Consider the following 72,089-nt stretch of genomic DNA (forward strand, 5'->3'; position numbering starts at 1 on the left):
GTAGACACAGGAACTGCACACACGTGAAATACATACTTTTCTAGGCACCAGATTTTTCAAAAGGTGACTTAAAAAACAGTTCACAAATACAAAGACAATGGAGAAGGGAGGTGCTTTTAGATTAGATAAAAACCACATGAAAGATGCCATGGAAGAGGAGCAAGGTTTGAACTTGACTCTGCAGTGGGTAGGGTGGGGGTCCGGATCCCAGGGCGGCCAGAAGGGGCCTGGGTGTGGAACTATGGGGCGGTGGCTCCCAGGGGCCGGGAAGCCACTGTGTCCCCCTGCCTGGCCATGTGACCCCGGAGTATTGGAAGACCACGTTCTCCATCACACAGATGGCTGGAGCTGTGCGGGGCCTCTGAGGACTGTGCTGGAAACCCTTGGCATGAGGTCACAGGGGCACGTCTGTCTCCTTCCCCTCAGGACCCTTGGCATTGACACTTCTCTGTGGCCCCCTGAACTTAACCACTCAGTGTTCTTTAAAAAAAGAGGAGGGAAGACACCAAACACAGGGAAGCGGATCTTTCCTAAGCAAACATTTTGTTAGGGTGCAGCCCCCCACTGAGGAGCACAACGGTCATCTTGCGGCTGGACAAATGGCACTAGGGAGCACACCCGGGCATATGCACCAGAGCCTGCGCTGAGCCTGATGGTCAACCTTTCGCAGAGGTCACGGAGGGGACCCGGCTCGCCCAGGAGCAGTGGGATTTTGCACGTTTTGACTCAGACTGTGTGAACATTTGCGGGTGCCTTGTTTTCTGTGTCTGGCTCCACCTTCAGCAGCACCTCCTTCTGGCTGAGTGGGAGACGCAGGTGGGCTTGCCAGGGTGGGGTGTCTGCCCCTCCTGTGTAAACGTCCAGTGCCCTCTTGTCGCCTCCTCCCCACTTTTGTGCCCCACAAGGATCAGGGGCACTGGTCCAGGGGCTGTCCTGGGTCCCCAGGGTGGGCTTGGGCTCAGGCCCTCGGCTGCTGAAGCTGCGACTGGGGCTCGGCCACCTCCATGCTTTCTCCCCTGGCTGCCCTCTGCCTCGGGACAGGCCTCGAGCTCGGCTCCCCAGTTGGGCTGTACTGCACGTGGCTGACTGACACTATGTGGGAAAGGGTCCTTCCGATGCCCTCGACGGCAGGAACGCAGCACTCTCCAAGGCCCAGGGGTGAGTGGCCTGGGGCTCCCCGGCGGCTCGTGTGCTGTGCACACAAACCAGGGGCACGGGGAGAGGACGCTGGATGGTCCCAGGTGTGGCAGCTGGAGGACCGTGGGGGCTGTGACCATGGGGGCCTCAGGCCAGTGAGGAGTCAGGACCAGGACACTGGGCCTGAGGCACATTGGGTGACATTAAAAGTGGGCTGTATGATGTTTGTTTTTCTGTCTTTTGTCATTCTCAGCTGGGCATTGGTCTCCAGGGACTTTCCTCCTGGGAAAGAATGAGAACGATGAGGGAGGTGGAGAATGGGTTTCCATGGCGCCTGCACTGTGGGAGCGGGGCATGCCTGGGTCATGGAGGAAGGGTCCGTAGTGGGGAGGTGAGGCTGCCTGGGTCTGCGTCTGGGCACGGCTGTCACTTGCAGGTTCGGCTACACATGCAAGTGCTGTGTGCCACCGTGTCCACGTCAGTCCAAGAAGAAGAGTGAGGTGTTTGGGATCGCTGCCCGCGTGCAAGCTGGCGCTGCCCTGCACTTTTTACCCGCTTCTGTTCCATGATTTCTTTAGCGTGGAGCTTCTCCACGAGCCTGTCGTTCCTAGTGCGGGTCCTCAGGGCAGGGCATTCCCAGGGCCTCAGGGCCTCACGTGCAGGTCCCCACCTGGTGCCCGGCCCCGCTGGTGCGGTCCTCTGCCTCGTCCCTGGCCGGTGTCTCATCCCAGACCAGCTGTTCCTGCTCTTCTCCTGCAACCTGCTCTTGCTCGGGGGCTCCCTGCAGGGCTCCTCTGCTCCCCTTTACATTGGTAACAGCCAAGTCCACGAGCACGGCCTGAGCACTCTGCTGACTGCCGGGCCCTGCTCACGAATGCCATCAGGTGACGTGCAGGCCGGGCATCCTGAGGGTGCTGGGGACCCGCCTTGCTAAGCTCGTGCTGTCCACCGAGCTGAGCACAGGGAGCGTGGGGCCAACCCTGCCCTCGGCCCTTCCTCTCCACTCTCTGGCTGCTTTTAAACTCGAAGGCGTCGTGCCTCCAGAGCCTCCCATGCCGTCCCCACCTGGGTTCCCACTGACTTGCTGGGGACGTTACCACAGCCTCAACTCCCGCTCCCCGCCGCTGTCTCTCAGGGCACTGATGACGGGGCCTGCGCCTGGCACATCATCACATGTAACAGTAAGGACCAATTGCCATGACCAGCCAGCTTCGATGGGACATGCAGCCTGAGGCCAGAGCCTTTGGAGGGGTGTCAGGGTCCCCTGAGGCTGCGGCAGGCGCCAGTGATGGTTGCTCTCCAGCGAGAGGACTCCTTGGATAAGGCAACGTGTGTGCTGCCAAAGTTCACGTGACTCTTCATAACAGGGCCTCCCGAGATGTCTACATATCATGGTGCACATGGAAGTGAAATCTTTGCTTGACAAGATGGAGTCAATGGCAGGGTCCCTGGAGATGACCTGCCAGAGTTCGGCTGCCCCAGGCACAGCCCTGACCCGCTGTCCCTGCACCCTTGGGATGTGTTCATTTATACAGGGGTCCTCACCATCTCTCACAGCACAGTGAAGGGATTCCTCTTACAGGGAATGACTTGTGGAGGGGACAACCTGGCAAAATCTCACTTTCAGAAGAATTAGATGCATTGGCTGTGACAGCAAGGCTGGAGAGAGTAAGACCCACACTTACGATCTTGGTCCCAACTCAGCAGGGAGTGGCCAGGGGACTTGGACCAGCCCCTGCCCCTCTGGGTCCCGGCCTCCCCTGTGGGATGGGGGGTGGGTGCGGTGGCCCCTCAGCCTCCACTCCAGCCTTTTCTTCTTCCTCAATCTCTGTCTGTCTGTGTTTCTGTGGTCCACCTGGAGACAGTCTGTCCCTCTCGGGCTTCTGGGAGAATTGGGGGAACAGGCCATTTCCTGTGGTTGCCAGTGTCCTCGCCTCCCCTCTGTCACCCACGTCTTTGTAGCTTCAGCCCCTTGCTGCTCCCCGTGGTTTGTAGCTGAGGAGCCGCGCAGCTGGCTGGTCCCTGAAGCTGGCTTCCGAACACCTCCAGTTAGCGCTGTGATGATGGGATTAAGGGCGCTCTCTCTTCTTTCGCATAAACATTCATTAAAATGCTTTTCTGCCTAAATTGCACCATGTGTTTTGCCAAGCGCTGCTCTCCCCTGGCCTCCTGGCATGTGCAGCTCAGCCGCGCTGCTCCAAGGCTGCTCCGCAGGCGGGCAGAGGCTTCCTCGTGAGTATCCCGGCCCCATGGTGCAGCCTGGGCCTACCCAGGCCTTCTCTTGGGAAGAACAAACCCAGAGGCCGGGTCCCCGTGTTTACGTGGGCGTGTGCCATGTGTGTCTTGTGTGTGCGTGAGGCTGAGTCAGGAACTCACCGATTAAAATTTATGCAGCCAGCACTGGGTCAGGTGAGGCATGGGGCACCAGCAGCCCAGTCAGGAAGTCAAACAAGGAAGTGGGTCAAGTCGGGACCTGACAGCGCTGCTGACACTCTGGCTGCAGGCAGTGGCCCATCTCTGAGAATGATTACGTGGCAGGGTCATCGTGGTGGTGGAGGGGTCAGGGAGTTCTGTCCCAGGTCCAAGAGGTAAGTAGTGGGAGCCTGGAGCCTCGTTCTCCCGCAGCCCTGGTTGGCCAGGGTCTCGCTGGTGGTGAGTGGCCATGTGGTAGAGGGTGTCATTCCACAAGTCCACCCTGGAGCCATCAAAGGCCCGAGTGCCACTGAGCCCCGGAGGGAGCCCATGGGGGAGTCTGCTGCTGACCGCTCAGTAGGGACATTTTTCTTACCCCCGTGCTTTCCCCATTAGTTAGTGTCAGCCCTGTGCCATGGGGACATGGTTTGGGGGGAGCACAGCAGCTCTACCCTGGCCCAGCCTGCACTGCCCTCCACCACGTCCCTGGAGTGTGATCAGATGGCCACAGCTCCACGCTCATGTCAACGCCTTCCTTCTCTGCCCACCCTGCAGGGAGGCTGCTGTCACCACACAGCATGGGAAGGGCAGGTCTGCGAGAGTGCTGGGTGCCCATTCCACCTGCCCACCACACCAGGCTCAGCCTGGGAGCCAACACTTTGGGGACATTGGGATGGAATGATTGTATTTTGTATGTGAGAGTGACATGAGGTTTGGAGGGCCAGAGGTGGAATGATGGAGTTTGGATGTGTTGTTCCCTCCAAAACTCATGTGGAAATTTGGTCTCCAATGTGGCAGTGTTGGAAACTGATTGAGTCATGAGGGTGGATCCCTCATGAATGGATTAATGCTCTCCCTGGGGCAGGGGGGATTAATGAGTGAGTTCTTGCTCTATTAGTTCCCACAAGAACTGATTGTTTAAAGGACCCTGGCACCTCTCTCTCTCTCTCTCTCTCTCTCTCTCTCTCGCTTCCTCTCGCCATGTGATCTGCTTGTACCCACCAGCTGACTGCCACTTTCCGCCATGAGTAGAAGCAGCCTGAGGCCCATGCCAGATGCAGCTGTCTCTAAGCCAAATAAAACTCTTTCCTTTATAAATTACCCAGTCTCAGGGGTTTCTTTTATAGCAACACAAAACGGACTAAAACAGAAAATTGGTACCAGAGAGCCAGCCACATCATTGCCCATATCAAGAGTCGGTTCCTTTTGACTGCTGAGCAGAGCTCCGTGGTACAGATCTACTGCAGTTTCTCAACCATCACCCACTGAAGGATGTCGGCTTGTTTCCAGTTTTGGACTCCTGCAAATACAGCCTCTGCGAACACTGGGTTTAAGTGAACCACATTCATACATTTTTAAGGAGTGTAAAATGCTAAATAAATTCCTGAATAAATCATGATCGACGCAGTAATGCACACCGGCTGAACCCTGTTGCACAGAGATGAAAGTCACGGGCTTCGGAATCCAGAAGATCTGGGCTGGAGCCTCAGCTCTGCTACTTTCTAGTTGAGTGATCTTGGACAAGTGGATTAACTGCACCAGGCCTTGGTTTCCTCATCTGTAGGAGGGAGAAGTAATGATACATTTTGCAGGCTGCTCGTTAAGATTAATGAGCTCACAGGGGTCAAGCACCAGCACTGTGCCTGGCACACAGGAGGCCATCGACAAGTGGCACTACTATCATCGTTATTACCACCTGGGATGTAGGCAGGGACACCTCCCACCTGCTCTTTGGTATTTCCTGCTCGCTCCTGCTCCCTGCAATGGAACAGCCCTCCCTCCCCCTGCAGCCTTACAGGCGACCTCCTGGTAAAGATTCCAGCACCTATAAAACGTGTTCTTACTAATTTAATGGACGTCCTTATCAAAAAGCACCAGTCACTCCACTCTACCTTCATAAGCAGGATTATTTCCTTTTTCTTCCTAAAGCAAAGACACCTCCCTGCCAAAATAGGTGCATTTTTTATGGTTCATTGGAACCCAAATGTATCATTTAGATTTATATGAAACACGCCCAGTGCCAAACCCTTGGGGAACATGCACCAAACCAGGAGGGACATGATTAACAAGCAAAACCTTTCCCAGACCTCAGCACCCAGTCCGCTCGTCTCAACACGTGGGGAGAGAAGGGGCCACTAGGAAGAGACCCCAGAGGAAGGGCTGGGTTCTGCTGCAGGCACTCTGGGCTGCAAGGCTCTTGAGGCTATGAAGAGGCCATGTAGGGTGAGTGGGGATTTCTGGGGAAATCAGGACGCAGCCAGCCAGTTCTGCAGAGACCTGGCTCCCTGGGAAGGGAGGCAGGGAAGTGTCTGCAGATGAGTCTTGGGCACTTTGCAGGGACCATGAGCGCTGATGGCTGTGAGCAGTGTTTTCTCATCACGTCTGAGGCTCAGGCAGTGACTGTCTGAGGCCAGGCTGGTCTTGCAGCTCCTCTTTAAAAAGGCACCCCAAAACAAAAATGCCAATCGACCGAGCTGCGCTTTTTGTTTCATGAATGAATTTGCCAGGGAACTGGAAGAAGCCGGGGTGTCTTCAGGCTGCCCATTTGTACTTTTCAATCTTAGGGTCTTTTTACAGTCATTTTGGCAAAATGCAACAGTAGCCAGCTTTGAATGCAATAGTAGAAGGAGGGAGGGAAGACAGGGCAGACAGACTTCTGTCCCCAGCACAGCTCAGCCACTCTGAAAGCAGGGGCTTGACCGGGGAGCGTGCCCAGTTTAGTGCATGTGTGTGGAGTGAGGCTTGTAATGCAAGCAGACAGAGGTGCTGGGATGGGAAACGTGCTCTCTGAGGTGCACACCCTGGCCCCAGTCCTCAGCAGAGACCAGGTGCCGGGTAATGGTTCTGGAAGTTGCTCATTTATCTTTTTTTTTAAAATTTTTTTTATTTTTTATTTTTTATTTATTTATTTTTTTTATTATCAAATGCTTTTTATTTTTATTTATTTATTTTTTAAATTTTATTTTGTCGATATACATTGTAGCTGATTATTGCTCCCCATCACCAAAACCTCCCTCCCTTTTCCCTCCCCCCTCCCCCCCAACAATGTCCTTTCTGTTTGCTTGTCGTATCAACTTCAAATAATTGTGGTTGTTATATCTTCTTCCCCCCCCCCGGTTTGTGTGTGTGTGTGTGTGTGTGTGTGTGTGAATTTATATATTAATCTCTAGCTCCCTCCAATAAGTGAGAACATGTGGTATTTCTCTTTCTGTGCCTGACTTGTTTCACTTAATATAATTCTCTCAAGGTCCATCCATGTTGTTGCAAATGGCAGTATTTCATTCGTTTTTATAGCTGAGTAGTATTCCATCGTGTAGATGTACCACATTTTCCGTCCAAAACCACATTGAGATACCATCTAACGCCAGTTAGGATGGCTAAAATCCAAAAGACTATGAACGATAAATGCTGGCGAGGCTGCAGAGAAAAAGGAACTCTCATACATTGTTGGTGGGACTGCAAAATGGTGCAGCCTCTATGGAAAATGGTATGGAGGTTCCTTAAACAATTGCAAATAGATCTACCATACGACCCAGCTATCCCACTGTTGGGAATATACCCAGAGGAATGGAAATCATCAAGTCGAAGGTATACCTGTTCCCCAATGTTCATCGCAGCACTCTTTGCTCATTTATCTTTACCAACTGTGCTTAGGGGAGGCAGTGAAATGGTTCCTTTCACACCTTAGACAGAGCCTCCAGCAGAGCCAGAGCTGAACTGACCCCTGTCTAACACACGAGGAACCCAGGGGTCCTTTTCTGAAGCCCCTCATTTGCAGAAGGAGGGTCTGAGGTTAAGGGGCTCACCCACAGCACACAGCTTTGGGCAGAATTGGGCTTTTTTACACCCCCCAATCCCCACTTCTTTTTATAACCTCACTGTGCTGCCTTCAGTCTTCACACTTGTTACATTTTTTGGAAATTAGCATCGAACTTATCTTTAACTGCTTAGAGTTAAGAAACACTAAGGGACCCTGTGCGCTGACCTACAGTAGCCATGAGACTGCTATTGTTATGGACTTTTCAGCGTTTCCAGGATGAAAATGTTGCACTTAACCAAAGCAGTGTTTGAATTATTTATGCAAATGCCTCAGCAAATGCTAAATTGCCCCCCTCCCCCGCTCGGGGAGCCAGAACACAGCTTCGCACCAGCACATGAGCCCAGCGAAGCCTGCAGAGGAGGCCGGTGAGCATGAGCACGACTGCACAGGTGGGGCTTCCAGAGCCCTTCCTAGGGTCCCTGTGTCTCGGCGGGACACACAGCTCCAGCAGAGGTCATCTGCATTTCCAGGATGCCTGTCCTCCCAAGGCGGCCTTAGCATATTGTCTGCTCTAAACACGACCACTCATGGCTCCCTCTGTGTCTTGGGGCCCCCATTGCTAAAGGAGGGACCGATGACCTGTTCCTCTAGCCCTCGCACTCAGTGCTCTGGAAAGGACACCCTCAATGCAGGGCGTGAGAAAAGCAGGATGGAGCCTGTGGGTCAGCCCAGGGACCAGTCAGGACAAGGACAATAGAAACTAACACCAATTCTCTGTGCTGTCCTCGCAGAATCCCACAAAGTCTCCGTGGCAACACTGTGAGCAGGTGCCACCGTCTCTGTTTCAAACTGGAGGAAGCTGAGGCACAGAGCAGTGAAATAACTCACCCAAGTGAGGTGGCCGCTGGTGCTTCACCAGGAGGTGGCGCGGCTCCAGCAGCCAGGAGCTCCTTGTGTCCCTGGCTGGCGGAATGCAGAAGGGGTGCGTCTGTCGTCTGGTGTTGGCTGAGTTTCACGTGGACAGAAACCGTATGTGCCCAGTTCCAGCAACGTCATTTCAGTCTGCTCAAGCCTTGTGGGATGGGGCCTTTGGGAACACCCCAGCTCCCGGCCTGTGTCAAGGGTCCAGCCCGAGTGGCCACCCACCCTCACCTGGCGGGCCCAGAGCTCTTGTGAGTTTCTCTGTGGCAGAAACGCAGCCCACTCCACTGTGTGGCTCAGGCTCTGCGGGAGCCGTGCCCTGGGCCTCATTCCAAGGCAGTGTCCATCTATCCTGTATCGATTTCAGGAATAGGCCTCCCAGGTGGAGAGAGGCGGCAAGTTCTGAGGGCGACAGGGCGGACAGTTATGAGGATTATCTGACAAGACCACGTGTGCTGAGAAGCCTCCAGCAGCCGAGAGTCATACCACCCAGCAGATGGCTGCCCCGGAAAATTCAAGACTGTCAGCTGCCTTAGTCCTTCTTTGTTGCTTGTAACAGAATGCCCCAAACTGGGTAACTTATAAAGAAATGGAATTTATTTCTTATAGTTATGGAGGCTGGGAAGTCAAAGGTCCAAGGGGTCCATTTGATGAGGGCCTTGTTCCTGGTGGGGACCCTCTGCAGATCCCAAGGGGGTGCAGGGCATCACAGGTGAGGGCCCGAGTGTGCTCACGTGCTCACTTGTGTCTCCTTTCTCCTCCTGTGAAGCCACAGTCCCCCTCCCACGATGACCCCTTACTCCATTAACCCGTGAATGGATTAATCCACTCATTAGGACAGAGCTCTCAAGGCCTCGTCACCTCTAAAGGCCCAACCTCTCCACACTGCCACATGGAAGATTAAGTTTCAGCCTGAGTTTTGGGGGGACAAACATTCAAACAACAGCATCAGCCTGGCTGGGGCCTTAGCATTTCCAGCAAACCCATCACATGTCCCTGCTGCAGTGCACTCTTCCATCCCAAGTCTTCTCTCCCCAACCTTCCAACTCTCCTCCCTTACCTCTCCTGGCAGGTCACCCACGTCAGAGCTGAAGCCGCGCCCATCGGGCAGGTGCTCCGTGATGTCCCAGGCAGCACATCTCTCAGAGTCTTCTGCGACAGAGGTTAGTCTCGTCGTCTCCAAGGCCCGTCCTCCGCTCAGACCTGGGCGCATTCCCTCCCACCTGTCCAATAACTCCACAGCAGCTGTGCTATCCGGCTTTGCATCCACTCAGAAGCCTCTCACGCAGTGCACCGTTCCCTTCAGATGCTCACTCTCCTTGGAGGTGGGGTCCCTGGGCCCCCTTTTCTTGCTTGGAGGGTGTGTTTTCTATTGACTTAGCACTTTTCAAACACTTTAGTTTCAAGACCCCTTTTCATTCTGAAAAATTGTTGAGGATACCAAAGAGCTTTTGTTTATCGTATTGGAGATTAAATCTGAAAGATTTCAAAAATAGGTATTAATTCATTTAAAAATAACAGTAATAAACCCATTATATAAGATATTTGCATAAAAATAACTATATTTTCCAAAACAAAAAAATACTTGTGAGAAGAGTGGCATCAATTGATATTTTTACAAATGCCTTTAAGGTCTGGCTTCAAAAATAAGACAGCTGAATTCTCAAATTTGCTTCTGTTTGTCTTTTTTTTTTTTTCTAAACACCTTTACCAAGCTATTACTCGCATTTTATACAATTTGCCAATTTCAATTGCACGATTAGTTTTTAGTGTATGCAATTCAGAGTTGCACAATATCACCATAATCAACTTTAGGACATTTTCATCATCCCCCAAAGAAACTCCATATCAGTTGGCAGTCACCCCTATTTCTTTGCAACCTACCTACCCAGCAGTAACCCCTCATACACTTTCTGTCTCCATAGTTTTCCTTATTTTGGACTTTACATGTAAATGGAATCATGCAATATGTGACCTTTTGTGTCTGGCTTCTTTCATTCAGCAGAATGTTTTCAAGGTTCACCCACATTTCTGTTTATTTCTTATTAATGAATAATATTATGTTGTATGAATATACCACATTCTGTTTATTCACTTATCAGTTGGTAGACATCTGGGTTTTTCCCACTTTATAGCAGTATGAATAATGCCATGATGAAGATTCATGTATGAGTTTCCATGTGGTTGTAAGTTTTTGCTGCTCTTTGTTATTTACTTAGGAGGAGCATTACTGAGTCGTGGGAATTCCATGCTTAACGTGTTGAGCTGCTGTGAAAACTGCTTTCCAAAGTGGTAGCACCTTCCACAATCCCACCAGCAGTGTGTGAGGTTGAAATTTCCACACTTCCTTGCAAACACTTGCTATCATCTGCTGCATTGATTACAGCCATGCTGGTGGGTTTGAAGGGGCACCTCACTGTGATTTTAACTTGTGTTTTCCTAATGGCTAGGACTATGGAACATCCTTGCATGTGATTGTTGTCTATTTGTTGATCTTCTTTGAAGAAATGTCTCTTCAGATGCTTCATTCATTTTTTAATTGGATCATTTGCCTTTTTATTTTTTTTATCATTTGTAGAGGATTCATAAAACAAATGTATCTCACAGGGCCTGGTTTTCCAAAGCCTTGCAGTTTCAAATATTGACCTTGCAAAGGACAGGAAATGTTCCCCAGGCTATTGAGTCTCTATGAAAAACCTACAGATAACAATACACTTAATGGTGAAAGACTGGATTTATCTTCCCTAAGATCAATTCTCACCATTTCTCCCCCAGCATTATACTAGACTTCACTGCCAGAACAACATGACAAGAAAAATAAATATAGCCATCCTCAAATCTCAAAAGCACAGATTTGCAAGAAAGATGTAAATCTGCCTCTATTCCCAGACTACAAGTGAGTGTACATAGAAAATCCTAAGTAAAACCTACAAAACAATATGTGAGTTTATCAAGGTCACAGGATACTAGTAAACATACAGAAATCCATTGTATTACTATAAGCTATCAATGAACGATTGCAAATTGAATTGAAAACATAATTTCTAATAGAATTTAAAAGATGAAATGTTTAGGAATAGTTTTAGCAAAACAGGTACAGGATTTGTACACTGTAAACTACAAAATATTGCTGAAAGAAATTAAAGATGACCAAAATTAGTTGAGAGTTGTGTCACATTCACATATTTGAAGATTTGGTTTAATGAAGAGGTCAATTTCTCTCTAAACTGGTGTAAACATTCAGTGTAACCCCAATCAAAATCCAACCATGCTTATTTTTTGGTATAAATGTACAAGCAAATTCTAAAGTCTACATGGAAAAGCAAAGGACTTCAAATAGTAAAAATGACTTTGAAAAAGAGGAAAAAAGTTGGAAAACTAGAACGACCATATTTAGAGACTTATTATAATATTACAGTAGACAAGACAGTGTGGGAATAGCATATTATGGACACATAGATCAATAGAAGAGAATGGAGACTAAAAAGTAGACCCACAAACATATAACCAATTGATTTTTGGCACAAGTACCAAAATAATTAAATATTAAAGATGCTCTTTTCAATAAATGGTTCAGGAAAAACTGAATATCCATATGGAAACAAGAATAATACACCTCAACTCTTATCCCACACTACACACAAAAATTAATTCTCAGTGTATCAGAGCCTTCAAATAAAACTACTGAATTTACAGTAAAAAACACAGGAGAGAATCTTTGTGACTCTGAGGTAGGCAAAGATTACTTAGACGAAAAAAAGCACAAACCATAAAAGAAAAAGTAGACAAATTAGATTTTCTCAAAACTAAAAACTTTTGCTCTTTGAAAGATGCCATCCAGAGAGTGAAAAGGTGTACGCTAGAAGGTATTTGCAATACATATATTTGACAACAAACTGACATCTGAAGTATATAACACAGTTCTAAAACTTGATTATAAGGAAACACACACCTCAATTCTTTAAAAAGGGCAAGAGATTTGAACAGACACTTTGTGAAAGAAAATACATGGATATTCAACATGCACATGAACATTCTCACCATCAGGGAAATGCAAAGTGAAGTCACGAGATGCCACTACCACCCCAACAGAAGGGCTGAAGTTAGGAAAACCGGAAACACCAAGTGCTGATGAGGCCGTGCAGCTGCCAGAACACTCGTAAGCTGCTGGTCATACAACCCCTTGGGAAAGCAACTTGGCAGTGTCTTATACATTCAGACACACACTTACTATATTATCCCTGCACTTTCTGCTCTTAGATATTTATCCAAGATAAATTAAAATGTATGCCTATACAAACCCTTGTATGTGAATGTTCATAGGAACTTTACTTATAATAGCCCCAAAGGGGAAACAACCCAATGTCCATCAGCAGCTGAATGGATAAACTGGCATTTTCATACAACAGGACAATACGGCTCAACAACTAAAAGGAAAGAACTCCATAGATTATCCAAGGCCTTGGATGAATCTTGAAAATATTATGCTGAGAGAAAAAACCCAGATTTCACTTAAACTAGATTGTAGTTAACAATGAAAGTACAAGGATAATCTTGCTTCATGAATTCATTGATAGTTTCTCCCTGAATAAGAACCACTTAGTTTTTGCAGCATTCTGGTATTCATGAACGATTTAGCTTGTAACACGACTGTTGCAGCTTACAGATTTATACAGTGAGACATGGGGGAGGGGGATCGAGTGAGAAAGACCCTACAGAAGGTGTCATCAAGTTCTAAAGCAGTTCCTCATCTTGGCAGGCACAGAAATTTAACCCTGAGTTTGTTCACCAAAGCCTGGTGGAGCTGACTCACATTAAACAGAGTCCCTATAGGTTGATGTATAAAATCATAATGCCAGTTTATTAATTTAAAATGAAATAAGTATATACCCAGAGGACTTACACTCCCACATTTGACAACTAACACATTTCTCTTCCTGTTAAGAAATCTCCCTGAAAAGCCCTATAATAACTGAAATGTCACTTGGTGAGCTTGGAGTTGGAACAAGGAGCTAATAGGCTGACCCACAGGGCTCCCTTTGCTTCTGTTCTGCACAGTCCTACACACCAGCCAGAGGGGTGAGGGGCACCTGCTAATCCTGCCTCTCACCTTATCTCTCTTACACCTTCCCAGTGGGGCAGCGTGAGTTACATACAGATCTTGCTGGCCACAGGACAGCTGCTATTTCTTTAGGGGACCTTGAAGAGATCGATTTTGATTCATCTGTGGATTTCATGGTTTGATTTACTGAGAACATTTTACTTCCAAATTCCAACCTCATTAGTTGAATAAATGGCATATTTTTAAGGTAAATTTTTAAAATTATACACTGAATACATGCTCATTATTAAAAAGATATATCAAAAAAATCCATAAATCTATCTTCTAGAGAAAACCAGAAGTAAATGACATTTTAAGTTGCAGAAAATTAAACACGGGATTTTCAAATCATCGCTGTCAGCACTTTCTAAATCTCCTTTTTCCTCCTTCTCCTTGTACTTTTTCATCTTTTTCTCCTGAACAAAAGTGAAAACAGCTTCCTCTTCACTCGGGCTGACTTCCACATACATGACACATGTAAAACGTCCATATACATGACACCCCCTTCTTAAATCAAAGAAGTGACTCATTTTTTATATCCTGGAGTGAAAGCAGATTCCTACTGTTTTAATTTTTCAGTTACACTACCCAACCCCTCATGTGGCTCCTGAGAGAAAACTATTTTTTTTAATTGGTTGTCAAATTGCTTTTAAATAAATCAGTTAATGTTTCACTCAAACAAGTTACTCTCCACATTTGTATACAGACCGGGTTTGGGCTATCGTCACCACTATAGAATCTCTTTGCCGGGTTAATGATCCTGAACTTCAGACTGGCAGAACAGAAAACTTGTCTTACATTAGAGTTTGCTGTGCGGTGTCACCTAGACACTTTCTGTAACTCCTCAAAGTCCAGACTTCCTCCTCTGCAATTAAAAGAGGTTGTGCACTGTGTCACACACCAAGGCTTGACATTTTTCATCGCTATTACCATCTCTTTGCCAGTTTCAGTAATGACTCTCTCTCTACTCTCAGACTTTGAGACTCTGAATAAGGTGTCTAGGTTACACCATAGCAGCACACTCCGTTGCAAAATAAATTTTCTGCTAAGCAAGTCTGAAGTTAAAGATTTGCCTTGGCTTTATAAGGATTTTTCTGATAACGCTTGAGCAGTGAATATAATACAGGTTTTAAAATGCAATAAACATCTTAAATCACACCCTGAATGAAAAGCACCTGGGGAACACTCAGCAGAAGCAGAGGGGCAGCTCGGCTTACTCAGGGTGGTGCCGAGTCCCCTGCAGGCACCTCCCGTCCCCCACCCGCAGAGACACACATTTGTCTGTGGGAAGGTGCCATTTCTTGGAAAAAATTCATGATGAAATTAAATAGTTTCTTAAGCTCGGAATTCATTGGCAGGAACGACTAATGCGTGGGTAGTGGTAGACTTTAAAAACTAGAAAGAGGAGTCTGCTTTGCCCCACATGTTTGCCTGTCACATCTACAAGAGGAGGAACAGGGCCTGGGCTCTTCCCTCACTTGGTGTTTCCCGTGATTCAGACAGACAGACGGGCCAGGACAGCCGTGGTTTGCTTCACGCCCCCTGTTACGAGAACATCAGGCAAACACTTCAGAGATGTAACTACTTTAAACTTCCCAGGTTTCCTTTGGTCGGGGCACCTTGAACCACACCTGCACCCTGCGGTGGCCTATACACAGCCCACTGCCCCGCAGCAAGTGACCGTCGGGACATAGAGGAATCTGACAAGTTCCCAAACATCCTGGAGAGACTCCTTCGGTTTTCTTCTGCAGGAAGACACATGCGCCATTTAGGAAATATTCATAAGAGCATAACAAAAAGAAGTTTTTTTAAAGTGGAATTTCCTGTCCTCTAATTATTTCATTTAATTGAGGATTTTAAAACAAAACATGTTTTATCACAAAATAATATTCACAAATACCAATTTGGGAGAGAAGAGAAAATATAGGGAAAATAATCACCCTTTGTCTCAAAAACAACCCCTTTTAAATGTGGCTGCTGGATTTCGATCTTGTTTACTATGTCTAGGTTTAAGACATGCAGGTGCAGTCTTAGTGAGCCTATGATTTCTTTACTTAGCACTTGTGTGCCCATGTTTTTGCCTGGTCTTTATGACCGTAGAATAGTCCATCAAGTGGATGTGGCAGAGTTTGCTTTTACTTAACTCTTGTCTAGGAAATCTCGACAAATCTCCCTATATATTAAAAATGCGTACTCACTTTGAGTTCTATTTTATAGCTGTTTTCATGTAGATGTATAAGTGTTTCTGTACTATATAAATGTGTATACGTATTATATATATGAGCATGAGAGAGAGTAAGAAAGAGAGAGACCTCTCCGAAAGTCCAAGCTTCTTGAGGGTAGAAAATATCATCAATTACATTTACTCTACTCTGGCTCACTTAGGACCTTACAGAGAGGAAACTCTCAATACATGTTCTGAACTAGTAGAGGGCCATTTTTCTCTCTGGCAGGGGATTTTAGTGAAATATTGCCAAGTGACTTTAAACAACTCAGGTGAAAGCCAGCCCACCCCTACCCCTAGAGCTTAGAAGCAGCAAAATCTTGCCATCCAGGCTGGGAATTTTGTAAGAACTATATGCCTGTCGAATTAAAATGCATAAATATGCTTCCAACATAGGAGAGTAGTCTCTCAAAACCAGATCGTGACCTGGAAGTATCTCCCTGGGCCAAAGCCCTACAGCAACTCAACTGTTTCATAAAGACCCAGGCAAACTTATATGAAAGGGAAAGCTATTGAGAAAGTACCAGTACAAACACACACACATACACACAGGTGTTAGAGAGAATTCTTCTTGCTGGGTCAATATTCCCTTCTTTACTTGGTTACACAAATCTGGGCAATGGGAAAAAAAGAGAGAGAGAGACAGAGGTCAGAAGGGTCCAGCTGAGGACATAATGAAAACCTAGGATAAAAGACAATGAGACAGAAAGAGAAGTCACAGGGAATCATAAAAAAGCACTATCCCTTTGAGAGACTGAATAAAGATTTTAGAAACTTCCAATTAGATTTTAGAGGTTGGACTTAGTCTTAGAAAACAATAGGACTCTGAGACTGACCCTCGCGGAGCTCAGGAGTGTATTCAGTTTATGTTCTTAGAGGTAATAGAGCATAGAAAATAAGGGCACAGGCTTCGAAACTGGTGTTCTCAAGGATTTGCACCAATTTTTTGTTTGTTTGTTTTTGTTTGTTTGCTTTTTCTGGTTTCTCTCCTTTGGGCTTAAAGGACAACCCCTCTCTCTGCTCTACGACAAGATTGTAAGGCTATAGAAGATTCTGTGGGGTCATTTAAAAAGTCCCCTGTAGTAATAGTTAAGTTGAGGTGTCCTCTACTGCTGGCAAAGCTGGGATACAGATCCAGAAACTTATCACTAAGTGAATGGTACTTGCTCCCTAGAGTGCAGGCAGCAAAGCGACCCATGGTAAACCTCAGAGCCTCCTATTGAGAGGCCCTAGTGATTTTATCATTGGAGTTAAATTCATAAGAGAGACGAGGCACATTCCTAGGACTCCAGCTCACATGGCAGAAAGACCCTGAAGCTGGTTTCTGGCAATAGGGATGAACCTGCTTCCTACCAGAAGGAACAAAAGCCAGGAAGCATAAGAGGAGGTATGACCAGGGGGAGAGGACAGGGCAGGGGAGGCGAAGGTCCTGATTAAGAACAAGATGACAGGATGAAATGAACACAGCACAGGAGCAGCTGCTAATAGAGCCTATCAGAAGTCTAGAAACGGACAGAAGAGAGAATCCATTGAAGCTAAAACAAATTTTCTTAGAGGAAGTGACTCAGGCAGGGCTTAGGAAGAATGATTTGAAGTGGTTAGGACCATAGAATCCAAAGAGCCACTAGCCCAGGGTTCCGGGAAGTTCCAGTTTCAAAGCAGGCTGTTCCTGAACTGCAGATCCAGGGCTCAGTCATAGACTCTGCTAGGTGTGGGTCACCTGGGCATCCTGGCTTTTTCATTTCCGAACTGAGAGGACCTGGGAATGGAAGAACACGTGGGCTGGGGTCGCAATCTTCAGGTTTGGATAAAGATATGAATACCCGCGTATTCCTCAGTGGGGTGGCAATGGCTTCACTCTTTCAAGGGAACTCTGATCATTCAGACACAGGCATGAGCCCCACAGAGAAGGCTCTGCAAATCTCCTTGGTGCCAACCATTAGGCAGCATTTGTGGGCCAGGTCCCACAGGTCTCAGTGAAGGGACTCAACTGTCAGTCCCCTCATCTGGACATAAACAAAAACTACTCCACTTCACAGAAAGGCTCTCCTCCTTGGCCTCCATTCCAGCCTCTTTCTTCTGTCTCCTGTTGGCTTTACCTGGAAAAATTTCCTCTCTGCCTCTCCAAATTCTGTTCTTTCTTTAATAAACAGGATAAGCACCAGTTCTTCCTTGAGGATTAGTGAGTAGTTCCACACAGGATAACATGCCAGTATGGCTTGGAGCCTAAGCCCCATCACATAGAACTCAGTTACATATTCTACCTTGTTCAGATCTCTCGTGACCAATAGAAGATGTTTTAAGCAAGTTACCTAACCTCTCTCAATCCTAATTTCTCATCTGCAAAGAGGGTATCAACGAATCTACACTTAGTGGCCATACATTAGGCTGCTTGTTAAGTTCCTAATGATTTTCTCAGTGGCGACTTCCCCTCCCCACATCTTTTGAGAAAACACCTGCTTTCCACACCTTCCAGTCTCGTGTGCGGTCTGACTGGGAATAGCAATCCTCCCATGACCTTTCCTTGCTGGTGCTGGGGTATGGTCTTAGAGTAGGCACTTGACAGAACACAAATCAATCAATGTCCTTACTAAGAATTTTTTTTGAGCTGGGGGAGGAACATTTTATCCTGGTAGTAAAGGTGTGAAAATATAAGCCAGGGGCTGCCAGATTTCTTTGCCTCCACCATTTGAAAAAAGGTGGTATGTAGTAGATAAGAGTGAAGTGGATGTGAGAAGGACAGAAGAGATGAGGGGGAGAGAAAGAGGAGAGAAATGAGAGAGAGAGAATAAGAGAAAGAAAACAAGAATGAGACAGAGAGTCTTGTCATGCCTCTGGTTCTATGAATCTGCCCTATTTTCTTTGATTTATGAGCTATTTGTGTAAAATTCCTCTTCTTTATTCTATTTCTTACAACCAAGACTCATGACTACCTGGCTGGGTAGTTCTAAGGATTAAATTAAACAGCACATGTGAAATGCTCAGCACGCTGATTAGCCCCAGGTGAAGCATGCGAACACTGTAGTTATTTATCCTTGTCGCCGTCTTTGCAGGAAGCCGTACAGCAGAGTCGTTAGGTGCCTGGACTCCTGCACTGCACCTACTCGGTCTCCAATCCCAGACCTACCACTTAGTGTCCATGTGATCTCGTGCATGTTATTTCTCTGTGTCTTAGTCGTCTTGTCTATAAATTGTCTACAAATTGAATAGCCCAACATTCGCTGAGTACTTAAAATTCTAATATTATCATTCTTATCTAAACTATTTGTTTACAAAGCTGTCCCCCCTAGTAACTAGAATCAGAACTTTCTCAAATGCAGAATCTTTGTCTTACATCAACTTGTATATCAGGTGTTGCATATATAATACATAGGCCTTCAGTAAATCTTGAAGAAATACCTAAAAGAGTGTTCTTTCATAAAATGCTCTCTAGCTGTTTAATGTGGGCTAGCTTTCACTTCCCAGTTAGATCCTTCATTAGGACAGGTGACAGGCCCTGTAATAGGGACATGGTATGAGCGATACAGATATCCTTTGCCTGATTTCTAGGCCACGTCTGACAAGCAGAAAGGGTTGCTCCCAAGACATCTCAGAGTCACCGCCCCTTTGCTTTCTTGGTGTTCTCTAGAAGTTCCTCAGGAGCAGATGGGAAGAGCCCTGTGGTGACAACAGAGCTGGTCTTTGGATGCTAAGTGGAACTGTTCTTAGATTTGTTTCCAGCAAGAGCCTTGTGCAATTCTTCGGGACCCTTTGAGGTGACAGTCACAGGGGAACCCTCAGGGATCTTACTCTGTAGGGCAGTTATGAGCTTTTCCTCCTTGTCCGCTGGGGACTGTCAGCAATGGCAGCTCCGAGCAGCTGCAGCATCTGAAGGAGGATGAAAAACCCTCCCCGACCCCGGGCGCCTTGATGCTCTCTGTGCAGCAGCGGAGGCAGCCTCGGTCTCCAGCTGATTTCATCTAATGTGTTAACACTCATGACAATAATTATTGTTAAAAATAAAAGTCACTCTGGGGATTGAGAATCACTGAGACAGGTGTTCAGAATGAGAAGAGAGCAGTAATTGGGTGACTTATTCATTATTGGAAATGCCGCTTAAAATCTATTGCATTTAAAAAAACAATACTTCAGCTGCTCTGTGGCCTTCCGAAGTCATTAGCTGGTGTTCTTTATCTGTTTGTTTTCCTCACTGAAGGGAGGTTTTTAATGTCACATAAGAACTAACTTGACTCTGTGCCAACATCTCAGAGTGACTGATGAAGTCTTCGGAGGCTCACACATCACGCCCCACGACGTCTCTGCCCCACGACGTCTCTCCTCTCCAGAGCCCGTGGTCTCCGCAGGCAGGTTACAGGGTGGGTGGGGACAGCTACTGCAGCCCCTGCCTGACACCAGAGCCCATGGAGTTCTGCACAGGGAGGCCTGTGTGTCCCAATCCTCAGTCCACTCTCTCTAACAGGAGATGCAAATAAATAAGAGACTGTTTCAGACAGTCCCCCCCTCCTTTATCTTTTTTACAGTTGGGAAAAGAGGACGATGATCCAGTATCCCATATTGGAAACTGGAATGATCAAGGCTCTAATAGAAGCAATGAGCTCTTGATGTCATGTGGCAAGTTAGGGACTCAATTTGTCCTTGAAGTTAGTTTTGAAACATGAAGTCAACGTTCTTTTTTAAATGTAACTCCCAATTCTGCATGAATTATCTATGACTTGAATTTCTAAGACTGAGTTTGCTCCTGGCCATTGGAAGAATCCTCTCCTTGTCATAACGCATCTGAGAAGTTGATTTGAGACTTTGTTTCAGCCTCTGAGATCTGCTCGCCTTCTGCAGAGATAACCTGTTGTGTTTCTGTCAAATGTATCTTCTGACGTGGCCTCTCCAAGATATTTTCTGAGTATCAAGGGAAAAATCTCTGTACAAGCAGGGAACCACAGAGATACTTTCCCCCTGTTTTGAACCTGCATAAAGTTGTCTGAGGAAGTTTGGGGCCAAAGCTTCATTTCTCAATTCTTAAAGGTAAACCTTTTGGAGTAATTTCCTACTGAAAGTATTCCGAGTGGGGTTGGAGGAGTGGGGGGAACAGTGGCTATAATGTTTTCCTATCCTATTGAGAGCGCAGGTCAAGCAATTCACAGCCAAACTGTGGGTGGGCACCCAGGAAATGTTGAAAATATATAGGAAAGTATCCTCCTTTTACCAGGATCTTCGAAAAGGAGGTGCACTGAAGACTGGAGACCAAAAGATCGAAGAGGCAGTTTCTGTCCTCCAGAATTCATGGGTGTTGGCCCTAATGATCTTAAATTCTACAGGAGTAGCTAAATGCCCAACCCCAACATGATCATATACCTGTCACGGAGTGACTTGTAGGCTGGAAGCCATGAGGCCTGGGTCCTACACTCCCCTCCACTTCAAATGTCCCTATCCTCTTGGTTCTTGCCCATCCTTCAAAATATAATTTAAACCATATTGCCTCAGGAAGAATTTCCCTGAAATCCTCCGACCTAGATTGGGTCTCCTGTATGCTTCTCTCCTGACATTTATCAAAACTGCCATTGAATAGATCTGTGTGGGGGGGTTGCATACGACTGGCCTCCCTCAACAGGCTAGAAGAACCGGGAGGGCTGGGACCATGTGTCTGTTGTCCCTCCTCTACCTCAGAACTAGCCTGTGCCTGGCGTAAAGTAGATGCTCATTAAACACTTGAGCATAAATGAACAAGAGGAAGAAGCTAATACTTAATACCAAAAAGTCAAAGAATGTTTGACCCATAAGGAAAACTGTCTAGTCCCCTTAATTCATCCCATAGATGCGGAACTTTTCCTTCTATGAAAGTGACTTCTTTATTGGTGAGAACACTGTGGGAGACAACAGCAAGAAGGCCTGGACTGATGGTAAATACAAGTCTTTTGTGCTTGTCTCTCCCTGTGTTTCAGCTTTTTCGCATTTTCTTCACCTTGTGGCCACCTGTGCAGGCGGGAGAGGGAGTCTGGACGTGCAGCCCCCACCCCCTTCCTGGGCTCAGCCAAAGTCCTATCAAGCCAGCCAGTGCAGAGACTGCCAGAGCGTATGTCACCACGGAGCAGCTTACAGGGCAAGGAACTCCCAGTTGGCTGCTAAATAGCATCTCGAACATTCCAAAGAGGTAAATGAAACACATTAATTTCTATGAGAGTCACAACTGGGGCATTCAGGGCTGCACAGAAGTTTCCAACAACTGGCCTCGTTTGCTTCAATAACAAATAAAAACAGGGGCGGAGGGTGTTTGGGTGGGTATGAGTGGCTGTTTCCTGCTCTGCCTTTCCAGACATGTAATCAAAATGAAGTTCCACATTGAGAATAGGCAGTTCATTTTATTCTATACTTGAAAGCAAACACATTTGGCCCTTTCCCCTGTAATAACGCAAATCCTTTCTCTGTTTTCATTTAAGAACATAATGAAGATGCCAGTGACACCAACACCCTGGAAGCTCCTCTCAGCTTCCTCTCAGCATAAAAAGGCAAATTTATTCTGGTTGAGATACTTTGTCCTGGGTACGTGGCATTTGTTCTCTTAAACCTGTGGAGGCTGCAGCTGCATGAATCTATTAATGTTTTTATTTCTATTTTTCAATCATTTTATTTCTATTTGTGGCCCTGGGAAAGCTCCCTCCTCCCAAGTCCTGCACTAAGATTGACTAGACATTTTGAAGGAATTGAAGGCTCAGCACAAATCTAACACCAAAATGCTTGATTTGGGGTCATTTGCAGGATTTAACCAGGAACATGGAATGGTGGGAAAAAACACAAGACTAACAGTCATAAGATCTGGCCTCAAGCCTTGGCTGTTTTGGGCAATTTTGACTAAGTCAGTTAACAGCAGCAGCAACAGTCCATGAACTCCTGCTGTGAGCCGATGACTAGTCTTTACTTCCATTATCCAATTTAAACCTCAAGACAATCCAGTGGATTGCTACTGTTACAAATTTCACCTCATATTTGAGAAAGCAATCTTAGGGAGGTCCAGCAAACTGTTTTAGGCACACAGCTAGCAAACAAAAGAGCCAAGACTTGGACTCAGGTCAACTGACTTCGCAGCCTGAGTTCTTAATAGCTATTTTGCACTGCCTCGGCCTGAATTACCCTCTCAGGTATTTAGTTTTTCTCTTGGTAATAACTAATAATTCCTCTCTCCCAGGAGGTTGTTGGTAGAATCAGCTTAGAAAATAAAAGTGCACTGTAAATTATAAAAATAAGAAAGGTAAGACACTATTATTATGCTGCCTCAATAATATTAATAATAAAGGCATTATTATTATTGTAGCAGCATAATAATAATGTACAGGATTTACCAACCCAGACACTGGAACACATCCCACTGTCAGATAACTTTTTAGTTTTTTTCTCAGGATATGAAACAGAAGACACTCCTGTGGGTGCACGTGTGCTTTCCCTAAAAGAAATATGTGGGACCCACTGAGAGTCTCTCTGGGAGGTAGGAAATTAGGACTCTGGGAGATGGGGAGGGGTATGAAACAGGCAATGCATGGGGACATTTCTTTCTCTAGAACCAGAGGTCAGTTTGTTCTGGATCCACAGTGTAGACAGGATGGCAGTAATTACATTTAGTTGTTGTAAGCTTCTTTTGGCCTTAAGGAAGCCAAAAACAAAGAAGAAAGTTGACCTGGCCCTAGCAAGGACATTGGGTTGCTGCTCTAAGCTCCCGGTGCCCCACTGATCTCATCCGGGCCCCTGATGTTTGCATGCATGTCCAGAGCATCCTGTTGTACGCACCTGTGATTCCCCACCTGACGGCCTCCTTTCATGCCTTCTCTCTTGCCTTACCACAAATGCCAAGAAGTGAATGCTCTCAGGAGAAGCCCTCAGCCAATGACATACAAGAATGAGATGGTAAATACAATAGTTTCTTCACCCCTGTGGTGATACAACTGAGCAGAAGGGTCTCCAGAGGTCCCCAAAGAACTGAGCCTGATTGCCGCAGCAATAACCTACTTGATAACCCACCCTTACTGGGCTCTCCACTCCTCTTCCAGTGCTTCCTGAGGTCACTTCCTACATAAAGTACTTGCACTCAAATTCTTATCTTAGGTCTCCATCTGGGCAAGCCCAACCTAAGACATGGAGTGAGAGGACAATTCCTACACTTGTTGTAAAGTAGCAGAAAGAAGTGTGGTGACTCGTTCCCAAAAGCAGCAGCGAGAAGGACTCTGGGGACAGTAGGGTGATTGCCTAGGACAGGCTGTTAGGGACGACACTGGAACATTGCTTCTTGTCACTGGCAGCTGACAAGATGTGATGGCTTTCTGAAGAAACCAGCATCCAAAGCCAGGGCTCTGGAGGTCTCAGGGGATAAGAGTGCCTCTCCTCTAGTGAACAGAGATCTCATGGAGCCCTGACCATCTGGCAATGACAGTCCTCTCACAGGAAGTACCCAGAGGTACACAAGGTAACACTTCGAAACTCAGCATATGTGTTATCAAAACTATTGTTTGGGGGGCACCAATGTGATCTTTCAATATCCTAATATTATGCAGCTGGATATAAAAGACTATGAATATTTTTAGTAATGTAGCTATTTCTTTTTATCTCATCCTTACTTGTTTCATGAAATAGTCCTTTTCCCAAATGAAAAAGAGCGAATAAGTTTGGGGGAGGAAAAGACCACGGATCTGAATAGTGAAATTCTCTCAAGGCTTCGCTGCTCACTAATCCTGATGCTATGAAGAGGAGCTGCAGCACTTGGATTTTAATTCAGTCCATTAATAAATGAATTATGCAATTAGTTGATATAAAATTAACTGGATTCATAACGCATGTAGAACTAACTGGGTCAGCCTCCATCTGTATGACTGTAATGTGCCTAAATGAATATGCCATCAAAGGACATGCAGTGGAATGGTGAATCAAACCTGTCTGCAGTGGAGAATCGTGCCTGCCAGCTGCCGAAAGTTCTGCAGATACAGCCTTGGTCTGAGTTGGCAGGAGAAACAGAAGCAGCACAATGCCGGACCCCAAGTGGCACTCTCTCCACTACAGCAGCATTGTTCTCCCCAGATGAGCTTGGACAGAGATCAATAAATCCCGAATCCTCCTAGGCAGAAAAGATGAGCAATTGGATTTGGATTGGGACCTATCAATCAATCCTAGCCAAAAGTGGTTCGGGCAGCACAAAATAAAAATCTCTTGTGCAACACAGTCCTTCCCTGGGATCTACAGTTTGACTGACCCAGATGCAAAATCAATCAAAATACTCAATCCTATGCTATCTAATTCCAGCTGGAAAATGTAAGCCAATAAAACATTCAGTTGTGGTTTGTGGGTGTGACTAATCAATTCATGTCTGGGGATTTGTCTTATAGTTGAGGCTCTGGTGATCAAGTTAAGGTTGGTATCAGAAGCTCACTGATATCTGTGACCAAAGCTTGTGTGGGGGGGGGGCGGGGGGTGTGCATGTGTGCATGTGTTTCCTCCATAGGAAGAGAGGAAATCTCATGAGAATTTCTAAATTTAATATACTTAATTTTGTATCTGAAGTTTTCAAAAAATTTTTGGAATTCCTGGGACTTTCTGACTCAGAACCTGTACTTTAACAAATGGTCCAATTGATTTACATGTACATTCTGTCTGAGAAGCATGGCTGTAAAGCATTCCATATTCATTTTTTTTTAATGTAATGATTTATTTATTTTTAATTAGTTTATTTTTTAAAAAATTTTATTTTGTCGATATACAATGTGGTTGATTATTGTGGCCCATCACCGAAACCTCCCTCCCTCCTCCTTCTCCCCCCTCCCACCCAACAATGTCCTTTCTGTTCGCTTGTCATGTCAACTTCAAGGAATTGTAATTGTTGTGTCTTCTTCCCCCCTCTCCGGTTTTTTATTTATTTGTGTGTGTGTGTGTGTGTGTGTGTGTGTGTGTGTGTGTGTGTGTGTGTGTGTGTGTGTGTGTGTGTGAATTTATTTATTTATTTTTAGCTACCACCAATAAGTGAGAACATGTGATATTTCTCTTTCTGTGCCTGACTTGTTTCACTTAATATAATTCTCTCGAGGTCCATCCATGTCATTGCAAATGGCTGTATTTCATTCTTTTTTATAGCTGAGTAGTATTCCATTGTGTAGATGTACCACATTTTCCGTATCCACTCATCCAATGATGGACATTTGGGCTGGTTCCAACTCTTGGCTATTGTAAAGAGTGCTGCAATGAACATTGGGGAACAGGTATACCTTCGACTTGATGATTTCCATTCCTCTGGGTATATTCCCAGCAGTGGGATAGCTGGGTCATATGGTAGATCTATCTGCAATTGTTTGAGGAACCTCCATACTATTTTCCATAGAGGCTGCACCATTGCAGTCCCACCAACAATGTATGAGAGTTCCTTTTTCTCCGCAACCTCGCCAGCATTTATCGTTCAGAGTCTTTTGGATTTTAGCCATCCTCACTGGGGTGAGATGGTATCTCAGTGTAGTTTTGATTTGCATTTCCCGAATGCTGAGTGATGTTGAGCATTTTTTCATGTGTCTGTTGGCTATTCATATATCTTCCTTAGAGAAATGCCTATTTAGCTCTTTTGCCCATTTTTTAATTGGGTTGCTTGTTTTTTTGTTGGAAAGTTGTTTCAGTTCCTTGTATATTCTGGATATTAATCCTTTTTCAGTTGTATATTTTGCAAATATTTTCTCCCACTCTGTTGGTTGTCTTTTAACTATGTTAATTGTTTCTTTTGCTGTGCAGAAGCTCTTTAATTTGATATTATTTTAGTTTTGACATTATTTTTCCTTTGGTTGTCCGTGCTTTGGGGGTCATATTCATGAAGTCTGTGTCCAGTCCTACTTCCTGAAGTGTTTCTCCTATGTTTTCTTTAAGAAGTTTCACTGTTTCAGAGTGTGTATTTAATTCTTTAATCCATTTTGAGTTGACTTTAGTGTATGGTGAAAGGTATGGGTCTAGTTTCATTCTCCTGCATATTGATATCCAGTCTCCCAGCACCATTTACTAAAGAGGCAGTCTCTTCCCCAGTGTATAGGCTTGGTGCCTTTGTCAAAGATCAGATGGCTGTAGGTGTGTGGGTTGATTTCTGGATTCTCTATTCTATTCCATTGATCAGTGTGTCTGTTTTTATGCCAGTACCATACTGTTTTGTTTATTATAGCTTTGTAGTATAGTTTAAAATCAGGTAGTGTTATGCCTCTAGCTTTATTTTATTTTATTTTTTTTGCTCAGTGTTGCTTTGGCTATGTGTGGTGTTTTGTTATTCCACATAAATGTCTGGATATTTTTGAAACAATCACTGTAATAAAATAGGATATCAAGAGCCCTTCTTGTTTGCAAAGGTCCTGTGATATGATAACTCATGATTGATGCTACGATATTGACATCAGCATCCTTCGAAGCACCATTAGACTGAGAACATACTGGACGTGTGATCTGGTCTGGGCTTCACCAATGATTAGCTGCATAAATATCCCCACCTCTAAGGTCTGTTTCTTTATTTATACAATGGGAAGGTTAGACCACAAAGCTAGTTCCCCGCCTGCACTACCTCCATCTATGAATACTGTAGTGAGGTGAGGCAGAATGACATTGTGTCATGAGCATGGGACTGAAATCCAGTGGTCTTTGGTCAGATCTAGTATCAGCCATTTAATAAGATGTTGTATTGAGAAATTTATTTAATCTCTCCCAACTTCTATTTCTTCAAATGTAAATTAGACACACTTTAAATGTTCAATTGCATGAATTTTAACAAATGTATTTTATGTAACCCAAACCCAATTAAGACATGGAGCATTCCATCACTCACCAGTCCCTCTTAGTCACTATCCTGTGCTAACAAACCAACAGCATGCCATCATGGTTAAGAGGGAGTGCCGCCTGGTGGGAGTGCTCCACTGTCTTGATTCCGGGGAGGGGTATTCACATGGGAGTACATTGCTCGAGATCTGTAGAACTGTGCCCTTGAGTTGTACAAATGAGACCATTTTATTGAATCTAAATGATACATCAATAGAGTTGATTTTTAAAGAAAAAAGTAAAAATGCATTGGGGGGTAAAAGAGTTCTTCTGCTGTCTTTCCAAGAGCAATATTCCTAGATCTCAGAAGAGGAAAGTTAAAGTTTTAGAGCACAGGATGGTTACTCCTGAAATAGTTACTGGATCTATCCATCTCTGCAGTTGACCCCGGCCAGTGTTTGCTAGTCGTTATATTTTTTGTAAGGGTACTAAGGTACAGCTTCTCTCGTGACCCATGAGTGAGGGCTGCTCTGACTCCTGTGTGGCGGTCCCCCCTGGGGCAGAGGCATCAAAAGTCTCCAGAAGAGATGGTCAAAGGCAGAGCACTGAGCCCTCCTCACAGAGCTGGGTGCCATCCTGCAGCTCCACACAGGGAAACGACACAAGAGGCAGGTACCTTCATTATGCTCTCCCTGAGCCCAGAGACTTCACATAACAGAAATGCTCACACACGAAACAGCTGCGGATTTAACCCCATGTGTCAAATGTGAAGCAGTGAGCAAGTTGCTAAAATGAGTTGCCACGAGCAGTTAGTCTCTGACCCGGGTTTATGATCAGGTCCAATTAGCAGGTACTACCTTGAAATTATAGAGCTAAAAGGGCACCTCAGAGATCATCTAGTCCAGGGACTTTCAAATTATTTTTAGCCATCACATGTTTTCTTCAAACCAAACCTTATACAGAGATGTAAACCAATAAAAGAGATAAACACATAGTTAATCTAGTGGGAGCAGAGCTGGGGATTCTGGTGTCCCACCCACCACCATCCTGTGACAAGTCTGGGATCTGATCCAACGCCCTTGTTTGATCGATTAGGAAACTGAGGCCCTGAGAGGTCATGGCTTTAAAGTCAGGCAGTGACAGAGGCAGGTCTTAGAGGACTTCTGACAACCAGAAAAAATGGTTTTTCCATTATACGAAGCTGCCTCGGCTACTAGAACGAAAACTTACTGCTCTTGGCCACATGATTTGCTCTGATCTGGGTTGCTCCATAAAGAATCTTGGGAAGTCCATGCAGAAGTCAGGCAGCTCAGATTTGCTTAGCAACCAGGTGCATCATTCACTAAGCATTCCCTCCTGCAGTCAGCACTCTACTTTAGAGAATTCAGTACCGCTCAGACTGGAAAGAAGAAGTACCTTTGCATCTCAGGAGGAAAGGGCCTGCCGTAGGAAAGAAAGGAGGTCAAGAAGCTCTCTTCAGTGAGAAATATATGCGGCCCAAGGTGGGGAGTGAGGGGCAGAGGTCAGAGACAGGTGGGGGACAGATCAAAGCCCCGTGGTGTCTGGTGTCCCAGAAACACCTGCAGGTCCATCTCAGCCTCCCATACTCCCTCTCCTTTATGCTTAATATCCAAGTAAACCACTAAAACCTAGAACCCAGGGCCCACAGAATTGGATGAAGGCCACTGTATTAGTACATTTCTGTTGCTTATAACAAAATACCTGAAACTGGATAATTTGTAAAAAAAATAAAATTAACTGCTTACAGTTTTGAAGGCTAGGGGATCTAAAGTCCAGGGAACACATCTGGTGAGGGCCTACAGCAACTCAGGGCTCACATGGCAAATATGGCAGGGCAGAGAGAGAGCTAATGCCTCACTCCTCACCCTTTTAAAGCCCTCAGAACCATACCCATGACCACCATTAAATCACCAATGGATTTATCCTTTACTTGGGCATGGTCCTCACAATCTAATCATGTCTTCAAGACCCCACCTTTCAATTACCTTAATTAGATTTTCAACCTTCTTAACACTGTCACAGTAGGGACCAAGCCTCAGTGAGTTTGGGGGGACATCCAATCCACAGCAGCCACAGTTACGCCTTCTTCATGTCCTAAACAGCTTCTTCAACAGGCTCTCCAAGAATGAGCTCTGGGAAGAACAGCAACTGAGCCACATACCTCAGCTGGTGCCTCCGTAGACCCACAACCTAACTGGAAAATGTGATTATTCTACCTCTAAAAATGAGGGGCCTCACATCACCCAGGGCCACCATTCTTCCGTGCTTTCCTCCCTGAACCATGCTGGAGAGCAGGAAGCTAGATTACTGTCCGCTCAGTGTTGTCTGATGGCTCTGGGTTAAAGCTGTCTATGGAGAGTCAAAGCTCCTGCTCCACCTGCCACCATCTCCTGCTCCTTGTTCTATTTTGAGGTAACTCCCAGGTGCCCTGGAAGGAGAAACGGGTCAATCTGAATGAGTAGCAACGTGTTCCTGCAGCACCAGTTGCTGGAACAGCTGTTGATGTGCCCTGGTGTTTGAACCTGGAAGACACTGAGGTGCTCTCAGAGTGCCCTCAGTCGTCTTGTTGCCAACTTTGAGCCCTACTCTCTACTCCAAATGCCCACCAGCCTTCTAATGCCTGACTTTTTTCTGTCTGTGGTAAGCTTCCCACAATGCTGAACTGGGAAGCAAAGCAGACCTAAAATGATCCTAGGAAAAGCTGAATAAGCCTCCCTTACAGTGATGGAGGGATCTGGAGCTTGTGGAAAACCAAATCCTCACACTTGTTTTAAAATTTCTATACTGGTGTCTTATCCTGGACCAATAGCTAATGAAAGTAGAGGAAGCTCCCAAAAGGCATTTCAAAATGAGCTAGTCATGTGCTGAGGAGCACGGCTGGATCCACCTGAGTGCAGAATCAGCTGGGCCTGATTGCCCCACATGGTCTTCACTGTTGACAAATGTGCCGATGGCAGTACAGAAATCTCCAGGTCTCCAGACAAGCCTTACCCAATACGATAGGCAAAGCCACATGGCTGCTGTAATGGACAGCAAGATTAGCGTGCACCTCCATCACTGCAGAGAGTTCTGTTGGACAGTGCTGCTCTAGACCTTTGTTTCGTCATTTATCCATCTATCAGTAAGTATGTGAGCATCTACTGGGTGGGTGCTAGTGTGCTAGGCACTATGTCTGGTTCTCAGATTACAAGATCTAACTGGAGAGGCTGGGGAAGGCTGCAGAGAGGTGGTGATTTACCAGACTCTCAAAGGTTGAATAGTTCTTTAGGTGGAACGGGGTTGGGGAGATAGTGCCTTACAGGAAGGAGAACTAGCACATGCACAGTAACACCTCTCCCTCCATTTGTTTCTCTAGACTCTGCATTGGTCAGTTCTCAGTACTTCTGCTGAATTCCTTTACTTAGTTATTGACTCTACTCTCCAGCTGGATAAGTAAGATTCACCTCACAGGACAATTTTAAGCAGCAAAATACAGAACAGGAAGATGTGTGGCACCAAGTGGGACACATATTAAAAGTTTGTTTATTTATTTTCTTTTTCAGATCCAAGACTGGAGGTCCTCAGTTACCACTCTCTGCCAAGTCTCCTTGCCCAGGTCCCGGCTGTGTAGGGCTACGCCTTGTGGTCAGCTCACGTTCTGCCTGTGTGCTGGGCTAGAATGCTGCTGTTAATTGCAGCTATTTCCAGCCCACAGTGAAGCCTTCTTTTCTCTTCCTTGCTTTGCTTTGCAGCAGGTGGTTCTCGTTATTGTGCAGCGAGGTGGTGGCAACAGACACACTGGCATGTGCCACGTGGTTCACCAGCCGTGTGTTTTATGACCAGAGGCTGTGGGCAAACTCTACTAGTTTTGCAGTCTGGACTCTTCTCTAGTTAACCTTTAGCCTCCTGGGGCAGAAAAATGTCAGGAAAAGGCATGAACTATGGAATCATAACCAATACGGAGTCTCAGCTGTGTTGCTTATCAATAGCCTGACCTTGGACATGTTACTCATTCTCTCTGCACTTCAGGTTCCTCATCTATCAAGTGGGTGCTGTAGTCCATTTATGTTGCTGTAACAGAATACTACAAATTGAGTAGTTTATAATGAACAGAAATATATTGACTCAGTTCTGGAGGCTGGGAAGTCCAAGAGCATGATGCTGGCATCTGGTGAGGGCATTCTTGCTGTGTCATCTCATGATGAAAGGCAAAAGGGCAAGAGAGAGCAAGAAAGAGACAGAAGGGTCCAAAGGAACCCACTCCCACAATAAGAAGCCCACTCCTGTAATAATGGCATTAATCTATTGATGACGGTAGAGTCCTCATGACCTAATCACCTCTCATCAGGTTCCACCTCCCGGCACTGCTGCCCTAGGGATTAGGTTTCCAACTCATGCCTCTTGGGGAACACATTTAAACCACAGCAATGGGCTAATGCTCTCCAGCTGATATGTCTGTGGTAAGGAGTGATAGGATGACATAAAGCAGGCACCTAACACAGTTCAGCACTTATATTCAATGTTGACTTTTTTCCCTTCTGCTGTTAGGAATTCAAAAATTCTAGTGCATAAAAGCAGCTTTCAAGAGATCATCATGTTTATTCCACAGTCACATATTCTTCCTTCTATGTGCCAGGCACTCTTGTTGCATGGACTTTGGTTCTCATCTGAGCCTCCGAGAGAGGCACTATCATCCTGATGTGGAGGTGAAGACAGTGGAGGTCAGGGAGGTTCAGTGACATTTCCAGAGTCTCACAGCCAATGGTGGACAAGCTGAGATTCCGTTTCCAGCCTCCTGTCTCTGAGCCTCCCCTCCGCCCCTTCTCTGCCCAACCCACAGCTGCTTCTGAGGAAAGAACAGGGCAGTGCAGGAGTGGTTTTCTCCTTCCAAGGCACATGTGAGTTACTCACACACATGAGTTGTAGTCATGTGTATGCACTCCACACCTGACATACGGGAAGCCAAAGAAGAGCTGGAGACACGAAGAGAGGCACTAATGGGAAAACAGTATGGCAGGCCCTCTGGGAACATATTCTTCACCAGGCAGAATGATTGGGGTGAGCTGTTTGCCAGAGGAGCTGCCACTCAGGGAACAGCCCAGGTAACTAGAGTTGAACAAGATGACTTCACACAAATGAAACAACCAGACGGGAGCAGCTCGAGCAGGGGGGAAAAGCCCCTTGTCCTTTTCACTGCCCATCCCCTGGGCCCTCTTGCTTGCCCTAGTTAGATACCCAATTGCTTCCCTCAGTCCAGGCCAACTTCATCACCCAGAGCAAACTCTGATTATCAAAACTTTCAGCCACCTACTGCTGATTCACCTGTCCCTCCTGAATCAGCAGAACTGGGAGAGATGCGCCCTCCAGAGAATCCTGCCTTTGGTTCTGCTCCTGGAGGTGCTGGTGATGATGTCATGGCTGGTATTTAAAGCACAGGTCCTGAAAATTCCACTTTCACATTCTATATATAGTGCCTTTTGTCCAGTGTTCACTTGGAAAGTGCTCATCTCATACAACATAACCCTTAGACGTAGTGCAATGGTCTGGGCTCTAATTTCAGGGGGTGTTGGAACCCCAAAATAACTTCTCTTCAGATAAAGACATAGAGTTAATCTTCACCAATCAGGAGTTTGGAGCAGGTAGCAGTTTCTGAAAAGGGGTTGGAAGTACCCACATACCAATATGGACTGTTTGCCAGTAATCACTTCTACAGTCAGTTCGCGGTGAGAGGTGTCCCATGCAATGTAATTAGTGTGGATCTGTTACATTTATAGAGCACTTTAGATTTTTTAGTTTATATATATGGATATACAAGCACTTTACAGATATGAATATATAAACATAGGAACACTTTACATATATAAATCCATCTGTTTCTTTAGTAACTCTGAAAAATAAAATAGGGATTATTATCCCCATTTCCCAGATATAAACACTGAGAACAGGGCAGTAGTAGTACAGCTGGTTCACTGTGGGCCAGGACTAGAGCGCTGTGACCAGTCCTCATTCATTCATTCATTCATTCAGCCTATATCTACAGAGTGCCCAGCATGTACTAAATGGGATGCAAAGTGACAGGCACGCAACAAGAAGCAAAACACACAGAAATATGTTTTCTGCAATAGAACTGTTGAGACAGACAACTAACACGACACAGAAGTACATGGCACGTTATGTTGGAAGGTGAGGGGGAGTTGGTCGGGGGTAGGAGGGGGTGGTCATTGTAGCCTCAATGAATGGAAGCAAAGACTGGGTACCTGGAGGAGGTGAGGGATGTTCTGTCCAAGCTATATATTTCTGAAGTTTGTGTTCCCACCCTGAGCCACAAGTTGTGCCCAGGAATGCTGTCTGGAAGATGAATGGGCAGTGTGTCAGAAAATGGTGTCTGAAAGTTCACACAAAAAATATCATTCCTCGTAGTTCAGGTGGATTGGCCACAGAATGAGCTCAGCCTTCAGTTTGTGGGGCTTTGGGCCAAGAAGATGACAGAGGAGAGGCTGAGAGGAAACAGCTGACGTGATGCTGGGACTGCCCTGGAAGATAGTGACTGGCAGGCCAGCAGTCCTGTCCAAGAGTCTAGTGAAGGCTCAGATTGGTGCATGCTCAGCATAGCCACAGCACCTGGGCTTTCCGGGCTCAGGGAATCATCTATTTGCGGCAGGACCCAGCTAGAGGCTAAGAAGCAGAGGTCCACTTTCATCCTTTGCTGGAGATGGTTGGTCTCTTACACAGCCCAGTTAAACAGATCATGGTTTCGAAAACAAACATTAGCTTCAAGTGGAAAACCAAGAAATACACCCTCCACACTGGACGGTGTGCGAGAATGGTTGGGAAGAGGGAGAGGAGGCTGCAATTTAGTGGGTTTCTGGGGGCTGCAAGCCTCTCCCAAGTCCATGATGGCACAGTGTCTGCACCCCACCCCGTGATGCATCTGATCTTGCCCTTCTGCTTCCAGCATCGCCCAGGCCTGGCTCAGGAGGTGGGGAGGTAAGAATGCACTGGGTTAGGAAGCACAGGTGGGTATGGCTGAGAGATGCTGAGAAAGACAGCAACCAACATTATCTAAAAATTCTCTCCTGTTTTATAGCAGAGAAGGGGTATGTGCAGACTTTCCTTTAAACGACCAAGGGTTAAAACCCCCTTCCCTGTGGTCTAAGCCTCCTGCAATTCTAACTTAAATTACAGCATGCTATGTGTCAGTTCAATTCATGTTTATATTCATGATGAAGAAAAACAGCCCCAGATTAGTCTCCAAACAACAGCCTTCACATGCTAAATACTTTTTTTAAGATGGAAAGAATTATGTCAAAAATCCATAAGGCTGGTGGCCACTTTTGTCCTTTTCTCCCAAAGTTTTGAACTGTATTCATGCCGGCCAAACAAGATTGGAAACAAGATAGAGGGGGCTATATTTAAGGGCCCCCTTTTTCTGATAAATCTCTTGATATTTGCCATGTGAGTATCTTATTCCCCGCTGTCCTCCAGGCCTACTGGAAATCCAGCTTGGGCCACCTCCCACTCAATGAACTTGGGGCCACGATGGAGGCAAAGAGACAAATGAGTTTGTTTGCAACCTCAGGGCTAGGAGCACAGTCTTATTGCAAATTCAAAGTGAGTTAAAAGCCAGGAAGCACAGACTAAGGGTAAACTGTCAATAACCATCCCGGGAAAAGGTTAATCTGGAGCTTGAGGGAACTTGTGGGAGGGCTGAGCCCATTCAGAACAGGTCCAATATGCTAAAAAGCAGTCACTGCCTAGAGATGCAGGAGCACCAGACGGGACAGAGGATGGGTTAGAGGCAGGACAAATTCCTAGTAAATCACAACTTAACTGCTATTTGTTAATTATCGTTTATTGAGTTCATTTCCTATGCTAGGCACTGGGCTAAGTATTTTATATATATTTATATTTCGTGTGACATAACACCTCAAAAGAGTTGTGAGGAAGGAATCATTTCTGTTCTACTGATGAGAAAACAGACTCAGAAGATAAGTGAATTGGCCAAGATCACACAACTGAGATGTGCTGAAACTGGGTCTTCAACTCGGGTACGTGTGGTTACAAATCTTTCATCTTAACCATTCCATTTTATTGTCTCCTTATACTGCTAGTAATAACTTCGTCATTGTTGTCTTGAGTTGATAGTAAAACCTTAGATTACTTCAAATTTTGCATATGAAGGTCTTGGGTTTCCTACCTGGTGTGAGTTCCATTAGAAGCGACAATTTTATGCTTCTCTAATATCCCCCCAAGAGAAAAAAAAAATGCCTTAAATATAATAATTTGCTTTTTCACAGTAATTTACGACCTCTAAAACATTTCTATATATGTGTATTTCTTCACTGCATTCCTGTGAAAGAGATACGCTATTATTATCCCTAATTTACAGGTAAGGAAGCAGAAGTATATAAAGAGTTTCACTATGTGTCTCAGTTAGCAAATGGAAGAAAAAGACCTGACTTCCTTGTTCGTTTTACTTCTAGGCCAGTGTCCTTTTGTGTCAGGCACCATTAACTGTTAGCTGCCTTCCCAAAAGCCAGTGTTTGCTAACAGGCAGAAACTCACCTCACATTTGCTTACGAATCAGCAGGGATCCTTTGATCTTAGGAAACAGCTCAGGTCCTAATCCAGACCTGGGTGTTCATTCTATTTTAGGCAATGAAATGTAAGCAGGGATGGTGGGTCTCCCTTCTGATAACAGAAATCCCCTGTTCTGTGCTATGTTTTCTAACTGGAACACAGGACCTGATTCCTGGCACTACTGCAGCTATTTTATGACTAGTAGGAGAAGGTCAACGGAATTGCAGACATGCTGACCTTGAGCTCTATGTCACTGATGTCATAGATCACTATGAGTCAGTGCCTACCACCCACCACATCTTTGTTATAATAAAACATAGGATAAACCTCTGTTACTTGTAAATGAAAGATTTCCTGCTGCTTTGGCTTTCCACTGCACCAATGGAATGACACTTGGCTGACCTAGGTTTGAAAGAACATGATCTATAAACATGCTTTGTACAGTATGGCCCATCAGCAAATTCACTACATAAATGCAAAAGTCATCATTGCTGTTACTGTTTTATATCAAACACTCCTTGATATGATTTTATATTCGTATTTGCATTTGAATTTCTAGAATTCAAATCCCTGCAATGAAATGTAAGCAGGGAGGGTTGTGCTGAGAGTAAAGGCCGCTCTGATCAGTTGTTTCAGAGCCAGGTGCTGAGCCTGTGGTTTGAACTGTTACTGTAGGTGAGTCTTTCTCTGCCTCAATTTTGCTTTCCACTGCAAGACAATTTTCTCTCTCTCAGCTCAGAGTAGGGTGAAGATGAAATAGGGCTAGGAAAGAAAATTTAAAAAGCAATGAGGAGGGGAACTCCCTTATTAAAATGATTATTATGTTTGAACACTTCATGCAGTTTCACTAACCAACAGCTTTTCAAGGTGAGCGCTATCCTCTCTGGAGACTGAGGGACATGTCGGGATGTGGCAGGGTAAGCTGAGATGTCTTAACCATTCCCACATCCAGCAGGGATTTGAGATGGGTCACTTGGGTCTGGTACCCCTCCCTGTCACCTGCAAGAGCTTCAGAATGTGAAGCAGCACAGGCAGGACCTTCCCAGGCTGGGCACCAGGCTGCAAGAAACAGCCAATGGAACTGATCTCTTGGATGGATGGAATGGGGATTTTTGAATCCTTATAGTGACAGCATATTGAATTATAGGCATAAGAGGAATTTAGAGTGGAAATGAGCTCTGTACAGTCCACAGTTAGATTGAGACCAGAGGAAGCTGCAAAACTTGTCAGGCACAGCCGGGAAAGGATTGCTCTAAGTGCAGAGAGAAGAGAAAGAATTTAGAGAAAACAGGATGAATGCGGAGCAAACTTCCAGAGGCCCAACAATACGAGAAGTAGCTCAATTAGGACTTCCACACCCAAACTTCCACACTCACCTGCCTCTCAGATTCTACGTGGCTTTGGATCAGTCGCTGAACCATTAAGAGAAGTGTGTTTAAACCTTTCTTGGGACCAGTACAAAACTGATGTGTAGACGAATAAAACACCTGCCCTCAAGGTGCTCAGTGTCTAATGTGGAAGCTCGAGCAGGCAAACCCACCAACGCCAAGGGTGGCAAGCAAGGCACCACTTTGTGACCTGCAGCTGGAGACTCTGAGCTTTACTCACCCTTTATTTCAATCAGTAAGTTTTTGTAAAAGACTGAGATACAGTTTTTGTTTTTGTTTTTGTTTTTTTGAATGAGAGAGAGAAAGAAACATGGAATTCTTCAAATGCGTACAGAGTGTTTAATGCACAGCCTATGACACATGAAGGATACTGGTGTTCAAGAGTGCAGGCTCCAGATCCAGAGGGCCAGGGTTGAATCCTGCCTCCTCCACTTAGGAGCCGTGGGGCTGTGGTCAAGCCACTGGGACGCTCTGCACCTTGGTGATTGAACCTACCTATGAGTAGTGGGGAGGACCCAATAATTAACGTGCGACATTCTTAAAATGTGCCTGGCACAGAGTGAGTGCTCAGTAAATTTCAGCCATTAATAGGAACTGCTCCTCATATGGCAAATAGTTGTAGTAGTAGGGAGAGCAAGCTGGAGTCAGAAAAGCACAAACAGATGCAACTGGTGAGTGGTCATCTGTTAGGAAAATCCAGAAAGTAAGAAGTGACACAGCCGTGGGAGCACTACATTGTCAAGGGAGATGTCTATGATTTGATGAAGCTTGAAAAACTTTTAAGTTCTTGGTTTTACTTAAATTTACTCCCAGCCATGGCAGACCACTGTGCTCCTGAGAAAGTAAAAAATAAAATAAAATAATAAATAAAAAAGGGATGCAGGGAGGCAAAGGAAAAGAAAACCATTATGCAGGCTACAATTTACTAAATCTCTTCAATTGCAACATTAAGTGAAGGCGGAAGTGGGATGGTGGCAAGTACCCTGATGTAATCTGAAGTGACTTTTCTGTTTGATATAAAGCCACAGAAAATGCACAGGGACAGTTTAAAGAACAAGCAAGGTGAGTTAGCTGCATTAAAATGGGAGTGAAAAATAACCCAGAAAATGCTATTTATTGTAAAAATTGCTTGCATGCTTAGAGCTGCTTTGATCATCTTTACCTCAAAGAAAGCAGAGCCAACCAAGTGAAGTTTCAGAAAAGGGCAGTGAAATGATCAGAGACATAATGGGTGAAATGAGGTCTTTATCCCTAGAAGGAAAGAAACAATCGGAAAAAAATTCTTTGGCCTAATGGAGATCTATTGGGTAATGAATGGTAAGCAGCGGCCACTCAGGTGCTGCCCTCTCTCCCCTGTCCCAAATCACAAGAATGAGAAGGAATTTGAAAGGACTGAAAATAGATAAATGGCCATCACATGTTTAAAGCCTCAACTGGGGAAACTGGCAGCTTCAGGGCATTTTTGAAGCAAACAATAGAATGACTTTCTAAGAAGATCAAAAGTTCTGCACTTGCCCAATAGCAACTCATCATCCAGGGGTGTTTGCTGAAAAACAGAGGGGCAACGGCCTGCACTAGACCCTCTGGAACAGAGAAAGCCCTCCCAGCGCTGTCCACAGGGGCAGTCCATTGAAATGGAGGCAGAGAGAAAATACAAAGATTGCATTTCTTTCCCCTTTGGAATTCAGAAAATGCAGTAGGATAGGGCTGAAGAGAAATATATAAACTTTGAATGATGTGAAGCAAATTATCCTACCCTATTCCTACCCCCTTCTTCAAGAAAGAAATGCCCCCTACCCCGTTCTTCAAGAAAGAAAGAATTCCATTTTGTCCTTAGCCACTCAAAGTTCACCCAAAACCAGCTACATCACCCTCCCCACAGAGTTAGTTAAAAACCTTAGCCCCATTACAGATCCTAGAATCAGAATCTGCACTGTAATAAAATGCACAGGTAATCTGCAGGTATATCAAAGTTTGAGGGTTTACTACAATCTCATGGCAATCAGAAAAGTTGGAGAAAATATTGGGTGGGCCCTAACTCCATTTGCTCACTGTGGGGACAGCCAGCTGTACTACCTCCATAAGCCTCAGTATCTTCATCCAAAAACTAGGAATTGAATCCTTACAAGTATTAAATTAGATAATGCACTTAAAGCATTTGGAAATGTATCTGACATATAATAAGAATTTAAAAATTGTTAGTGAGCATGAAATTTATAACGATTAATATTTATAATCATCCAACCACCAGGGAATGTGAAGCCGTGCTCAAGAGTTAGCTAAAATGTCATAAGAATGGAGAAACTGCACAAGCAGTAAGAAAAAGACATAAGGACTTTGACTCCAAACATCCCAACTGTGAATGAGATGTATAAGAGATGGAGCAGGGGACAATTCCTACACTGTTCCAGAGAACACAAATGGCTTTATGCAAAGCCTCACTGTGTATAGACTTGAGAGTCAGGTGGATAGTTACAAGTTAATTAAGAAAGACAATATGTTCGTGTGTGTGTGTTTGTTTGTGTGTGTGTGTGTGTGTGTGTGTGTGTGTGTGTGCGCGCGCGCGTGTGCGAGCAAGCACGCTTTCCTTGGTCACTTACCAAACATTTGGTATTGTTTGATTTAATCTTCAGGTTAATTAAGGTCAGTCAGTTGCTTTATTTTCTTCTAAGTAAGTATTTTGCTTTTTAATAAAAAAAAAACTGCATAAAAAATAAACTGGAATACAAAAACACCAGAAAAATACTCCATGGTAATCACCCAGAATATCTCATTCACTTTACCAAAATCCAACCCAAGATTCAAGTTATTCCTGTGATAAACATACTATCCCAACAATCAAGAAGAAATAACTCAGCAACAGTGATTGTAAAATAGAAAAAGCATACATTTTATGAGGCCCAAAATGCCCAAAATAGTGGTAGGGCTGATCACAATAGTAGAAGTGACATAAGTTGTTTCCAGGGATCACTGTAAGTAAAATTCTGGGAGAAGATGCAATTTGAGGGGGGTAGGGCAAGCAGGTGACCTGAGGCCAGTATGTCATTGTACCTGTGCCACAGCCTGAATTGGGCAGCTGAGTATACCATCTATGATGGAGTCATTGCAACCTCTAAGCTCATGCTCAACCCATTTAGACTCTCTTTGGAGTAGACACTTCAACCCATCCTTATTGTTAGACTAATTAATAGCATGGGTAATAAACAGCTGCCTGTTATTCCCAGACAGGTGTATACCTTTGTCAAAGGTCTTGGCTAAATCATCTTAATTGTCTCTAATAACAATGTTAACGACCCTCTGCATTAGCTTCAGGTTGTAAAACATCTCTCCTTGATGTTTATTCAATATTTTCATGAGAATTAGAAACATCTATTACAGACTCTAGGATACTGAAGGGCTCCTGGAACACAGTGCTATAATTCACACCAGAGGCTCAGCCAAAACCACAAGTTCTTGGAACCTACTCTATCATCTCCCAGAAAGAGAGAAATGCAGTCCTGAGCGATCCCTGAGACTGTCGAGACTATTTCTCCCAAGGAATTTACAGACCTGCAATAGAAAATCATGGATTCCTAAATAAATTTGTGTGGTTCAGTAACTTTCTGGACAGAATCATTACCATGTGATGTAGGTGAGTTTTGCAGCCAGACTGCCTACTGTGGTACTGAATTATGCTTCTTACCAAGGTGTAGATATGAAGTAGGACAAACAAGAACAATTTAAGTGTTCAGACTGGGGATTAATCAAAACCTCAAAAATAGCCAAGTGCCTATACAGGAAATATTGAACAACCAAATAAAGGCGATTTGTTTTATAAGAGAATGTATTCCCTATTACCATGCTGAGTCCTGGGGTTGTGAGAGATCCAGGAAGGTGAGTTAGAAAGACAGCCCCTTGAGAACTTCCTCCCAGAAGAATGAACACATATCTTTCTGCTCATTCATTCAAAATCTCTTTGAACTTAGGAAGGAACTTAAGTCCTATCTGGACTTTTCAGAAGGCAGGACTTTTTAGTTCTAGTTCTTGTTTTTATTTGATCCAAATTTCTCTTGTGAAATTCACAAATGCCACTCTAAATAGCTGACATTTCTACAAAATTTTATGAAATTTTCACATTCTGTAACCTTCGGACTGAAAGGTCACTTGACATCTATCTCTCCCCTAGTCCAGACCTCTCATCCACACCCCACGTTGTCTTCACCCAATGAAATCACCTTACGTAATCTAACTGAAAATAGAAATCGTGATCTGCTGGACCTCTTCCCTCCCTCTGTCCTCATTCCAGATATCTCAAGTCTGTGCACAGCGACGGACTGCTATCAGCAGTATCACTACATCCTCTTTTACTACTTGAACCTAATTTATCACTTGGAAATGTTTCATTTTCTGAATTACCCTTCCTCTCTATTACCAACACGTATTCACTTATTTATTCATTTAATAAATGTTTGGGGGGCCGAGCCTGTGGCGCACTCGGTAGAGTGCTGCGCTGGGAGCGCGGCGACGCTCCCGCCGCGGGTTCGGATCCTATATAAGGATGACCAGTGCACTCACTGGCTGAGAGCCGGTCACGAAAAAACGACAAAAAAAAAAAATTAAAAAAAATTAAAAAAAATAAGTGTTTGGGGGCATCTATTATATTTCAGGTCTCAGTCAGCACCTTTGAAGGGCCAGACTCTAGGAGAGAGGAAGACCTAAGACCTAGAAGTCGCTTCACAGAAGTAGCTACCCTTGTCAGCTCACGCTGTGACTGGGTTGATGTCGTCTGTTTCTATGGCAGTGGCTGCCAGAGAGTAAGGTAAATTACTCTATGGAAAGATAATGTTACACTGTCTTCTACTAAAAAAAAAAATCAAACATATTAAAAGACAAAAGCAAAAGAAATAAATACAACAGAAAACAGTCACAGATGATAGAGATAAGGGTTTTCAGAAATGGACTTAAAATAGTTGTACTAAATCTATGCAAGAAAATGAATGACAAGATAGAGAATTTCACTGGAGAATGCAATCTCTATAAGCATATCGAACATAAAATTTTGAACTGAAAAAAAATCCCTGAAATTATAAACCAAATGAATGGGTTTTTCAGCAGATTGGACCTAACTAGTTTTAGGAGGCCAACATAATTTTTTTACCAGAAGATTATCTAAAAATTACACAAAAAAAGAGAAAAAAAATACATGCCATCATTCTCAAAAATCAGTTTCAAAACTCCAAAATAAAATAATATAATTCAGCACATTTGTAAACTAAATAAAAGATATTCTATCATTTCATCAGATACAAAACACTTGATAATATTGAATAACAATTTATGATTTAAAATAACACAAAAATCTTACCAAAATAGAAATAATAGAGAGCTTTATTAATCTGATAATAATTATCTCTAAAAACAAACAAATTTAAAAAAAACCCTATAGCAATAACATTCAACAGAATTTTGAAAACTTTCCATTGAGACCAAGAGAAAGACAAAGATAACCATTATCATCACATTTATTCAACACTATTCTGGTAGTCTTAACCTGTGCAATAAGGCAAGAAAAAGAAAGGCATTAGGATTGGGAAAAAAAAGGAATAAATCTATCATTATTCATAGATAGCATGATGGTGATCCGAGAAAATTTAATATAATCTATGAAAAGCAACTATTATAATTAATAAGTACATATAGCAAGTCAATGAACATGTGGCTGATTATACAAAAATTAATTATATTTCTATATATAAACAATAAGATTATAAAAATTACAAATAACTGTCATTTACACCATTATATAACATTAAACACTGAGGAATAAATTTAACAAAAGATGTACAACATTTATACACAGAAAACTACAAACCATTATTAAGATAAATTAGAAAGAAATCTAAATAAATGGAGAAGTATACTATGTTTATTGATTGGTGATTTAATGTTGCAATGTTGTGAAGATGCTAATTCTTTTCCAATTTATGCATAGATTTTATGCAACCTGAATCAATATCTCAGCAGTATTTTTTGGTGGAAATTGACCACTTGTCATATTATCAGAATATGAAGGGCTAAAAATAACCAAGACTATCTAGAAAAATAAGAACAAAGTTGGAGGACTTAAATTGCTAGATATCATGACTCACTCGTTATTAGCTATAAAGCAGCATTAAATAAGAAAGTGTAGTACATGCAGTAATGGATAAGGAGCCCCAAAATAAATACACACAAATAGAATCATTCAGTTCATGAAAAAGGAGACACTGTGGTGGACTAAAGAAAGCATAATCTTTACAATAAATGATGTTGGGTGAATTTAATACCAATGTTTGAAAAAGTTAAATTTTACTCTCTACCTTATATCACATATAGAAGTAAATTTCAGGTGGATTTTAGTTCCTAATGTAAAAGAAAAACAAAATAAATCTTCCATAAGATAAAAAGAACACTATCTACATCAACTTGATTTAGACAGATTTCTTTAAAAGGACATAAACAATGCTAACCTAGAGAAAAATATTAATAAAGTGAACTATGTTAAGATTAATAATTTCTGTTTTCACATTTAAGTAAACATTGAAGCCACAGAATGGGAAAAGATATTTGTGATATGTGTAATTGACAAAGGATTCATATCCAGAATATACAAATAATACTGTTAAATAAAAAAAAAGGTACAATCTCAATTTAAAGAGTGAGCAAAAGATTTGAATATGCCTTTCAGAAAATGATATCTAAATTTCTAACAAGCATATAGAAAGTGCTTAGTTTTATTAGCAATAAGGGAAATTGACCTAAAAATAATGAAATATCATCAATTCTTACATTGAAAAGATCAATACCAAGTGTTGTTGAAGAGATATAGCAACTGGAATTGTAATTTGCAAGTTGTGGAAGTGTAAGTTGTTAAGATCACTTTGGAAAATTGTTCTGCTGTATTTACTAAAAGTGAATATATGACCCAGAAATTCCACACCTAGATAAATGCCCAATAGAAATGTATACATGTAGGTACCAAGAGATGTGTATGATAATTATCATAGCAGCACTATTTATGGCAGACACAAACTTGAAATAACAAAATATCTATTAACACTACAATGCTTAAATAAATTATGATAAGTCTAAGGACTGGAATACTATACAACAATAAGAATAAACAAACTACTGCATATGAAAAACATGAATGAACGCTACAGACATACTATACAGCACAAAAACCAAATACAAAAGAATACACAGTATATAATTCCATTTATGAATAATTCCCAGACAGACAAAGCAAATTGATGGTGTTAAAATTCAGGATAGTGGTTGCCTCTGGAGACCTGGTAAGCTAATCGGAAGGAACATCAGGGGAGTCCTGTGGTGCTGGTGATGTCCTGTTTCTTTGATAGTAGTTTCATGTGCATTTTGACTTTATGAAAACTAATTAACATGTATACTTTTGATTTGTGAACTTTAAGTCTATATAAAAAATACTTATATATACATAATAATATATGTAACATATATAATACATTGTGTACATAATACACATATAATACTTGGATTACAGATTAACTTGAAATATGAATTTCAAAAAGAAGGGAGTTATTGACAGTGTCCAAAATGTTACAGAATTGAATAAACTGAAGACAGACAGCAAACGAATATTATATTTTTAAATGGAGGTTATTGTTGATTTGGACAAGAGCAATTTGAGTCTTCTCACACTGGCTGTCTCTCTTCAGCTACTCTAACTTATTGCAGTGATCTTGGAGGCTTTCCTGACTTCAGTATCTCCCCGATTTTAATTCACCAACAATTTTCATGCTACACAACCCTCGACAAAGTCTTATTTGCATCATGTGATTTCCCCAAGAACGTCATGCTTATCCGTCCTCAGACTTACCACATCCATCTTTTTCTTAACATTGAGAGCCCTTCATCATCCCATCTCTCTGTGTCTTGAAAACTTACCTTTGACTGCCCGTCATGAGCTTTCTGCCTGTGTCGCTGATTTCTTTACCGAGTTCCATTTCCTGTCATTGCCATTCACGTGTGGTTATTATTATCCCATACTCCTTTAAGACGCCGTGGAAAAGACAAAATGCCTCCCAGTCCTGGATGAGGTCACTGATGTCTTTGACCACTCAAGAAAAGAATCCTATCGCAGAAAGACCTCACAGCAAAAGATTTTATGAGAAAGGAGGCAAAAAGTTATTCTCTTGTTAACTATTCAAATGTAGACAGAGAGTTAATTATTCACCAGCTCTGAGCCCAGGGCGCGACAGGATTAACCAGGGGGCAATTTTCTACCCAGAAAGGAGCCTGGTAAGTACTGGCTTTTTGTTTTTTTTTTGGAAAGTTGCGGAGAGTACTTCTAGTTTGAAATTTATCAACCCCATCGTCTCCAAGGATATCATCATCTTCCCCTCGAAACCGCATTTCTGAAACTTTAATATCATTATCAACTTTCTATTCACCCAAGTGCTGAGTTCTCTTTAGCTCAATCTTCTCTGCTTTGACTGATCACTTGCTAAATCCCCAGTGATTCTAACTGAAGTATCTCTCTTGCAACAAACTCCCTCCTTTTCGACACGACTGTCTCTGAGTTGGTTTAGGTGCTTATTGCCTCTTGCTTAAGTTATAACAGTTTATTCTCTCTTCCTTTGCATTCCAGCTTCCAAAATACTGGAAAAATCATTCTAGAAAAAGTCCCCTTGGTTCCACACTGCCTGCAAAATAATACCAGTGATACGGCCTGGCGTCCCAGGTCCCATGTAAACAACCGCAGTCCACCTTTCTAGCTTTACCTCCCACCACGGTGCTTACGCTGACGGTGGTCATTCTACACCCTGTACTTGATGACCTCCCTTACTCTTGCTCATGCTCACTCATCCCCTGCTGTGCCCTTAATTACCTCCACACTTATCCATTCCCTTTTACATCTATGAAAGTCCTGGCCAACCCTCAGGCTTTATTAAAATGCTACTCTCTACAAAATTCATCTCAGATCTTCAGCCCATGCTCACTTGACCCTCTTTCCCCATTTCCCCATGTCCTCTGATTGTGGCTTTATTTGGGCTTCCATCCTGGTCTGGCTCGAGTGACGGGTACTCGTGTGTCTGCCTCCCACTCTAGGAAGTGCTAGCACTAGTAGAGTGATGGTGTCTCGGCAACCTGCATGCTTCATCTGCATTGTCCTCCATCTGGCAGGGATCAGTCGATTGCTGACTCTTGTGGCAATAGCCATGGCATCATCTTCCCTGGGGTATGGGTTTTACACTGGATTACACCATTTAATTTTCAAAACAGTGCTAAGTAGGATAGTACTATGGTATAAAAAATCAAACCAGTCTAGGTGTTAGATCACCTGGGTTTGGGTTCCAGCTCTGACACTCACTAAGTTGTGTATTTTGGCAAGTCGTTTTTGTTTCTGTTTCTCATATCCTGAACTATACTAAGAAGGAATTGGAGTAGGTCAGCATTTCCAAAAGTATGTTCCAATGAACACCAGTCCAGCAGGATTCCCTCTCTCCACTAGAAAGGATTTTATGATTGAATAAATTGGGGAAATATCAAATAATAGGTCCCCCTCATAGAGATTTGTATTATACCAAGGTTTTTCAAATTGTAGGTCATAAAAAATTTAATAGGCCATGAAATTATTTGTGTGTTTCCATGAATATTTTAAAAATAAATTAGAATAAAAGATACCAGAGGCCTGTCTGTCTCATGTAGGAAGTATAGTGTTGGTTTATGAAACTCTTAAGTTGTGTATGTATGTGTGCATATGCATGTGTGTGTGTATCTTTCTTATTGCAGGTTTTGGCCAAACATACTTTAGAAATACTGCACTGTACACTAGCATATTAAAGGCTCTAAATTATTTTTTGGTAAACAGCCCATTCAACTCTTTTATTCTAGCCTCTTCCAAATTTAAACAATACCTCCACATACACACACACACACACACACACACACACACACACACACACACACACCCATTATTTTTTTCTTGACATAACACTTATTGACATGTTGGGAGAAATGATTGTTCCAAGAAACACATATCAGGAAAAAAATGCTAGTTTATGTGCTCTCGTTAGTTCCTTTATACCCAAACATGCCATCATCCTGTGACTTGGGGAATGAGCAAGCCAGAAGTAACAGCACTGTCACCTGCTGGAGAATCCTCCCTGCTTACAGAAGAGCTCAGGAAAGTCTGCAATTTTTCCGTTCCCTTCCTACTTTCAGAATACCTTTGTCTTCTTACACACTTACACACCAGACTGCAAGAAGAAAAACACCCTCTGCAGGCTCACTAACCATGGCAAGGCAAACCCCTTTGCTGGACAGGCATGCCAGGGAGTGCGAGTAGCCCGGGGTGCTGGTGGCTGCTGCTGATCACCCTGCCTGGTACCTGAAGCACCCCTGGGAGGCACCGCAGCAAAGCTCTTTGCTTCCCACGTGGTTATTCCTTCCATTACATAAACACAGATGCTGCTGGAGACCATGAGAGGGCTTAAAACACAGCTGCCAACTGCTCCCAACCTGGCATGTATGAGCAGTTGGATATCCCAGTATTGCCATCTTGAACCCAGACCCGAGACAGCTGAGCAACGAGCAGATGTGATTGAAAAGAAAAGTCACCAGCATAGGGAGTCCAGTTATAAAGAGCTTTGTTCCCCTTGCTGTCCATCTGAGGCCAGGAAACCCCCAGTGCTCAGAAGAAGCGAGTCTCTGCCCCTTAATGCCCTTCTCTCCACAGACCCTCAGGTGAGACTCGCCTTCTGGCAACCCTGCTGTGGAACGACCCTCAGCAGCCTTTGGACACAGCTCGTGTGGCATACTCTAGAGGCCCTGGGTGACCAGCCTTTCCTCCAAGTCTGTGTGCCTCCCTCATGCTGCCACTGTGGCTTTTCCCTGCTTGGCTCTGGGCTATAACTCCCCACACTCTGTCCTTTTTGGCCCAACATAGTCAGCAAATAGAGTCATAAACTGCTGTAATAGAGTGGCAGAGAACCTTGCGGTAGAACTGCATACAAATGAGGAAGTCACGGGCACAGCCACCGTCACTCAAGCCAGTCTGGCATGTTTTCCTCCCCCGTCCACCCTGCACAGCTGCTCAGAGGAGCCGCCTGTCCATTTCCTCTCAGCTCAGCCCTGGAGAGCCTGGAGCTGCTTCCCACGCCCTTGACCCCTGGGAAGCTCGGCTAACCCTGCCTGTCACACAGACCACACTTACTCTCCGGTGAAATGGCTCTTCTTTTGTAAATCACTCAAGGCCCAACTCAGTAGCATCACTAAGTGTTCAACGCAGAATTACCCAGAATTAAACTCATGTTCCCCCAGAACACAGCCCGGAATAAGGGGTCACATTAAGTTTCCCCTCCAGAGTCTTTTGTCGCCATACCCGGTGCCCCTCTCTGCTTTCTCACTCTCCTGCCCTTTCTCTCCAAGCAGCTTTGTGGTCTGCACCATTCCATCGAATAGCTCAGGACAGGAGCACACATTTCCAGGTTAATACTCTCCTCAAATCAAGCTTCAGAAAAATGTACTTATTTGGGGTCAGAAAAGAATTAAAGAATTTTAGAATGTTATTTGGCAGTTGCTTTTAGAGCAATAATCATTTGAATGTATAGCCTGAATAATGCTGCTAAGCATTGCCGTTTGTGTATTCTACAACTATAAAGGAAGGGGACATTGTTCCAAGTATCAAGAAAAAATGAGAAACGTGTCTGTTGTTTCCTACTGAGACAAACAGTTTCCCAAGAAATGGATATTAGTCAGGGTTCTCCAAATAAACAGAACCAGTAGGGTGTGTATGTGTGTGTGGAGAGAGAGAGACTTATCATAAGGAATTGGCTTACCTGTTTGGGGAGGCTGAGAAGTCTCCAGATCTGCAATCTGCAAGCTGGAGACCCAGGAGAGCCGATGTGTAGTTCCAGTACTGAGTCTGAAGACCTAAGAAACAGGACAGCCAGTGGTGTCATTTCCAGTCTGAAAACCAGCAGGCTCGAGACCCAAGAAGAGCCAATGTTTCAGTCTGAGTCAAAAGGCCAAAATAAATAAATAAATAATGTCCCAGCTCAAGCTTCAGGCAGAAGTCTGTCTCATTCATCCTTTTTGTCCTCTTGAGGTCTTCAATTGATTGTGCCGGTACTATACTGTACTGGTAATTCAATTGAGTACTGGTAGCCAATATGCTCCAAAGCCATTACTATCACATATGATGACCAGCCTGCAGGGACAAATTGAGAAACCAAGGACAAGCCTGTGCAGAATACAACCAACTCTGACACTTTGCCTGTAGTTATCCATAGCTGCAAGACTCAGCTAACCCCTTTGTGAAACAGCATCGTGCCAGTGTTGTAAATATTTTTATTATTTATATATGTAGCTAAGCTGACTATTTAACAAACCTCTGTGCAATTCAACCATAGTCCTTCCTATATAGGTGTTTCTTAATTCTTTAGCTTCCAAATTCCCATTATATAATCAATTTATTAGTGGTTTATATGGTTTTGGTGTCCAACCAGGATCAACCTTGACTAAATAATCCAGACAATGCCCCCTCCCCCTACAAAATACTATAACTCACTGCTATTAACTTGTGTATCAATTAGCTTTTGCTACCTAACAAATCACCCCCAAACTGTGGCTTTAGAGAGCAGGCATTTCTTATCTTTTCTGAGTGCTGGTGGGTTGGCCGGGCAGTTCTGGACAGTTTGTCTGGGATGGTTTGGTGGATGGTTGTGATCAGCAGGTGGCTCATCTGAAGCTCTGTGCCCTATGATCACTTCCCTTACTTGACGGTTGATGACATCTGCTGGGGCAATAAAGGTGACTTGTTCCTATGTCTCTCATCCACCAGATTAGCCTGGGCTCCTTCTCATGGTGGTTACAGGATTTACCAGAACAGCAAAACAGGACAAGCCACAAAACAAAAGACATGTTCAAGCCTCTGCTTACGTCACGTTTGCTATTGTCAAATTGGCCAACACAAATTACACGGGCAAACCCTTAGTTTGGGAGGGGTTTAACCAACTATTGCTGCCTTTTGTAAATAGTATACTTCATCTAGGTATCTCCAGCCATTCCTGCTGTTCTACTGGGATAGCTGCCACCACACTGCAACTCAATTATGACAGTCTCAATAATCAATCCATATGAATTTTCAGCAATAGCTTATGTGCACCATCTGCAACTTGCCAAGTCTGATAACGTTGCCACGCCTCCATAACACAAGATGACCACTACAAATATATAAAAATTCCACACACTGTAGTCCTTCACCTATTACCAGAGCTCTTCTTTTTAGTTAAATAAAATTCGACTATGTGAAAACTTGTATCTAAAGACTTGCTTTCTGTTTCATGACCTGTGATGACTCAGCAGTATGTGGGTAATGCACACAAGGGAAGAAAAACTTACCATGCGAAATTCCAAACTTACAGAACAGATAAATTAGGAAGTAGAGAGTGATTCATCCCATCACAATGGAATTCTTTGCTCTTACATCAGGATTCTTTAAAATAGCCAAATCCCCTTGGGCCTCTAAAATAAAACCCATCACCAAACTTACTTTACATGTAAATTCTCAGGACTACTGCACAGAGCAAGGTGTGACTGTGTTGATTATTCTCTCACTTGCTTCCACTAGACTTAAGGGTCAGTAAAAGACTGTGTTCTACTTTGCAGAGTGTACAAATCAAAGCAGCAACATTATGTCCAGAAAATATTTATAAATCTCAGACTGTTACATGATTTCAAACATGTGAGCATCCCATCCCATATAGTCTGAAACTACATCCCTTCCCAAAAGGAGAACTAGAGTTCAACCCTTAGCCTTCAGTTGCCAGATGGTGTGGGGGAAGGGCAGGTGTGGGGGAGGGGCAGTGCCAATCCCATAGATCAGGGATGGAGCTGGGGTGAGCTCCCGGCACCTCCCACAGCACTGCCCTGAGACTCCAGCCCCCACAGAGAACCTGCTTCTTTCACTCCTGCTCTTTCCCAGCTCTGCCATGATTAATTTCCCTCACTTGATTGACACAGCCCTTAAAGAGCAGGAGTCTGCATTCCCTTGCTGTGTGTTGGAGCATGGTGAAGCAGGATGCACAGAATCCATTAAAAGGAAGAAGAGCAGGGCCTCATCCTCCATCACACAGCCTGCACCTCGTCTGTGCTGCCCCCGTTCCATTCCACTGAGGCTGTTGTGAGCCAGCAGGTTAGGCAACATCCTATGCAAGGCGCCTATTTAAAACTCTGATAAGTGACAGCCCATGTGACAAATAGGCTTCAGTCTGTCAAGGAAACATCTCCAAGGCATCTGAATTTTCCAGGCTGCTGTTTTCTTTCTTGCAGTCCATCAGGCTGCACTTGGCTATTCAGGCCCCTCCATGGAATGAGAGCTGCTGTGTCTCAGCAAGGGGCTGTCAAATTGTCCCACTTTTCCTGCCTGATGTATACAGGGGTATCCATATTTATATTGATCTAGGCACATGAATGGCATACACATGCTCGGCATCAACTCGGCAGAGATAAGTTTTACACTCACTAAAACTTTCAATTCACCCACAAAATGCCTGTATTTAGCCTGATGTGACTTGTTTCCCCACTATAAACAGATTACATCAGTGACTGAGTGTGTGTGTATGTATGTATGTGTGGTATCTTTCCTATGTTAACTATTTATAAATCCTGTCCATTGTCCAATTTGCCAGTTTCTTAATACAGCTCACCTATGAATTAAGTGATTATAGCTCCTATTGTCCATATGTCACCTTAGCACTTTCATCCAGCTACACACTCAGATGCAAACCCAGTAGTCCCAACTATGATCAGGATAAGGGGAGAAGGGAGGCCAGCATGCTTGTAATCACGCAGCATTACTGGGGGAGTTGCTACTTAATTCATCCCTAGCCTTTGTCAGTTGCCTTTGAGATGCAGCTTGCCTCTTTTGGTCCATGTCACTTTCCCCAGTATCTTCTGCTTATATCCACCACTCCAGTATGTTCTGTGGTAGCTGAGAACATTCAAGCACAGGCTACTTCAATTCTGTCTGCCTTCTGTCATCTTTCAGTGCCTGGCTTGGTGCTCAGGGCCTCCCAGTTACTCTTTCAGAACCACACTGTGGTGACCAGATTCTGTGAAGCTGTCCTCAGGCCCATTCAACCCGAGCTACTCCACAGGCCCATTCAACCTGAGCTGTCCTCAGGCCCTTTCAACCTGAGCTACACAACTGCATGTACAGAGTCTGCACCTGGGAATGAAACTATCAGTTTCTCCTGTTGTTTTTACATTAAACTTACCTTCTTAGATATTCATCCACCCTCTGCCTACCATTAACTCTGGGATGATATAGAGCTTTGGGATCCTATTTGCTGGGTTCCATAACTTTGACATTGTCTTCGTATCCACTTTCACATCTCTCTGGAAATTGTTCCAACCAAGAAGGATTAAATCTCCTCTTCTGGTTATGTGGAATCTAACTTTTACACTGTTATGCATTTTCTATTTAACTATTGTTGTGTAAAACTTGTTATGCCCTGATCCTTTTCTTTTCTCAAAAAGCCCAGCATTTGCAAATCAAAGGTTTCATTTTCAAAACTATTGTTTCTGCTGTACATTAAATTATATTGGGCTTCTTTGTTTCAGTATTTGCCCACCCTCCCCCCAGGACAGTGCTTACAGGAAACTGTTGCCTAAATATTGGTAAAAAAAGGTCATAAGTACATGAAAACTGGATCTTTTGGGGTAAAAGAAAGAAGAAAGAGTTGATATTCAGAAATTGTATCTACTACATTCTGATGAGAAATCCGAACTCATTTTCTTTCAGCACAAATAACCCTTGGTATACATATGGGTGCTTAATTATTTATCATTGCAACAATAATGATAACAAAAACAGTAATAATAAAGAATTTATTTAGCTCTTTTATAATGAAGAGTGTTTTATATCCATTTTAATTGCATGGACGTCACTTCATTTATGTGCAAGCAGGAGTCAAAGTTTCATGTAACATCTCCATGACAGCAGCTAGCTCCTTGGGGACAAGGACAGGGCCTGCCTTGTTCACTGTGTATGTGCCCACTGTATACCCAGCATGATGTCTGGCATACAGGAGGGGCTCTGTGAATTGGTTGAGTGAATGACTGACTCCCACCTCCTTTGTTGACTGCTGAGATGGTGTTCCAAGCACAATAGGATTAAAATATCCAGAATTTTGCCAGCATCAATGTGCTTTCTATAAAAGAGACAAGAATGTATGACAATCAGTTTTGGAATCCTGTAATGGCTCTGCTGACAGGATATGTCGGATGGCTTGTCAAACATGAGCCAGGTCTACAGCTCAAAAGCCTCCAACTGTGCTGACAATTTAACCTTAATTCCCAACCTGATATGTCCACTTTATTATATGTCATCTCTGAAATTCTGAAAATTATTTTTCCACTGTGCCCTCTCATTCAGCTCATGATCTTCTTTGGTTTCTCCAAAACCTTGTTTTCTGGTAAAAGAAAAAAAGAGAGAAAGAAAGAAAAGAAACGATTCTAAATCCTTCTGGGGAAAATAGAACAAGCCTAAAGCACACTGATCAAGAAACAGAGAACAGGCCAAATGGTGGAATAGACAATCCCAGCATCACTCTCCCACCAACCTCCAACAAGAAATCAATTTACAACTCTTCAGATACAAAAACTGCCATCCTATAATCACTGGTATCTAGGAGAAGAGGTGGAGAGACCTGCTAAGTCTGTGAAGGCATGGAAAGCTGCAGTGAGTGGCTGAAGGGATCACCTTGGTCAGACCCAGCCCCAGCCGCTCCTGGGCCAGCACTGCACAGCACAGGGGGCAGATTCCTGGAGATGGCAAAGCTGCAACAGCACCCTTTGCAAGAAGCTACTTGGAGTTTCAGGGGGAAAAGGTGCTGTGACAGCTGGCAAAAAAAGAAATCACTGTGGAGTGAGCCATCGTATTTCCCAAACCAGTAAAACTGCATGCACGCTACCCTGGAGCCTGTATAGGAAGGAGGAGCCACAGATGATGGGAGAAAAGATCCACCCAGGGGGTGGTGAGTCTTCCTGGATGAATTATGCTGTGACTTCCCCACGGGAAATGTTTGCAGTGCTGGGGGGAGGGCACTGATCCACCAGGGGTGCATCAGGGAGCAGTGTAAGCAGCTTATCTGCCTTCTGATTGGCAAAGGTGCAACACAGTGGAGACCAGTACATGCAATAGAAATGCAAGGGCAGTTTGTGAAAAGGACTTAGTCATGGGCTGAAATTCCCACACAGCCCAGTCACATCTTTGGTGAACCCACAAGACCCAGAAGTGACTAAAAGGCCAACAATTAAAACTGAGTCTGCACAAAAAGGTTTTTTCCAGTTTAAGATAAAACGGTGAAGGAGAAATTTAGCTCAGGCACAGAGTTTAAGTTCTGGTCCCTGCAGGAAGTTTCCCCCAATCCTGAAAGTAATCACAGAAAATTAGCTCCAGGGCAGTACTTAAGTGATGGTGGTTGCTATTAATCCATCACAGAATGGAAAAGAAAAAAGAAAAAAAAAAAGGAAAAGAAAAGAATAACAGACCAGAGATAAAATTCTGATATGGAGCAGTAATGGTCTAAAACCACCAAAGAGCACCTATAAAACCCAGAAGAGGCAGGCATCTCCTCAAATGCACAGACATCATCAACATAAAGGAAAAAGATCAAGAAAGAACAGAGAATATAACACCATCAAAAGAAACTAACAAAGCACCAGCAATAAATCCAGAAGAACAACAACAAATTTATGAAATATCTGACATAAAATTTAGAATATATCTTCCTAAAGATATTCAGAAAGTCACAAGAAAAAAAGATAGAAAATTAAATGATATTTAGAAAACAATCCACAAGCAGAACAAGAAATTTGACAAAGAAATATTACAAATTAAAAAAAATAGAAATTTGGGCCTACCCCATGGCTCACTCAGGAGAGTGCGGCGCTGGGAGCGCAGCAGCGCTCCGGCCGCAGATTCGGATCCTATATAGGGATGGCCGGTGCGCTCACTGGCTGAGCACGGTGCAGGCAATCCCCTTATCGGTCACTAAAAAGACAAAAAAAAAGAAGAAATTCTAGAAATAAAGAATACAATTTTCTGAACTGAAAAACTTGATAGAAAGTTTCAACAGCAGATTTGATCAGAGGAAAGAATCAGTAAGCTTGAAGACAGAACATACAAAATTATCCAGTCAGAGGAGTAAAAAGAAAGAAGAATTTAAAAAATGAAATAGTATTGCAGCAATTATGTGACTCATTCCAATGAAGTAAGCTTTGCATAATTAGTGTACCAAAAAGAGATGAAAAAGGAAGAGACATAGAAAGCATATATAAGGAAGTAATGTGTGAAATTTTCCTAAGTATGGATAAAGATGACAGCATCCAGGTATAGGAAGCTCAGAGGTCACCAACCAAATTCAATACAAAGAGGAACACTCCAAGGCACATCATAATAAAATTATTCAAAAACAAAAGAAAAAGAAGAATATCGAAAGCAGCAAGAGAAAAGAGACACATAATATTCAATGAAGCCTCAATAAGGCTTTCAGTGGATTTCTCAGTAGAAACCCTACAGGCTAGGAGAAAGTGGGATCATATATTCAAAGTAATGAAGGAAAAAGATCATCAACCTAGAATTCTGTGTACAGCAAAACTAACTTTCAAATACGACAGAGAAATAAAGTCTTTCTCTGACAAACAAAAGTTAAGGGAATTCAACAACACTAGACTGCCTTACAAGAAATGCTAGTCGGAGCTCTTCAGGCTGAAAGGAAATGATGGTAAAGTATAAGAAAACATTTGAGTGTACAAAACTCACTAGTAAAGTAAATACACAGACATTCTCAAATAATAATAAGGGTGGGGAATAAACCACTTACATTCTTACTATGGAATACAATTCTTGTTTTTTTTTGACAGCTGGCATAAAAGGGGATCTGAACCCTTAACCTTGGTGTTATAACACCATGTTCCAACCAACTGAGATAACTGGCCAGTCCATCCTTACTATGAAGACTAAAGGACAAACTCAACAAAATTAAAACAAATCCAGCAACAGTATAAGAGATAGGCGATATTAAAAGATGTGACTTGAAATAACAAAATGTCAAAAAGAGGTAGAATGATGTCAATGCATAGAGTTGGTTTTGATCTTTTCCTTTTTCCTAGTAATCAAAGCTAAGTTGTTATTAGTTTAAAATACCTCGTTATAACTATAGCATGTTTTTTGTAAGCCTGATGGTAACTATAACACAAAAAAATAAAATAGACATACTAAAAATAAATAGGGAGAAATCAAAATGCACTACTACAGAAAACCACTCAATCACAAAGGAAGACAGTAAGATCAGAAAAAAGGTAACAAAATAGCAGTAAAGAATCCCTATATATCAATAATAACTCTAAATGTAAATGGACTAAATTCTTCACCTGAAAGACACAGAGTGGCTGAATGGTTTATAAAACAAGAACCAACAATATTCTGACTACAAAAAACTCACTTCATCTATAAGGACATAAATTGACTGAAAGTGAAGGGATGAAAAAAGATATTTCATGCAAATGGAAATAAAAGAAGAGCAGCAGTAGCTATACTTATATCAGAAAAAAATTGACTTCAAGCCAAGAAAAGTAAGGAAGGTTATTATATAACAAGAAAGGGATTGATTCAGAAAAAGGATATAACAAGTCTAAATATATACACAGCAGACATATAAAGCAAACACAGCTAGACTTAATGGGAAAAATAGACTCTAAAACATTCAATACCACTGTTTCAGCAAAGAACAGATCATTCAGACAGAGAATTAATCAAAAAACATTAAAGTCAATCTTCACTCTAGACCAATTAGACATAATGGACATTATAGAATATTTTATCCAACAGCTGCAGAATACACATTCTTTTTTTCTCAGCAGCAATTGGAACATTCTCTAAATAGACCATATGTTATGTCCCCAAAAATCTCAAAGCATTTAAAAAAATAATAAAATAAAACCAACTACCTTGTTGAACTACAACAAAATAAAACTAGAAATTGATAACAGAAGCAACAACGGAAACTGTACCAGTAAATGGGAATTAAACAACATGCTCCTTATCAATAAATGGGTCAAATAAGAAATTAAAAAGGAAATTAAAAAGTTCCTGGAGACAAATGAAAATACATAAAGCAGCACACCAGAACCTATGGGATACAGCAAAAGCAATCATAAGAGGGAAGTTTGTAGCAATAAATGCTTCTCAAAAAAGGACTTCAAATAAAACCTAATGTTACACCTCAAAGAACTAGAAAAAACAAGCACAATGAAACCCAAAAGTATTAAAAGGATAAAAATATGAAAGATCAAAGCAGAAATAAATGAATTAGATATTAAAAAAACAATACAAAATATTAATGAAACAGATCTGGTTTTTTGAAAAGATAAGCAAAATCAATAAATATTTAATTAAACTGATGAAGAAAAAAGAGAGAAGACTCAAATTAAATCAGAAGTGAACATGGAGACATCACAACTTATACCAAAGAGATATGAAGGATCAGAAGTCTACTACAAACAACTATATGCAAACAAACTGGAAAACAGAAGAAATGGATAAATTCCTGGACATATACAACTTACCATGGTTGAATTGTGAAGAACTAGAAAACCTACACAGACCAGTAATGAGTAATGAGACTGAAGTAATAAGAAAAAGTCTCCCAACAGAGAAAATCTCAGGATCAGACAGCTTCACTGCTGAATTCTACCAAACATTTAAATACCAGTTCTTCTCAGACTCTTCCAAAAAACTGAGCAGGCCAGCATTACTCTCATACCAAAACTGAAAGAAGACACAAGAAAAAAGAAAACTACAGATCAATATCCCTAATGAGCATACATGAAAAAATCCTCCTTAAAATACTAGCAAGCTGAATCCAACAACACAATAAAATGATCATTCACCACGATCTAGTGAGGTTCATCCCAGGGATGCAAAGATGGTTCAATATACACAAATAAATAAATGTGATACACCACATCAACAGAGTAAAGAAAAAAAAACATGAACATTTCAATAGACACAGAAAGAGCATTTGATAAAATCCAACACCCTATCATGCTAAAACACTCCACAAATTAGATATAAAAGGAATGTACCTCAATACAATAAAGGGAAAACCCATAGGTAATGCCATACTGAATGGACAAAAATTGAATGCTTTTCCTCTAAGATCTGGAATAAGACAAGGATGCTCACTTTCCCTAGTCTTATTCAACATAGTACTGGAAGTTCTAGCCTGTGCAATAAGGCAAGAGTAAGCAGTAAAGGGTATCTGAATAAGAAATGAGAAAGTCAGACTACCCCTATTTGCAGATGACATGATCCTATACACAGAAAACACTAAAAATTCCATCAAAGAATTACTAGAACTAATAAATAAATTCAGTAAAATGCCAGGATATAAAGTCAACACACAAAAGTCAACAGTCTTTCTACATGCCAATAACAAAATATCTGAAGATGAAATTAAGAAAATAATCCCATTCACAATAGCTACCAAAAAAAAAAATGAAATACCTAGGAGTAAATTTATTCAAAGAGGTGAAAGTCCTCCACAATGAAAACTACAAAACACTGGTCAAAAAACTTGATGAAGACACTAGTAAATGGAAAGATATCCCATGCTCATGCATTGGAAGAATTTGTTTTATCAAAATGTCCACGTTATCTAAAACAATCTACAGATTCAGCACAATCCTTATCAAAATACCAACGACATTCTTCACAGAAATGGGAAAACAATCTTAAAAATGTGTGTGGGACCACAAAAGACCTCATCTAGCCAAAGCAATCTTAAACAAAAAGAATGGAGTTAGAAGTATCACACTTCCTGATTTCACAATATACTATAAATCAAAAGTAATCAAAACAGCATGGTACTGGCATAAAAACAGACAAATTGACCAACAGAACAGAAGAGAGAGCCCAGAAATAAACCCACACATTTATAGCCAACTGATTTTGATCAAAGGTTCCAAAAATATACACTGGGGAAAGGACAGCCTCTTTAATCAATGGTGCTGGGAAAACTGGATATCTACATGCAGAAAATTGAAACTACCTCTCACCATATATAAAAATCAATTCAAAATGGATTAAAGGCCTAAGTTTAAGTCCCAAACCTATGAAACTACTAGAATAAAACATACAGGAAATGCTACACAAAATGGGAAAGGGCAGCACTTGTTTGAAAAAGACTACAAAGGCACAGGCAACTAAAGCAAAAATAGACAAATGACTACATCAAACTAAAAAACTTGTGTATAGCAAAGGAATACAATAACAAAGTGAAGAGACAACCTTCAGAATGGGAGAAAGTTTTTGCAAACTACACATCAGACAAGAGGCTAAAATCCAGAATATATAAGGAATTCAGACAACTCAGCAGAAAACCAAATAACTCAATTAGAAATGTGCAAAGGACCTTAACAGATATTTCTCAAAAGAAAATATACAAATGGCCAATAGGCACATGAAAAATGTTCAGCATTGCCAATCACTAGGGAAATCCAAATTAAAACCACAATGAGGGCCGACCCTGTGGCTCACTCGGAAGCGCAGCGGCGCTGGGAGCTCCGAGGCCACAGGTTCGCATCCTACATAGAGATGGCCGGTGTGCTTACTTGCTGAGCACGGTGTGGGCGACACCAAGCCGAGGGTTATGGTCCCCTTACCGGTCACAAAAAAAATAAAAATAAAAATAAAAATAAAAACCCACAATGAGATATCATCTCACCCCAGTTAGGATGGCTATTATCAAAAAGACAGAAAATAGCAAATGCTGGTGAGGATGTGGAGAAATGGGAACGCTCCTGCGTTGTTTGTAGGTGTGCACATTGGTACAGCCATTGTGGAAAACGGTATAAAACGGTATGGAAGTTCCTCAGAGAAATAAAAACTGAGCTACATTATGACCCACTGATCCCACTACTGGGTATACACCCAAAGGAAGTGAAGTCAATATATCAAAGAGACACCTGCACTCCCACGTTTTTCACAATGCCATTCAAAATAGCCAACAGATGGAACCAACTTAAATGCCCATCAGAAGAATGGATGAAAAAGAAAGTGGTATATAGGCATAATGGAATACTACTCAGCTACAAATAAAAATAAAACAAAATGAAATAAATTCCTGTCATTTTCAGCAACATGAATAAAACTGGAGAACATCATGTGAAGGGAAGTAAGCCAGGCACAGAAAGACAAATACCACATGATCTCACTCATATGTGGAATCTTAAAAAATGGTGGTTCTCAGAGGAGTAGAGAGTAGACGTCTGATAACCAGAGCTGGAAGGGAAGAGGAAGTTGTGAATTAATGGGTAAAAAGCTGTGCAATGTATTCTAAGTGAATCAATGTACAGTCTATGCATATATTGAAAGAACTCACTATGCCACACAAATATGTACAAATAAGTGTGAAAAAAGAGAGAGAGAAGGAACAAAACCCATTGTTTCTTGAAAGAGAAATTCAAGACTAAGCATGGTTGTGTTCCCTGACTGCCTTATTCTAAGACCAAGAACAGAAACCACCACTAATAAAAATTGCTCTTCGGGCCGACCCTGTGGCTCACTCAGGAGCGCAGCGGCGCTGGGAGCACCGAGGTCGCGGGTTCGGATCCTATATAGGGATGGCGGGTGTGCTTACTTGCTGAGCGCAGTGCGGGCGACACCAAGTCAAGGGTTGCGATCCCCTTGCTGGTCACAAAAAAAAAAAAAAAAAAAAAAAAAACTTGTTCTTCACAGACCGTGCCTGATGCTCAGCTAAAAAATGTCAAGTGGAGTATTTAAGTATCAGCTCTTGACAGTACTGCCTCTCAGAGGAAATACAACCAGACCTTGCTTACCAGCTCTCCTGGGGCTGAGATTAGCGTATGCATGAGTGGACAGGGAAGGCTCTTTTAAGATGTAGGAAAACATTTCAGGAAGGGGTGGGTGGAAGCATCTTCCAGAGCTCAGAGGCAACTGAAGCAAATTGATAAGAAAAGTGGTACATCTACACAATGGAATAACTACTCAGCTATAAAAACGAATGAAATACTGCCATTTGCAACAACATGGATGGACCTCGAGAGAATTATATTAAGTGAAACAAGTCAGGCACAGAAAGAGAAATACCACATGTTCTCACTTATTGGTGGGAGCTAAAAATTAATATATAAATTCACACACACACACACAAACACACACACACACACACACACACACACACACACACACACACACAACCGGGGGGGCGGGGGGAGAAGATATAACAACCACAATTACTTGAAGTTGATAGGACAAGCAAACAGAAAAGACATTGTTGGGGGGAGGGGGGAGGGAGAAGGGAGGGAGGTTTTGGTGATGGGGAGCAATAATCAGCCACAATGTATATCGACAAAATAAAATTAAAAAAAAAAAAGATCACTCTGAACTACAAAAAAAAAAAAAAAAAAAGAAAAGCGGTCCTGAGGTTTGCCCCCCAGGTAGGCACATCCACAGTCCCCCAAGCTCTGCTCTTAGAATAACCCCTCAAATGTGAGCAGCTGTGGAGAGCCAACTCCTTACACACTCCGATGGTTAACTCTGCCTTTCACATGCAAAGCAAAGACAAAAGCAGGCAGATCATCCTCCGGACTGTTCTTTACCTTATCCTTTCAAAATAACTCAAACTTCAATTACTCCTCTTCTTACCGTTTTCGTTTTCCACTTTTAGCCAAATCTACAGATGACATGTTCCATAATTTGTGAAATATTTTTTAAATCAACTCAATTTGTATTCCTTAGATGCATACATTTAAAAAATATTTTTACATCAATAGTAATAATAATAATAACAATAATAGATGCCCATATCTCAGGGGATTTCTGCGTGCTTTATAAGTGGTAAAGTTTTTCCCAAGTATTTTGGGAAGTGGCCAATACCTCTTGCGTCAACTCTATGGATTTGAAACTCACCTCTGCTGTTTCTCAGCTGTTTGATCTCTGGGCCCCAATTTAATCTTGCACAAGAGGGGAATAATAAAACTGTACTTCCTTGAGTTACTATGATGATTAAATGAGTAAGATAAGCAAGATCCTTAAAACACTGCCCAGAAAATAATAGGTGCTTAATATGTTAACTAATATTACTGTTATTTATCCCTTTCCATCACTAGTTTATCATCCCTTTTAGAATCCAACAATGTTTCTGAGTTGCTCTGTTGGGCACTGTCAGATCATAGAAAATAAGAGTTGGAAAGATACCTGCCTGGTACCTTCTTGTCTTTACACCTCAGCTTGAATGTCACTTTCTCAGAACAAAGGCTTCCCTGACCATCCTGTGTCCACTGTGCCACCCGTCCCCCTGATTCTTATCAGAGTATTTTGGTTAGTTTCATTTCTAGCACATACAACAGTCCATATGGTTTCACTCACTTATTTATTTGTTAAATATTTATATATTGTTTTATCTAAATAAATATCCATACATACACATCCATGTGTATTGTTTTGGTCCTCTCTAGACTATAAAGTGAGTGCATGGACTCTGTCTGCCTTTTCACGGCTATGTCCCCAGGGCCTCACTCAATGGTGGCACATATAATAGCAGCCAATAAACATTTGTTGAATGAATGAATGAATGAATGAATGAATGCTGTTATCTTGCTGACAAGGACACTGGAGCTCAATAGATAAAGTGCTTTTTCCAAGGGTACAAACATACTCAAGAAGAGCAGGATGGTGAAGAAAACTAGAGCTAGTGCTACTGCTGCACACCCCTTTTGCAGCAGACCGGGACAGCTGTGTGTGATTGCAGACCCCTAGGAGCCCCCAGGACTCTTTCGGGAGTCTGCAGTGTCAAAATTATTTTCATAATTATACTAAGAATGCCATTTCATTTTTTAACTCTGTTGACATATGCACTGATTATACAAAAGTAATGGTGGGTAAAACTGCTGGCCCCTTAGCACAAATCAAGGCAGTGGCACCCGACCATACTGCAGCCGTGGGGTTATTTATTGCCACACACCCACAGTAAGGGGGAAAAAAACCAACTCACTTAAGAGGGTCCATTGATGAAACAATAACAATTATTAATTTTATTAAATCTCACTCCATTTCAGACTTTTTCATATTCTGTGTGACAATCTAATAAAGTGTGGATGCTTCAGAAAGGAAGCATGTTGGTTATTTCAAGGAATAGCACGTGTATGATTGAGTTGTGAGCTGAACTAGGCACGTTTTTTTGTTGGGTCTTTTTTTTTAGGGGGGGACACAATTTTCGCTTGAAAGAACAAGTTCCAGACAAACTACAGTTATTCAGACTTGGGCATTTGGCAGGCATTTTCTTAAAAATGACAAAGGGGGCCTGTCACTTAAAGGAAACAACTGAGATTATGGGTTGCCAATGATGAAAGTTGAGCTTTATAGTAAAAATCAGAATTTTAAAAATATATGTATCTGCCACGGTGAGTTTGACAGCTTCCCAATGCTCAAAGACTTTTTTAAGGTAATCAGGAACAGCATTAATAAATGCAATGTTTTTGGTATTATGTAATGAAATGTGTCAGCTTTTGGAGGGTCTGAATAATTCAGCAAGCCAGTATTTTTCAAATGTCCAATGCTTGATGTTATGAAATTATGTGTGGATAAAAAACCCACTGAAAGTGTAAGGTAGGCCTGTACATTTTTATATAGCAGAGTGTGAGAAGTTTCCTGATATTGTATCAGATTCCATATTACAATTAACCTTTACGAAACTACTACCACCTGCCAAGTTTTGCTGTTGCATCAAAGAAAACTACCCATAGTTGTCTTAAAAGCCTGTTAGAAAACTTCTTCCTTTCCCTACTACACATCTGTGTGGGGCCAGATTTTTACTTCAACCAAAACAACTTATTCGAACAGTTTGAATGTAAAAACAGACATGAGAATTCAGCTGAATTCTTTTGGCTGACATTAAAGAGATTTGCAAAATGTAAAATAGTGACACTTCTCTTACTCAGTTTTTTTTTTTGTTTGTTTTGGAAAATATGGTTCTTCTTCATGAACACATTTTTGTTAGGTAAAGGGTTTATTTTTTTATATAAATAAATATTCATACTTCTTTCAATTTTTATTTCTAATATGGTGAATATTGATAGCAATAATGTATATTTATAATAGTTATTTGAGGACCTCAATTATCCTGAAGTATATTTAGGGGTTCTGAGACCAAAACGTTTTAGAATTGCTGAATTAGAGCATACCAGGTGGGGTTCAAACCCTTAAGTGCTTATGTAAGTAGAAAGAGGCCTCCTAGATGGTGAGTTCCAAGAGCATAGAGTTCATGGCATCTGTTACAAATTCTGCAAGCCCATGTCAGTATCATTTTAAAAATCATAAGCTGTATTAGTCAATTTCTGTTACTTATAACAGAATACCTGAAACTGGGTAATTTTTAAAGAAGTAGAAGTTATTTCTTACAGTTTCAGAGGCTGGGAAGGCCAAAGTCCAGGGAACACAGATGGTGAGAGCTTTCTTATGGGTGGTGACTCCTCACAGAGACACAGGGTGTCAAATAGTGGATCGCTGCGCAAGACAGCCTAACCTCATGGACTCTCCTGTGAGACCATCAGAACCACACCCATTGCTCCATGAATGGACTGATCTATTCACAAGAGTACAGTCCTCACAATCTAATCACCTTTTAAAGGATCCACCTTTCAATTTCCATAATAGGATTTCCCACTCTCTTAACTCTGTTCTGTTGGGGATCAAGTTTCAATGAGTTTCGGGAGACAGTCAATCCACAGCATAAGCCAACCGTAATATTAAATATTAAAAAAGAATACATACATCTGTATTGATCAGGATATTGGTTTTTAAAAAAAGAAACTTCAGGGCTAAAACTAACAAAGTTCATTTTTCACTCTTGCTACGTATACATTTCAGGTGGTCTGGGGTTCTGCTGCTTTTGTCTTTACTCCAGAATATTCAGGATGATGATGGAGCATCTAGCGTGTGGAGCTCTGTCTGGTGCTATGGCGGGAGGGAGGGAACGTGGTGAATTGTCGGTTTTAAGAGAACCGCCTCTCAAAGCTCCTGCTGGAAAGGCAGTGTGGCTCTTGCACTTACATTTCTTTGGCAACAGCAAATCTTGTGGCCTTGCCTGACTTCAGAGAGGTCAGAAACTTGCCATCCCACATGACACCATGATCCGGGAAGCAGGAATGTTGGAATAAAGTACTTGTGGAAGGCAGTATATAGCAGCAGCTGCAATGACTAGCGTGACACTACTCCCCTGTCCTCAACATAAAGCCCCATTTGTAAAATTTACTGACATCTGATTCTTAAGTTACTAATACATAATTTTTCACAGCTAAATGATTTAGTGCATACTATTTTGTGTTCTTTTCATTTGACATTATTTTACATATCTTCGTAGTTTTCATATTTATAATTTAATGTCAATGTTAAATTTTACTTTATTGATATATTATTGTAATCTTAAACATTTCTTAACTGGGGGTATTTAGGCAATAGGTAGCTAGGCTTTCACTCTTATAGATTGCATAGCAATACACATCAATATAAAAAAACATTTTTTTAAAAATTATTTCTTTGGTGTTCCTGAGTCAAGGAGTAGGATGGATTTTTGTGATGACATGTGTTACATATGTCCACCATTTTATAAGCTTTTGTGGAAAAGAATCTGGCCTTATTCATTTCTGTATCCCTAGAACCTAACAAAATATCTAGAATTTGGTAGGCATTCAATACTTGTCCAGTGAATGAATGACTCTTGGCAGATTGCTTTCCAGAATTATTACACCAATTTACAATGCCCCCAGTACAGAACTCTATTGCTCTAACAGACTTTTAAATAGTTTGAGCAGTGGTTTTCTTTTCATTTATGTAGTAGTTAACAGGGTGAAGCATATTTCCGAGATTTTTCTTTTACTATTTGTGTGGAGTTGTTTTTCACTTCTGCTCTACTTAATAAAATAAATCTGGCAATTTGTCTTAAGAATTGTCCCCACACAGTTTGGTTTTCAAAGGTTTGGGGCTATCAAGTGAAGGCTAAATGAGAAAAGAGAATAAATTAGGAATAGGTGGAAGTGGATCCAGGGGGCCTATCTTAAGAAATGAAGCATAGAATTATATTTATATCATCACCATCATCAGCATCATCAACAGACAACATTTACTGAGCACATTGGATAAATATTATCTCTAGTCCTCACAACATTATTGAAAGGTAGATACAACACCACCTCCATGTTCGGGTTGAGCATATTGAGGATCGATAAAGTTACAATTGCTGGAGACCACACAGGCAGCAAGAAGGAGGGTGGCTTTCGAGTCTGTGCTCGTCTGCATGTGGAGCCTGAGCTTTCTCTCGCTGCTTCGTGCTGCCTTGCCACCGCTCACAAGAGGACACGGCAGCAACATGAAGCAAGGCGTGGGAGGGGAGTTTTCTTGGGTCTGTGGGGCTGACAAGGTCACACTGCTCTGTGGACTAGGTGCCCGCAAACAGAGGCTCTCAAGTCAATGCTGCTGGGATACAAAGAGGGACGTGTGCCCGGACGCAGGACCCCAGCAGCATCTGGGGTATCTAGCACAAGATCTAGTCCTCAAAGGCAGGGAGTGCAGCAGAGGAGTAGATTGTCAGAACCCTGGTCAAGAAGGGGCCATCTCAGAGCAGGAGGACAAGCCAGAAAGCCAGGTAGCAGCCCGGTCCAGGGCTGGGCACAAAGGGCTCAGAGCAGGGTGGGAACGGAGGAGGGCTGCAGCCTGGTGGGTGCTTCGGGCACACACTGGGCCGTAGACTTATGACAAGTGCCAGACATCTCCTTCCACTGATGAGAATTGGATGCAAAGTCAATCAAAAGAACCCCTTTCTTAGCTCTCCAGCAGGCATGCCCTGGTCACATAGAGCTATCTACATTTAAATTAATTAAATGGAATAAAGTTAAAACATTGGTTAGTCAGTCACACTAGCTACATTTCCAGCGCTCAGTAGCAGCTGCTGTACTGAACATCACAGATGTGGAACATGCCTGTGGTCACAGAAAGTTCCACTGGACAGCGCAGCTTCTCCAGGCGGACCAGCACGGACGCGCAGCATCAGCATCTGCTGCACCTGGGAGCCTGGGAGGAGTGCAGAGTCTCAGGCCTTACCCCTCACCTATTGCATTGGAATCTTCAGGTGACAATACCCCCTGGTGGTGGGTCAGCACATTCAGATGTAGCAGCACATGTGTCTTCTCAGTGGGTTCAGAAAAAAAATCAGTGAATCTGCTCTGCCTGCCAAAGATCTGTGCTACCTGAGTGGAGGGGGGCTGAGGAAAACAGAGGCTAACCTTTAATTTGTCATCTTTACAGCAAACGTTTCCTCCAGTCTATTGCTCTTCCTTTTATTTTAGTTTTGTTCATTTTTTATGAACATATTTTTTAGACCCTATTAATATTTAAAAGATTGTGATGGTGGGAGCCTGCCATGGCTCTTCCTTGGGAACGAATCTCATCCCTTGGTCCCCCGCCCCACTCCTGCTTTGGCTGTGTAGCCAACACCTCTGCAGCATCCCTCCATGGAGGCTGTGATCTCACCTGCTCAGAGAGATGCAGTTTTAGCAGCATCACAGACGAGCCAAGTGGAAAGGCTCTGCGCCCTTCTTCTGCAGAGCAACTCTACCGGAGGCATTTATACATGCCCTGGCAGTGATAGCAGCCCCTCTTGCAAGGCCTCATAAATATTTAACAACAAGCACTTTGTAAAGAACAGTGTTATTAAGGGTGTTGCTGCCAGCAGCTTCAAATGTGCCATGTATCAGCAGTTCCAATGCTCTGTGGACATGACCCTTTTGCAGTAGCCCTAGGCAAGTCAGCTCCTTATCTTTTATAGGGAGTTGGGAAAGAATGTAGAGGAATTTGCAAATATTTCTGCCCTTCAGAGGAAAAAATCTGGATCCTCTCATAATAGATAATGGCTTTCCAACAAATCATGTATCTAAGAGAGAAAAAGCAGTGACCAGAAGGAAAAAAATACACACACATACACAGCACCCCCCCCACCCCCCCCCCGAAGAGTACCCTGTCCGGCCAATTTTCAGTGAAACTTCTTTTATTCTGCTGCTAGCAGATGAATCTCTTATCATCATGGAAGCCAGTCCCAGGCCACTTATTTCAGCACTTCAGGCTTTAATGATACTGGTTCAGTTTTCTTTACCCTGTGGATTGGATACACCACATTGCAATTCAAATCACCCCAAACACCACAGTGAGCATGAGGTGATCACATCTCTTCCTAAGTGTAAATGGCTCTCCACAGGGGACTCATTTTGGAGCACAGGGGCTGGGGCAGCATGACCCTGGCAACTTCTCTTTCCCCAGACGATCATCACTGAAGGTAAATGCTTGGAAGATTAAGCTCCCCAATCCATGAAGCAAACTCCGGTTAGGTTAGGAAAATACACTCCACTGGTCATCTTTAAAACAACCAATACATTACAAGGGATTGTAAAATGAAAGACTGGGTGCGTCTGTGTGTATGCATGTGTAGCATGCTCATCACATTTCCCCCCAAATGCTTTCACTTCTTTTATCTCATGACAACCCTTGGGAAGGAGTCTGAAAAGGTCAAGGTGACCCGTAGACACCACTAAAAGAGCATTTACGTGTTTGCTACCATAAAACACTTCCTCCCAAGGTCTGCCGGGAAAGAAATTAACTTCTGAGCCTTTACATAAGTTGTATTTCCATAGGAATAAACATTTCCATGGAACTCACCTTTCACATGCAGAAGCAGGGGCTGTATACATGAGTGGAAGCCCCTTGTGTAAAGTAGGGACCCATCTGCCTTTTTGCAAGTGGTTTTGCATTTTAGCCAGTAAATTGCCCAGAGCATGACCAGTCACCATGTGTTTGCTGAGAACAGGTAAGAAAACTTTCAGAGAACACCAGTGTGTTAACTGGACTGCGCACTAATGTAGCCTCACAAACCTATCATACGTATTCATAAGCAAGCACTCTGCTACGTATCAGCTTTGTTCCAGGTTATTATCAAAGAGAGTTCATTTTTAATTTACTTGGGACCTGGAATAAACTTTCCCATAGAAACAATGTTAAAAATAGTGCTCTGGCCTAGTCCACAAATGTTCTTCTAACACTAAATGCAGTTCCAGTATCATAGAGTTGCAAAAAAGTTTTGCAGAAAACAATAACAGCGCCATACCCGTACTTAAACCAAACAGTAGAACAATAAAATGAATCCTCTCTCAATTTTTTTTTTACATGAAAGTTCGTTCTTGGAGAAAGTGAGATTAATTGAGAAGGATGAGGAGGTAAATGGAGTCTGTGCGGTGCTCTTGAAGGAGGCTGTGGGTTACCTGAAGGGCTGTTGAGGTTGACGGCTCAGGCTCCTTAATACGTTCTCATTTCACTTCAAAACGTGTGGCTTCTCTTTCGCTTGATACAGGTATAGACCCAGCACTACTTATCCTTATCCCTCATAATTAAAGTCAGTTTTCATTTTCCCTCAACAGTTGAGAAAAGGGAGTGAGAGGAATGGGGCAGGGCAGGCGAGACGAGAGGAAGGAGACAGGAGGGAGAGAAAGGGGAGAAATGCTCTTGAAGCAACGAAGCAAGAGTCAAGAAAGAAAAGGACAAGTTGAGAGTTTAAAGAAAACCTGGATTTGAGAGTGAAAGATGGCTTGCCTTGGAGGTATCAAATACATCAGTCACTAGGAGGGGAGAGAGGGTACAAGAGGGAGGGAGAGGCCTGCTCCCGTGCACAAGTGCTGGCATGACACTTCCACGGCAGGTCATTAGAGGATGCTGGCTTGGTTGCTGACTGGAGTGGATGAGACAGGACAGGCCGGGGTGAACGGGGGAGGCAAGGATGATGGTCAATTGCCCCTTCTCACACTGGGGCCTGACATGCCCGGTGCTGACTTCAGGACCTGGAAGATAACTCTCGTGCTGCACCTCCTTACAGGTCATCACCTCCTTTGTTTCCCACCTGACCTGAGCATCCCTAAGTCTTTCAGTCTTCCACAAGCGTCCTTTCTTCTGTTAGGCGTCCGGCATAGGCAGCTTAGTCCTCGGCTCCCTCTCCTGCCGTCTTCCTTCTACTGTGCCCATTCCCCAAAGAACCGCTCGCATCGATGGCTACATTTAACAGGCTTTTACCAAAGATTTAGAGAAGAGATGGAAATTTCAGGCTCTAAGAGAAACAGTGTCAAGTCCAATGCCAGGATGCCATTGTTCCAAAAAGGTTGTCAGTTCTTCCCCCAGTGCAAGGACCCTCCTCTGGCTCTGTTTTCAGGTACTAGGACCCTGGCTGGGTCCCACCCTCTCTCCCCAAAGCAACCTACTGTTGTCTTACACCCAAGTTCCTGGGGTCACTAAGCTCCTTTCCCTCCCAGGTAATTTCTGGTAACTTTCCGAACAGGACAAGGGCTCCTAATCTTTCCTATCACACCCATGTGAGGTACAGCAGGTGAGTGCTATAAGCTTCTCCTGCTTCATCTACTCACTGGAAGAAAAAAGACAATAGCCATGGGAGAGAACTGTCAGAGCTGCAAGCAGGATGGAGAACCAGCCTGTCCAGGGTCCACTGCTCTGTGGGCCTGAACTATTAGTGGGAAATCCCATAGGCTGGTGGAAACGGAGAGAGGTAAGGAAGGTTGGGAGGTGGAGGGATGGGATGGGAAGGCTATGAAAGAATGAGCTTTTGAGAGAAGGAAATCTGGAGGCTCCCAAGAGTCACTGAGTGCTCAGGAATCGCGGGCTCTGCTCTGAGAACCTTGGCAGAAACTCTAGAGATGCAAACCTGGAATTCCACGCTGGACTGCACTGCTTTAAATGTGACACAGCTCTTGGGTCAGGGCTTCTGCTTTATTATGCAGAAGGATTTAATTATCTTTTGTCTCAATTCTCCACTGCAGACTAGGCTTCAGAGCCGGACCCAAAGGCCTATTAATTGGCTTTCCTAAACAAAAGAGCCATCTTCCCTGAGCTAGAACCTGTACTCCCTTATAATGCACAGGTGGATGAAGTCATTTATTTTTTTAAACAGCAATCTTTTCCCCTCAGCTTACACTTATTATATGTATTCCTTTACAATCCACAAATAACTACATAATCACCACCTGGCAAACCACCCCACCCCCCAAAACCAAATTCTCATTATTTGGGTAGTAGCTATTTAATAGTAAAAATATTTTCATCACCACCAAAAGAAGTAAAAATAGGAAAATATTGCCACCTGGAACTCTGGATCAAAGCCAAATGACAATTATCCTCCCTTTACTGGCTGCAAGAACTGGGGAGAGAAAGAACAAGCAGGAAGAAGAAACACTTGGCCCCAGTGTGCTGGACTCACAGGGTGAGCCTGAGCCAGGCTGGCGGGTACTAGGCGGTGACTGCACCTGAGTGGCTGTGAGCACAGAGGGTCTCAGAAGCTCTTGGTATCTTTATAGACCCTCCCTGGCCTTATCCTCTCCAGTCTGACCTCGTGAGCCATGTGTGTCCTTTATTTTCCTGACCCAACTCCCCTGCATGCGTGGGTTAACATGGCTGTTGTTATAGACTGAATGCTTGTGTCTCCCCCAAATTCACATGCTGATATCCTAACCCCTAATGAGATGGTATTAGGCATTAATTAGGTCATGAGAGCAAAGCCCTCATGAATTGGATTAGGGGTTATAAAACCCTTATAAAAGAGGCCACAGAGAACTCTCTCATCCCCTTTTCACCATGTGAGGACACAGCGAGAAGACAGCTGTCTATCAACCAGGAAGGGGCCTACGCCA

The sequence above is a fragment of the Cynocephalus volans genome, chromosome 4, assembly GCF_027409185.1.
Source record: "Cynocephalus volans isolate mCynVol1 chromosome 4, mCynVol1.pri, whole genome shotgun sequence".
NCBI lineage: Eukaryota > Metazoa > Chordata > Mammalia > Dermoptera > Cynocephalidae > Cynocephalus > Cynocephalus volans.